The sequence below is a fragment of the Triticum urartu genome, chromosome 7A, assembly GCF_056163025.1.
Source record: "Triticum urartu cultivar PI428250 chromosome 7A, HENAU_Tu73, whole genome shotgun sequence".
Classification (NCBI taxonomy): domain Eukaryota; kingdom Viridiplantae; phylum Streptophyta; class Magnoliopsida; order Poales; family Poaceae; genus Triticum; species Triticum urartu.
The window spans coordinates 531,782,092-531,853,469 of NC_141879.1; the positions used below are offsets into that span (position 1 = coordinate 531,782,092).

The 71,378-nt window shown below is 47.8% G+C and overlaps 2 protein-coding genes, 1 long non-coding RNA gene and 2 pseudogenes across 3 annotated transcripts; 3 read left to right on the top strand and 2 right to left on the bottom strand.

Moving 5' to 3' along the window:
• Window positions 1–15,604: 15,604 nt before the first annotated feature.
• Window positions 15,605–18,709, top strand: LOC147960300 (uncharacterized). The gene is made up of 3 exons (XR_015611802.1): window positions 15,605–15,865; window positions 17,049–17,123; window positions 18,374–18,709. It is a non-coding gene; the product is annotated as an uncharacterized LOC147960300 (long non-coding RNA).
• Window positions 18,710–24,869: 6,160 nt separating this feature from the next.
• LOC147960301 (uncharacterized) lies at window positions 24,870–25,692 on the top strand (annotated as a pseudogene).
• Window positions 25,693–27,660: 1,968 nt separating this feature from the next.
• On the top strand, window positions 27,661–36,440 carry LOC125525221 (kinesin-like protein KIN-14M). Its single transcript, XM_048690230.2, has 21 exons — window positions 27,661–27,986; window positions 28,087–28,268; window positions 28,351–28,443; window positions 29,380–29,605; window positions 29,863–30,014; window positions 30,105–30,188; window positions 30,306–30,383; window positions 30,450–30,575; window positions 30,658–30,687; window positions 31,002–31,706; window positions 31,801–31,882; window positions 31,961–32,056; window positions 32,138–32,317; window positions 32,395–32,501; window positions 32,611–32,789; window positions 33,162–33,326; window positions 33,409–33,662; window positions 33,744–33,907; window positions 34,228–34,778; window positions 35,077–35,177; window positions 36,157–36,440. The coding sequence occupies exons 1-21, from the start codon at window positions 27,959–27,961 to the stop codon at window positions 36,237–36,239; spliced, it is 3,666 nt and encodes a 1,221-aa protein (XP_048546187.1). The 5' UTR covers window positions 27,661–27,958; the 3' UTR covers window positions 36,240–36,440.
• Window positions 36,441–36,758: 318 nt separating this feature from the next.
• LOC125525219 (ABC transporter G family member 42) lies at window positions 36,759–47,971 on the bottom strand. The gene is made up of 21 exons (XM_048690229.2): window positions 47,289–47,971; window positions 45,151–45,605; window positions 44,907–44,983; window positions 44,427–44,480; window positions 43,433–43,523; window positions 41,797–42,098; window positions 41,387–41,668; window positions 40,984–41,300; window positions 40,739–40,899; window positions 40,541–40,656; window positions 40,309–40,465; window positions 40,081–40,218; window positions 39,812–39,999; window positions 39,304–39,651; window positions 38,746–39,036; window positions 38,577–38,660; window positions 38,340–38,473; window positions 37,997–38,224; window positions 37,744–37,915; window positions 37,380–37,634; window positions 36,759–37,293 (listed from the first exon to the last, which is right to left on the bottom strand). The coding sequence occupies exons 1-21, from the start codon at window positions 47,696–47,698 to the stop codon at window positions 37,024–37,026; spliced, it is 4,530 nt and encodes a 1,509-aa protein (XP_048546186.1). The 5' UTR covers window positions 47,699–47,971; the 3' UTR covers window positions 36,759–37,023.
• A 5,811-nt stretch (window positions 47,972–53,782) lies between these two features.
• LOC147960302 (uncharacterized) lies at window positions 53,783–55,333 on the bottom strand (annotated as a pseudogene).
• Window positions 55,334–71,378: the final 16,045 nt, after the last annotated feature.

Genomic DNA, 71,378 nt, shown 5'->3' on the forward strand with positions numbered 1-71,378 from the left:
ATAACTAGTACTCCATCCGTCAATTTATAAGTTGTGCTTATCTTTTTCATCAACTTCGTGCAACGCGCGGGCATCTTGCTAGAAACACTAGAATATGTCTATATAATCCGTATGTGATAGTCCATTTGAAATCTCAAAAAAGACAAATATTTAGGTACGGAGGGAGTAATATATTAGAAGTATATCAAAACAATAGTGATTTATTTCAAGTTTGTGAACAAATACTACTATTCTACTATTTTGGATCCGTCGCAGCGCACGGGCACATTGCTGGTAAAAGGAAAAGGCCTGCCGCGTTCGTGTCGCACCCCCACACGCCCGGGAATCGGGAGTACCACACGGCCCGTCCGACACGACACATAGCTTAGGGAAGGCATGTTGCCTAGCATTTTCACTTTCATGTGGGACCGCCATTGAGCAAACCGACACCCCGCCCGCCGCCGGGTTGGAAAACAGAAACGAGGGGAAGATCTAGCTGTAGCACGGAAGCCAAGAAATTTGGTGTCAGACGGGGCTCGTTGATAGAGTAGGAGCATTCTGTACTAGTACTACTCCTACTAGTACCAAGTTTGTACTCCTAATACTATATTACTGGTACTACTACTATACAACTAGTAGGTACGTGCACGGCACAACATCGTAGGAACAAAAAACGGGAAGATCTTGTTTTGGGTGATTTATCTTTTTTCAATCAATGTAGTATGAATAATATGATGTGGGGGGCACCCATGAAGCTTATGTGGCTTGGTTGCATGGCTACGGAAGGTTAGAGAAAAATAAATAGATAATGTGTTTAGAGTGCACTCCACTAAATAGATATACTTTGGATCCATTGCAACGGACCAACACATCTATATCTATACCCCCTATATAGTGTGTGAAAAACTTTGAAAGTTGGTCATTGGATGAAGCCAATCCGATGGTACAAAGATGGCAAATCCGAGCACTACTGGCCGTTGGATATCATCCACCAGATTCTGCCACATGTATAATCTAGAAGACTCCATGGTTGAACTTAATTCATGACTAACTTTGCCACAACTGAGCTTAGGCAAAGTTATTAGTTCTTCAAAATGAGAGCCACAAGTTGGCAAGCCTAAGGGAACCTTGCCACATTTTTTGTGTGTATGTCATGTGGGGCCTTAGTGTGGCTTGCCTAAGGTGTGGCTTGAACCAAACACTCACCTAAGTTAATCAAACTTGCCTAACCTTACATTCCACCAGATTTTGCCACATGTTAGAATCCAGAAAGCTCCACATGTAGAAGCATAATGCACAAACCACCAGAATCTCATGCGTGCAATGCACGTGTACCTTACTTGTACTAGTTGGTAGTAGTAAGAAACAAATTCCAGTTTGGGCACGAGCTCGTACTGCGGGAGCACCACAAGGCCTGCCGCAGGAGTTACATTTCCCTCTCGGGGCCCACGGGACCGAACTTCAGTGGCTTAGTGCCCGGCCTATGAGTCAATGACATGCGGACCTTAAATGCGGCTGGCCCACATGTCATTCTCATGGTGGTGGCCTGGTTCGCGACTCACTCGTTCGAGATGAACCGGCCGGTGGTGGCGTGGCCGTGGCGAGGGTGCCACAGCTGGGCGTCGGGGCGTTACGAGGCGTAGATGGCCACACCGGCGGGTACTACCTGTAGTACATAAGTACTCCAGCTGAGGATTGATGCTCGAGATGAAATGTGTCACAGCCGCTGGATGAAAATTCGATGGTGCGGGAGTACGAATCGAAGCACAGCAGCGGAGCAGGCAAACCGCGTCCAATCGGGTGTGTCTATGGTAGAAAGTTGATGGTCGCCGCAGTTCAGCTGGCCCGCATGTCATGCACACAAAGTCAGAGGAGCGGTGGGGCCGAGAGGGATGAGGGGCACGTCGGGGGGATGAGGATCCCCTGATGCGAACAATCCTACAATTCTGTCACTAGCATGTGGGACCCATAAGCATGGGTCCCACCTGTCATCGAAGGAAAGGTAGGGCAAGGCAGTGATAGCCACGTCAGAGGATCCATGTCCACGTCGGGGGACGTCGTGCCGTGGGTTGGAGCGGCGTCGTGGGAATCACGTGTGGGTGTGGCAGTGGTAGAAACAAGAAACGTGATGGTCGCCGTGGTTCAACTTCCATGGACAAGCTGTCATGTCTGCTGACACATGTATATCAAAACTAGAGTGTTTATATTTCAAGCACGTGAACAAGTATTATTCTACTACTTTGGATCCATTGCAACGCACGGGCCAGCACATTGGTAGTAGTAATGTCCAACTCTATCTCAAGAGGCCTTCCCTCGTTCATCATTTTCTCTCACAAGATAAACTACTCATACAAATGCATCTTGATGTTCCGTGGAACGCACGAGGATGTTTCCTTGGGGGTCTCTCCAGCGCGGTGTGGCCGTAGTTGCAAGTTGACGCCCCTTGAGATGCCGACGTTGAGGGGCACTCGGATTTCCTCCGACGAGCAGGTAAGATGAGTTTGATCACATAGTAAATGCATTCTAAAGACTACTTCCGTGTCCATTTCCTAATTCTCCCCCTGCCCACTGTTTCACAGGTTATACTCGGTGCGAGTGGAGATTGGCTTGCATATGTACGGGAGGGTACCAACATCAATTTGCACAACATTTACAACAGTGACACCGTTCCCGTAGAACCTTTGTCCAACATTGGGATCAGCCATGCAACGGGCCACCGCATGAATTGGTACGATGGAACCACGGTGAGATTGAATAAGATAGCACGAACCTTGCACATGGCGGTCAAAGGCGGACCATGCTGTCTGCGGCCGATTTGTTGCCGTACGAGTAGGAAGACGTTGTGCTCCTTTCTAACCGCATCTTCGCGGTGACAAACCAGGGGACTTATTTTGTATGGGACACATCCTACGATATACTCCCTCTTTCCCAGTTTATTTGTTTTGAATCTTTTCGTTTTATAAGTTTCAAATTCAAATTTAGAGCTCCCCATCACATGTTGAGATTACAATGTCCATTAATTCGTTGCGTGCATGTATAGTAAAGAAACAAATCTCGAGTTTGGCACGAGTTCGTGCTGCGGGAGCACCACAAGCCCTGGTGCGGGAGTTACATTTCCCTCTCAGGGCCGTCGGGACTGAGCTTCAGCGCCTTACTACACCTACCTTTGAGTCAATAACATGTGGAACCGATAGGTGACTGGTCCACATGTAATGCTCCCGTAGGCAGAGGGGCAGTGGGGCCAAGAGGGGTGAGCCGCAGGTCGGGGGACGTGTGGTTTCATGGGTTCAAGCGGCGTCGAGGGAATCGCGGGTGGCTGTGGTAGAAACTTGATGCTCGCCGCATTTTAGGTGGCCCACATGTCATGCACACAAAGGCAGAGGGGTGGTGCGGCCGAGAGGGGTGAGGCGCACGTCGGGGGGGCGTGGTGCCGTGGGTTGGAGAGGCGTCGTAGGAATCGCGAGATGAAACGTGATGGTCGCCGTCGTTGAACTTCCATGGACAAGCTGTCATGTCTACGGACACATGCACTGCATACCGATCACTGGAAGGAGTAGCATAGAAAGCTATATATGCGGATAAATAGTTCCTTATAGTCAAGCGGACCCACTCTACTACTCTGTTCCAAAGACATGCACACCATCGAAATAGTCCATCTATATCAATATACACCGAGAGGGAATAATTTTTTTACAAGAGAGGAAATAGTTCATCCATCCATGATGCCCTCCTGCTGGTGCAGCCTTTTCTTCTTCTTCTTCTTCTTGTTCTCATTCTCTGTGGGAGACGGCTTCGCAACAAGCTCTTTGGACCTTGCAGCTATCTCGAAACTCACACGGGCATCGAGGGCAGCATATTTTATTCGCTCGTACGTCAAGGGATAATTCTCCCATCCAGATGACCTTAATGCCATCGTCTCGTCACCCTTCTGAAGATTTGTACCGAGCACAAAATTTGCTACATCGAATAGGGATGGTGTCTATTTATCACAATATTCTACAGGAATTTTGATTCTGGTTTGTAGGTCAGCGATGATTTTCAAATCAAGGTTGTATGGCTCCAGCTTCTGTTTTTCCCCTTCGATGGCTGCCCCACAGAAGTATACGTCCTCCCGAGACAAGAAATCGTGAAGCTCATGTGGTATGGAGGGCGAGTGTATGATGTGGCACACCAAAACATCATCTTCGTGGCACAGCTGAAGGACGGTGGCGCGCTGGATCTTCCCAGGGGCACGCTCTGTGTACTCTGCGTCGAGACCGATGACCCTCGTCTCTACCTTTTCGAGGGAGTTGGATACATTGTTGATCCACTGCCGAACAACCCTTGGGTGGACGGTGACGGTGGCAACTATGCGCATCAAGCCTTCGACGAGGACATGTTGGACACTAAAAACCTGCATCTCGATCTCTTCCGCCATTTGGAACCCCTGGAACGGAGGGCTATGGTTTGGAGAATTAGGATTAGATGGCTAGTCTAACTGAAGTAGTAGATGATTATTTGAAGAGGTTAAAACAATGTGAACGCAGTGGGGTTTGGATGCAAATGAAGACGAAGGGGAGGTGAAGAAGCCGAGGAGAATCGGTTCCCGATGGAGAAGTAAATGGGAGAAGTAGCGTGTAGGCAGTTGATTAGACGGCTAGGTAGACTAAACGAAAAGGCTATGCGGGTAGAATGATGAGTCGTACCTGTTCGTATACGTGCCCATCCTTCCTGATAGGTGGGACCTATGCAAACAGATAAAAATGTGTCGTAGTTTTTTTGAGCGCGTGAGTGGGAGACACAACATTCTCTGGTTAAGGAATACTCCCTCCGTTTAGGTGAGTATAAGTCACCTTATGAAAATCAGGTTTTCCCAAAACCTTTAGGCCTGGAGCATTAACTTCCTGCTCGATCCCCTCCCAGCCTCGTTAGCCAGCGTTCTCTTCCTCTGCTGTCGCGTTCTACCTTTCCATTTTTCCTCTTCTCAAGTGTGGAACGATTTGCATGTCGTCCTTGATGCACCTGAATGACCACTGCATGCATCGCGACAGGGCGTTGATTGGGCATGCACGAGAATTTGGTTAGTCCTGCCTTCGGTCGCTGCGTGTTGTTGCTCAACAGTGGCATGGCGGCGCTTGACGACCAGTTTGCCGGCAAAGTGCTAATGGTAACCATTAACGGCGACCGGCCTCCCGTCTCACCGGACGACCTTGTCAAAGCTCTTGGCATTGCGCACGGCATCCAAATAAGTGACTTGCTCGTCGAAGTCTGTCCGCCACCGGCTGATTTCTTCGTCAGGTTCACTTTCGACTGCAGTCATGTGTTCGAATCTTCCCGGCGTTTGTTCTGCAATGGCACGCTGGTGAGCTCTGATCGGTAGCACCCAGGATGGGGATCGGTTCCCTCTGAGCTTGAGTTTTTAACAAAGCTTACCTTCCACGGCATGCCTCGACGTGCTTGGAACAGCGAGTCCATGAATGAGCTTACCAACGACCTTGGAGGTGAGCTCATAAGTATGTTTGTTCCTCCAGACAGCTGGGCTCTGATGGTTATGGCATGGATGAAGAAGACGTCCACCATACAGAAGGTGATTGGTGTTGAGATACCGGTGCAGGAACCGGGGTTGTACTATTCGTCACCACCAAGGCCGCGGCGGACCACATTAGGGATGTACCTGTATCGAGTGTTCGTGCATGTTGAAGAAGTGGTCAATCCATCAATCGAAGTCCTGCCGCCGCCGCTGGTGCCAGGGTCCGTTGACGACTGTAACGCCCGGATAATCTTGCTACAGAAATCCCACGCTAATCATGCCATGTCATCCCGATTATTGTTGCTAAACGCCCGTTAGTTCAAACCGCGTCAACTTCAAATTTAAAATTAAAATTAATGTCGGCAATAAAAGTTTTCAAAAATTGAAACAAAAATGTTCGGTGGTTGCCAAATATTACATAGGTAATTATGGGGCAGCAAACACATTTTTATAAAATGTCTAAATAGTTTAAAAGGTTTAAAAGCAGAAATGCAAATAGATAAAAACAAAATAAGAGCAAGCCCCCCCCTCAACTGGGCCGAATGGCCCAGCTGGCCACCGCGCCCCCCCTAGGGCCTCTACCCACCGGGCCGCCAGGCCGGCCCACCCCACCGCGCCCTTATCCCCCCACTGCCCTGAAACCCCAGCCCCACCGACACCCACTCGCCCCCACTCCCCCTCGTTGTTCTGGATCTGGATCGGGATCCCGATCCCCTCGCCCCTCGACCCTGTGTGCGCCGCCCCGCCGCCCATCGGCGGACCGCCTCGCCTCCCCCTCTTCTCCGATCTGGATGCGCCGCCGCCCGAAGGCCTCACCGTCGCCGGACCACCCTGCCGTCGCTGCTCGTCGCCTGGAACTTCTCCGCCCCGTCGCGCCAGCCCCGACTCCTCCTCGAGCCGGCTTTGCTCATCTACAGGGCTCGGTGAGCCCCGTCCTCCCTCTCTCCCCTTGTTCTCTGTCGCCGGCGCCGTCCACCGCGCGCCGACCGAGCTCGGCCCTGCGCCTCGCCATGGTCCTCCACGCCCCTCTACACGCACGCCGCGTCCGCGTCTTTGCGCGCCCCGGCCTCCTCGCGGTGCACGCGCGCGGCCCACTCGCGCCCAGCGCTCGGTGCCCCTCCTCCCTGCTCGCCCGCGCGCCCCACTGATGCCGCCTCGCCCTCGCCGTGCAGCCTCGCACTGCTCGCTACCCCGCGCCGGCCATGCCCCTGTTCGCCCGAGCTCCCCACCCCCCACACGCGCGTAGTCTCCAGCCGCGCCCGCTGCTGGCCCTCTCTCACCGCCAGCTCCACCCTGCAACTGCTCGCCGGCCACCGCCGCCGTGTCCCCGCGCCGCCCCTCGCCCCCGCGGCCGCCGCTCCGGCCTCCTGGCCAGCGCCGTGGCCCCCGACGCACCGCAGCGCTCAGTCGGGTTCGGCCACGCCAAGGCGCATGTGCCCGACGCCCGCGCCAACTATGGCTCACCAGAGCCACTGGCTAGGGGCCCCACCCGCTGAAACGAAAACAAAAACAAAAGAAAAAAAAGGAATTTAAAATAAATAAATAAATTTAATTAATCAATTAATTAACTTAGATTAATTAGCTTAACTTAATTAATCTATTTAGTTAAACTAATTACACGGGATTAGTTAGTCTAAGTGAATGACATGTGGGACCAGAGGTCTGTTGACTAGTCAAAGTCCACATTTGATTGCTGATGTCATGCTCACATCATGCTGACGTCATAAATGCATTTTAGGATTAAATTAATTCTGTTAATTCTAGAAAATGATAAAATCCTTTTAAAATTAATATAAAATAAACCGTAGCTCGGATGAAAAAACTTTATACATGAAAGTTGCTCAGAACGACGAGACGAATCTGGATACGCAGCCCGTTTATCCACCACACATCCCTAGCAAAGCGAACATGCAACTTTCCCCCTCCGGTTCACCGGTCCGAAAACGCGAAACACCGGGGGTACTTTCCCGGATGTCATCCCCCTTCACCGGTATCACCTACTACCGCGTTAGGGCACCTCTAACGCCGTTACTTGTCATATCATGCATCATTATGCATATGCTTGCATTATATTTATTGTTTCTTCCCCCTCTTCTCTCGCTAGACACCAAGGCCGACGCCGCTGCTACCCAGTACGACTACGGTGTTGACGACCCCTCTCTCTTGCCAGAGCAACTAGGCCAGCCCCCCCCCCTTGATCACCAGATATCGCCTACTCTCCTCTATACTGCTTGCATTAGAGTAGTGTAGCATGTTACTGCTTTCGTTATTCCTATCCTGATGCATAGCCTGTCCTTGTTACTACTGTTGATACCTTTACCTGCAATCCTACTTGCTTAGTATAGGATGCTAGTATTTCCATCTGTGGCCCTACCTTCTTGTCCGTCTGCTGTGCTATACTATCGGGCCATGATCACTCGGGAGGTGATCGCGGGTTTATACTATGTACTTTATACTTGATACATGTGGTGATTAAAGACGGGTCGGCTCGTAGGAGCGCCCGCGAGTGGAACTTTGAGGCGGAGCGACAGGGCAGGTTCAGACCACCTAGGAGAGAGGTGGGCCTGGCCCTGGTCGGCGTTCGCGGATACTTAACATGCTTAACGAGATCTGGGTATTTGATCTGAGTCTGGCCATTTGGTCTATACGCACTAACCATCTACGCGGGAGTAGTTATGGGTATCCTGGCGTCGTGGTATCAGCCGAAGCCTTCGTGACGTCAGCGACTGAGTGGCGCGCGCCGGATTGGAACGTAAGCCTGCTCTTGTATTAAGGGGGCTAGTTCTGCTTCCGGCCGCGTTCGCAACGTGCAGGTGTGCTAAGGGCGATGAGCGCAGACCCCTGTGCGCTTAGGGTTAGACCGGCGTGCTGACCTCTCTGTTGTGCCTAGGTGGGGCTGCGACGTGTTGATCTTTCGCGGCCGGGCATGACCCCGAAAAGTGTGTCCGGCCAAATGGGATCAAGCGTGTTGGGGTATGTGGTGCACCCCTGCAGGGAAGTTAATCTATTCGAATAGCCGTGATCTTCGGTAACAGGATGATTTGGAGTTGTACCTTGACCTTATGACAACTAGAACCGGATAATTAATAAAACACACCCTTCCAAGTGCCAGATACAACCGATGATCGCTCTCCCACGGGGCGACGAGGGGAGGATCATCGGTTAGGATTATGCTATGCGATGCTACTTGGAGGACTTCAGTCTAATCTCTTCTACATGCTGCAAGACGGAGGCTGCCAGAAGCGTAGTCTTCGAAAGGACTAGCTATCCCCCCTTATTCCGGCTTTCTGCAGTTCAGTCCACATATGATACCCTTATCCCATTTGATACCAATGCATACATATGTAGTATAGCTCCTTGCTTGCGAGTACTTTGGATGAGTACTCACGGTTGCTTTCTCCCTCTTTCCCCCCTATCCCTTATACCTGGTTGTTGCAACCAGATGTTGGAGCCCAGGAGCCAGACGCCACCTTCGACGACGACCCCTACTACACCGGAGGTGCCTACTACTACGTGATGCCCGCTGACGACGACCACGAGTAGTTTAGGAGGATCCCAGGCAGGAGGCCTGCGCCTCTTTCGATCTGTATCCCAGTTTGTGCTAGCCTTCTTAAGGCAAACTTGTTTAACTTATGTCTGTACTCAGATATTGTTGCTTCCGCTGACTCGTCTATGATCGAGCTCTTGTATTCGAGCCCTCGAGGCCCCTGGCTTGTAATATGATGCTTGTATGACTTATTTTATTTGTAGAGTTGTGTTGTGATATCTTCCCGTGAGTCCCTAATCTTGATCGTACACGTTTGCGTGTATGATTAGTGTACGATTAAATCGGGGGCGTCACAAGTTGGTATCAGAGCCGACTGCCTATAGGAACCCCCCTTCCACACCCCTTGGCCGAAGTCGAGTCTAGACATTGCAAAAACTTTTACTAACTTGGCTGTGTGCCTTACGGGCCCACGTCGCCATCGGGTGGTACTAGGATCTTTTACTCCTCGACCTTTACTCTGGGACTCTGAACTCTCTCCTACTCGGGTTAAACGATTTTACTAACTCTAACACTAGGATCCCGTGACCACGTTCACCCCGAAGTTGGATAAGCCCTAGTTATTCTTTAGAGTAGTATCTGAACATTATCCGCATTGTCATTTGACTCCTGTGAAAACATCTTTGTTTTCAGATGGAACCCACGAGGCAGGTCGTGCGCCACACGACGGCCATTGGTGCCTCAGGATCACCTGTTGTGTTGGTTGAGATGATGACCTATCTGGGTTATCGCTGGCACCCTGAGTACACCGTCTATGAGGAGTATCAGGACTTCAACCAGGAGCAGTACCGTGCCATCGTCCACCTCTACTCTCGGGAGTATGACTCCACTACCGTGCTGCACACTGCTCATGGTGTTGGAGTGACCATCGACATGGCGGTCCACGATGCTGCTTATGCTGCTCTGACACGTCTTCGTGGAGAGTATCAGGAGTTGGACACCTCCCCCTTCAGGCACATTGCTATCGCATCCGATGTTGGTGCGGAGGGATACTACACTGCTGCCTACTCCACTGTCACCCGAGATCCCTTCTACCATCAGAACCTGGTTCTGCATGCTGATGGGCTGGATAGAGCTAACCGAGCTCTTCGCCACGAGTTGTACACCACCCGTCAACACCTGTATCGTGCTCTGACGCTGTTGCACCCCTCTGTCCACTCTGGTGATCTGTCGCGTTCTGCGATCTACCCTGCCCGGACCGTGATGCCCCAGGGCGTCGGCTGGCCAGATGTGGGAGGCTACTCTCCTGCATTGGGTCCTCTCCTGCCACCTGTGCATCGGGTTCCGCACCAGAGTATCCGCGGACCCCAGGCTACTCGCGTGGAGGTCTTCCCTTCGCGTCACTACCAGCTGTCGGGCTACACCTACCTCCGCAATACCGCATGGGACTGACGTAGACTTGCTTATTAGTGTTAGCTGCATTCGCCGCGAGCCTGTGTGCCGCCTATGATGTCTTAGCCTATGTACTGAACACTGTGTAACGAACTCTATGCATGATCTCTTTTGTAAGATATGCCGACTACTATGTAGTATCTATCGTGCTACGTTCGTTGTGCATGTTTCATCATGAATGATTCTTGTTTTTTTTTGCAATTCCTCAATGCTGAACTACCCCTGTTAAATATTAGCAGGATGGTTAGACCAGGTGGTCGTGGTCGTGGTGGCAACGCCCCACCACCGCCTGAGTACATGGCTGGGATGATGCAACAGTTTGAGCTGAATCGTCAGTTCATGGAGAATATTATGGCTCAGTTTCCTCGCCCCAATATGAACCAGCAGCCAACCCAAGTGACTCTGCAAGATTTCATGCGCCTCAACCGAACCGTGTACCGCAGCTCAACTCAGCCTCTGGATGCTGACGACTGGCTCCGTGACATCACCTATGAGATGGAGTCTGCTGATGTAGCCCCTTCCAGCTATGTCACCTTTGCTTCCTTCTTCCTGAAAGGACCCGTGGCTCAATGGTGGGACAGCCACAGGCGTACTCTGCCAGCTGGAACAATCATCACCTGGCCAGACTTCCAAGCTGTCTTCCGTGCTTGCTTCATCCCTCAAGGAGTCATGGACCGGAAGAAGCGTGAGTTCCGCAACCTCACCCAAGGCAACAAAACTGTGGAAGCTTACCAGCGGGAGTTTCTTGACTTGTCCCGCTATGCTGAAGAAGACATTGCAACTGATGCACGTAGACAGGAGAAGTTCCGTGATGGCCTTCAAGCTGACATCAAGCTCGCACTTCTAGTGCATGACTTTGCTGATTTCGCCACCCTGGTGAACAAGGCCATCAATGTCGAAACTGGTCTGCAGGAATACCAGGGCTCTCACAGGCGCAACCGTGACACGGGCTCATCTTCGGGCCCGCCTTCACAGAAGCGTAAGATATGGATTCCCAACAGTATGTACCAGCCAAATGCACCTGCCCCAAGGCAGACCTATGCTGCACCTCGTCTGCCTACTCCTCCAACTAGGCAGACAAGACTTCCAGCTCCACCACCACAAGCTCCTGTTCCCACTCCCAATAATGGTCTCTGCTACAAGTGTGGACAACCAGGTCACCGTGCTAGGGATTGCAATCAGAACCAGAATCAACTGGCCCTCCCAGCAACTGGCCGTGGAAGCAACCAGCCTCGCAACAATAGTGCCAAGTCTTATGGTCGTGTTCATGCCAACCATGTTGATCTCAATGAAGTTCTAGACCAGCCTGCTACCGTGATGGGTACACTCCTCGTAAATTCAGTACCAGCATCTATTTTATTTGATACAGGAGCATCACATTCTTTCATATCAGCTGAGTTTGCATTCATGCATGGCATCAAATACAAAGAGATGAACAATGCGATTGTGGTACACACCCCTGCGGGCCAGTGTCAAACCTCTATGGTTAGTCACAACGTTCCCATTGAAATTGAAGGACTGGAATTCCTTGCCTCCCCCATCGTACTAAAGTCCTGTAGCATCGACCTCATTCTGGGAATGGATTGGTTGAAAGCGCATACTGCTTCTATAGTTTGCGCCACTAAGGTCGTCCATCTGCTACACCCTTCTGACGAAATAATAGCTTACCAAGCTCATCTAGTTCAGAACGCCGAGGCACGACTTTATGCCTTGAACGCGTTGAACGCTGCACCACTCGAGGGCATTGAAAACATTCTCGTCGTTCGTGAATTCCAAGACGTCTTCCCAGAAGAACTTCCAGGGATTCCTCCTGCTAGAGCTGTCGAATTCATCATCGACTTGAAACCCGGCACTACCCCTATAGCTAAACGACCCTACAAGATGCCGCCGCATGAACTCATTGAGCTTAAGGAGGAAATCGACAAATCTCTTGTCAAAGGTTTCATTCGCCCAAGTTGCTCTCCTTGGGGAGCACCTTCTCTCTTTGTTAAGAAGAAGGATGGGACAAACCGATTGGTCCAAGACTACCGTCCTATAAACCAAGCTACCATTCAGAATAAATACCCTCTTCCTCGGATCAATGATCTTTATGATCAACTGGTTGGCTCATCAGTGTTCTCCAAACTCGACTTGAGGTTGGGTTACCACCAGATCCGTGTTCGTGAGGAGGACATCCCAAAAACCGCCTTCGTGACTCGGTATGGATCATACGAGTACACCGTCATGTCATTCGGCTTAACGAATGCTCCCGCCACCTTCTCTCGTCTGATGAACTATATATTCATGGATTACCTCGACAAGTTCGTCGTGGTTTATCTGGACGATATCCTTGTATTTTCCAAGAACGAGGAAGAACATGCTGGACATCTTCGTCTGGTGCTAGAAAAGCTTCGAGAGCATCAACTGTATGCTAAGTATTCCAAGTGTGAATTCTGGCTCCCCGAAGTAACCTATCTTGGGCATGTCATCTCCAAGAATGGTATTGCCGTCAACCCTGAACGAGTTCAAGCTATTCTCGATTGGACTCCTCCGAAGAATGTGAAGCAAGTCTGAAGTTTTCTTAGCCTCGCCAGCTATTGCCGTCGATTCGTCGAGAACTTCTCCAAGATTGCTAGGCCTCTGACTAATCTGTTGCATAAGGGTGTCAAGTTTGACTGGACAGACAAGTGTCAGGAAAGTTTCCAGGCGCTCAAAGACAAGTTGACTTCTGCCCCCGTACTTGCTCCACCTGATACTAAGAAGGACTTCGTCATTTACTGCGACGCTTCCCGTCAAGGATTAGGCTGTGTCCTAATGCAAGAGCGTAGAGTGATTGCTTATGCCTCTCGTCAACTGCGCCCTCACGAAGAAAACTACCCAGTTCATGACCTCGAGCTTGCTGCTGTCATTCATGCACTGAAGCAGTGGCGACATTACCTTCTCGGTAATCGTTGCGAGATCTTCACCGACCATCAAAGTCTGAAGTATCTGTTTACTCAGCCAGATTTGAACCTACGCCAGCAAAGATGGATGGAGACTGTTGCAGACTTTGACGTGGGTATATCCTATACCCCCGGCAAGGCTAATGTAATGGCTGATGCCTTGAGCCGCAAGTCTTACTGCAACCACCTCCAGGTCCACAAAGTTCAGCCCTCGCTTGCCGAAGAATTTAAAAGGCTGAACCTCCATATTGTTCCTCCGGATCACTCGCTCCCCCTCCTGAAGGTTTCCCCAAACGGAACCTCCATGTTGTTTCCAAGGGTTCTCTCAATACCCTGGTTGCGAAACCAGATCTTGTGGACACCATCAAATGGATACAAAAATGTGACGATGAAGTCCTCAAGATTAAGCGCGACCTCAAAAAAAAAGCCCTCATTCTTCACTGTTGCTGACGATGGCGCCTTGTATTTCAAAGGCCGCCTAGTGGTACCATGTTCGAAGAAAAACCTGGATAAGACTAAAAGGGTTATGCAAGAAGCTCATGATACGCCTCTGTCCATCCATCCTGGTAGTACAAAGATGTACCAGGATATTCGTCAAAGATTCTGGTGGTCTAATATGAAGCAGGACATTGCTCGTTATGTTGATGAGTGTGACGTTTGTCGCCGAATCAAAGCAGAGCATCAAAGGCCTGCTGGAACTCTGCAACCTATCTCTATTCCTGAATGGAAATGGGACCATGTTGAAATGGACTTCGTCACTGGATTTCCCAAATCTCAGAAAGGTAATGATGCTATTCTTGTCTTCATTGACCGGCTTTCCAAAGTTTCCCATTTTCTGGCGGTCAAAGAGACAATCACTGCTAGTCAGCTTGCTACTCTCTACATGGCCAGAATTGTTTCACTTCACGGTATCCCACTGGTTATCAGTTCAGACCGTGGCAGTTTATTCACTTCAAGGTTTTGGGCGAGTTTCCAAGAAGCTTTGGGAACTCATCTGTCGTTCAGTACTGCATTTCATCCTCAGTCGCAAGGACAGGTTGAACGTGTCAACCAAGTTCTCGAAGACATGCTTCGAGCTTGTGTAATATCATTCGGCAAGAAATGGGAGGAATCTCTTCCATATGCCGAGTTCTCTTATAATAATAGCTATCAAGCTAGTCTGAAGATGTGCCCCTTCGAAGTGCTATATGGACGAAAGTGTCGAACCCCTCTGAAGTGGTCAGAAACTGGGGAATGTCCACTCTTCGGTCCGGATATTATCCAACAGGCCGAAGAACAAGTTCGCATTATTCGCGAGAATCTCAAGACTGCTCAGTCACGTCAGAAAAGTCAGTATGACCGTCATCACCAAGACATGGTCTATCAACCTGGCGAAAAGGCTTATCTTCGAGTTACACCAATGAAGGGTGCACACCGCTTCGGGATCAAAGGAAAGCTAGCTCCCCGCTATATTGGTCCTTTCACTATTCTCGAAAGGCGTGGAAAGGTGGCATATCAACTGGAGATTCCGCCGAACCTTTCTCAGGTTCACGATGTATTCCACGTGTCGCAGCTTCGACGCTGCTTCAAGGACCCAATCCGAGCAGTGGATCATGAAGTGCTTGAATTGCAACAAGACCTCTCCTATAAAGAGCATCCGGTCCGCATTCTTGACCAAGCTGAACGCCGCACACGTCAGAAGGCGATCAAGTTCCTCAAGGTCCAGTGGTCGAATCACTCTGAAGACGAAGCCACCTGGGAACGCGAGGATCGTCTTCGTGATGAATACCCCGCACTGTTTCCTTCTACCTCCTAAATCTCGGGACGAGATTTCTTGTAGTGGAGGAGATTTGTAACGCCCGGATAATCTTGCTACAGAAATCCCACGCTAATCATGCCATGTCATCCCGATTACTGTTGCTAAACGCCCGTTAGTTCAAACCGCGTCAACTTCAAATTTAAAATTAAAATTAATGTCGGCAATAAAAGTTTTCAAAAATTGAAACAAAAATGTTCGGTGGTTGCCAAATATTACACAGGTAATTATGGGGCAGCAAACACATTTTTATAAAATGTCTAAATAGTTTAAAAGGTTTAAAAGCAGAAATGCAAATAGATAAAAACAAAAAAAAAGAGTAAGCCCCCCCTCAACTGGGCCGAATGGCCCAGCTGGCCACCGTGCCCCCCCTAGGGCCACTACCCACCGGGCCGCCAGGCCGGCCCACCCCACCGCGCCCTTATCCCCCCACTGCCCCGAAACCCCAGCCCCACCGACACCCACTCGCCCCCACTCCCCCTCGTCATTCTGGATCTGGATCGGGATCCCGATCCCCTCGCCCCTCGACCCCATGCGCGCCGCCCCGCCGCCCATCGCCGGACCGCCTCGCCTCCCCCTCTTCTCCGATCTGGATGCGCCGCTGCCCGAAGGCCTCACCGTCGCCGGACCACCCTGCCGTCGCTGCTCGTCGCCTGGAACTTCTCCGCCCCGTCGCGCCAGCCCCGACTCCTCCTCGAGCCGGCTTTGCTCATCTACAGGGCTCGGTGAGCCCCGTCCTCCCTCTCTCCCCTCGTTCTCTGTCGCCGGCGCCGTCCACCGCGCGCCGACCGCGCTCGGCCCTGCGCCTCGCCATGGTCCTCCGCGCCCCTCTACACGCACGCCGCGTCCGCGTCTTTGCGCGCCCCGGCCTCCTCGCGGTGCATGCGCGCGGCCCACTCGCGCCCAGCGCTCGGTGCCCCTCCTCCCTGCTCGCCCGCGCGCCCCACTGATGCCGCCTCGCCCTCGCCGTGCAGCCTCGCACTGCTCGCTACCCCACGCCGGCCATGCCCCTGTTCGCCCGAGCTCCCCACCCCCCACACGCACATAGTCTCCAGCCGCGCCCGCTGCTGGCCCTCTCTCACCGCCAGCTCCACCCTGCAACTGCTCGCCGGCCACCGTCGTCGTGTCCCCGCGCCGCCCCTCGCCCCCGCGGCCGCCGCTCCGGCCTCCTGACCAGCGCCGTGGCCCCCCGGCGCACCGCAGCGCTCAGTCGGGTTCGGCCACGCCAAGGCGCATGTGCCCGACGCCCGCGCCAACTATGGCTCACCAGAGCCACTGGCTAGGGGCCCCACCCGCTGAAACGAAAACAAAAACAAAAGAAAAAAAAAGGAATTTAAAATAAATAAATAAATTTAATTAATCAATTAATTAACTTAGATTAATTAGCTTAACTTAATTAATCTATTTAGTTAAACTAATTACACGGGATTAGTTAGTCTAAGTGAATGACATCTGGGACCAGAGGTCTGTTGACTAGTCAAAGTCCACATTTGATTGCTGATGTCATGCTCACATCATGCTGACGTCATAAATGCATTTTAGGATTAAATTAATTCTGTTAATTCTAGAAAATGATAAAATCCTTTTAAAATTAATATAAAATAAACCGTAGCTCGGATGAAAAAACTTTATACATGAAAGTTGCTCAGAACGACGAGACGAATCTGGATACGCAGCCCGTTTATCCACCACACATCCCTAGCAAAGCGAACATGCAACTTTCCCCCTCCGGTTCACCGGTCCGAAAACGCGAAACACCGGGGGTACTTTCCCGGATGTCATCCCCCTTCACCGGTATCACCTACTACCGCGTTAGGGCACCTCTAACGCCGTTACTTGTCATATCATGCATCACTATGCATATGCTTGCATTATATTTATTGTTTCTTCCCCCTCTTCTCTCGCTAGACACCGAGGCCGACGCCGCTGCTACCCAGTACGACTACGGTGTTGACGACCCCTCTCTCTTGCCAGAGCAACCAGGCAAGCCCCCCCCCCTTGATCACCAGATATCGCCTACTCTCGTCTATACTGCTTGCATTAGAGTAGTGTAGCATGTTACTGCTTTCGTTATTCCTATCCTGATGCATAGCCTGTCCTTGTTACTACTGTTGATACCTTTACCTGCAATCCTACTTGCTTAGTATAGGATGCTAGTATTTCCATCTGTGGCCCTACCTTCTTGTCCGTCTGCTGTGCTATACTATCGGGCCGTGATCACTCGGGAGGTGATCGCGGGTTTATACTATGTACTTTATACTTGATACATGTGGTGATTAAAGACGGGTCGGCTCGTAGGAGCACCCGCGAGTGGAACTTTGAGGCGGAGCGACAGGGCAGGTTCAGACCACCTAGGAGAGAGGTGGGCCTGGCCCTGGTCGGCGTTCGCGGATACTTAACACGCTTAACGAGATCTGGGTATTTGATCTGAGTCTGGCCATTTGGTCTATACGCACTAACCATCTACGCGGGAGTAGTTATGGGTATCCCGGCGTCGTGGTATCAGCCGAAGCCTTCGTGACGTCAGCGACTGAGTGGCGCGTGCCGGATTGGAACGTAAGCCTGCTCTTGTATTAAGGGGGCTAGTTCTGCTTCCGGTCGTGTTCGCAACATGCAGGTGTGCTAAGGGCGATGGGCCCAGACCCCTGTGCGCTTAGGGTTAGACCGGCGTGCTGACCTCTCTGTTGTGCCTAGGTGGGGCTGCGACGTGTTGATCTTTCGCGGCCGGGCATGACCCCGAAAAGTGTGTCCAGCCAAATGGGATCAAGCGTGTTGGGGTATGTGGTGCACCCCTGCAGGGAAGTTAATCTATTTGAATAGTCGTGATCTTCGGTAACAGGACGATTTGGAGTTGTACCTTGACCTTATGACAACTAGAACCGGATACTTAATAAAACACACCCTTCCAAGTGCCAGATACAACCGATGATCGCTCTCTCACAGGGCGACGAGGGGAGGATCATCGGTTAGGATTATGCTATGCGATGCTACTTGGAGGACTTCAGTCTAATCTCTTCTACATGCTGCAAGACGGAGGCTGCCAGAAGCGTAGTCTTCGAAAGGACTAGCTATCCCCCCTTATTCCGGCTTTCTGCAGTTCAGTCCACATATGATACCCTTATCCCATTTGATACCAATGCATACATATGTAGTATAGCTCCTTGCTTGCGAGTACTTTGGATGAGTACTCACGGTTGCTTTCTCCCTCTTTCCCCCCTATCCCTTCTACCTAGTTGTCGCAACTAGATGTTGGAGCCCAGGAGCCAGACGCCACCTTCGACGACGACCCCTACTACACCGGAGGTGCCTACTACTACGTGATGCCCGCTGACGACGACTACGAGTAGTTTAGGAGGATCCCAGGCAGGAGTCCTGCGCCTCTTTCGATCTGTATCCCAGTTTGTGCTAGCCTTCTTAAGGCAAACTTGTTTAACTTATGTCTGTACTCAGATATTGTTGCTTCCGCTGACTCGTCTATGATTGAGCTCTTGTATTTGAGCCCTCGAGGCCCCTGGCTTGTAATATGATGCTTGTATGACTTATTTTATTTGTAGAGTTGTGTTGTGATATCTTCCCGTGAGTCCCTGATCTTGATCGTACACGTTTGCGTGTATGATTAGTGTACGATTAAATCGGGGGCGTCACAACGACGTCCATTACAGGAGTCAACGTCAGACTTTCCCTGTGTTGCTCGGAATGATGGATGGCACAAGGCCTACTCCATCGCGCGGCGGAGGCCACTGCTTCTTTGGGAGAAGAGGTAGGGCTGGCTGCCTGGATGTGCTCTAATTTGAGGTAACAACTGAATCTTGTCAGATACTAGTTAAATCCGAGCTATGGGTGTGAAGCACTGATATGCCAGTACATTTGATTGTGACCTGTTCTAATTTTGTACCTGAACTTTTTTTAGAAAGGGATGTACGTCAACTTAATGTGCTAGCAGAACTTGTTGTGTTGTCTGTCTGTTTTCTTTGCACAACATTCAAGATATTTCCCCGTCATTGATAAAGACGATGAACCGTTATGTACGACTTCGTTGGTTTCAACATATCCCTTCCCGTAGCGATCCACTGCTTCCATCCTGATTGTGCCGCCTGCGTGAAATTTTTGTATGCAAGTTCAGTGTGTTATGATGTTCTATACGATTGTGTCAACTATATAAGTTTTTACTGAGCATCAGCAATGCATATGGCTGAAAGATGTATTTACGAGCATCGACCGAAAGGTTTCTCTCTCTATCTCTCTCTCACACACACACGCGCGCGCGCACACACATACATGCGCACACGCACAAGTGGGACCCGTTGAATTATTTATTTGCTCGTGACAGCTTTTAATTAGGTTCCACTGTAATCTAACTTTTTTCTTAAGTTATTAATTGAGCTCAGTGACTTCAAAAAGTTGTATAGAAGCCTTGTTTGGGCCTTTCCGGCGTCGCTGAATGTGGGCTGAGTAACCATGTTAGGTTGTACTGTACTACACAGGCCTTTTTTCAATATCAGCAATGCAACTGGGCCGACAATTGTACACAATATCCGGGTCAACTTGTTATTCTCTGCCCCACTGGGCTGCAAACTTTCCTAGGAGGTATGCATTAGGCTTAACAAGAAAATGGACTTTAAAAAATAATAAATGGGATGTAATTATAATAACTGAACAGTTACTATGCACCAAACACGTAATTAGTTTGAAAAATATATTATTTTTGGAATTTGAAAATTTTAATTTCATTACTTGTTGTGCTCGCAATATTTTATTGGATTTTAACGTAATACAACTTTATTTTGAAATTATATTTAACCTGACTAGAAATTTCGGATAAAAATATTTCGGATCCCATCAAAACGTGGGAATGTTTTATGAATTCTGTTTTGAGCGGTTGTTTGAAATTATTAATCATTGTCCTAGCTAGAAGTTGGGCTGTACTTTTAACAAATTGTAAACGGGCTGTAGTAAATACCATTATAATTAAAAAATGGGTTGTACATTCTTACAAATCGCAAATGGGCTATATGTTCTTTGCCAAATCCGAGCTGTGGGCCTACTAAGTTGACGCGTACCAAGGGCTTTGTCAACTTAGTCAATATAAACGATTCTAGCTGCAGTGATCATACGATGTCCATCCAACAGCCGTAGTGCTTTTTCAACCTCTGGTCTTCTTGCTCTAGCCGCCCAAAGCAGCGCTGGTCGTGTCGCGTGCTCCTGCCTCCCGTGGTCGGCTGTGATGTCGCGGAGGCCTCACCGCCCCGTACTACTCCCACTGCTGGCTGGGCCATCCCTCTACTCACCCACACCCCCTATTATTCTGCGGCGACGGCAGCCTCACACCGCAGCCGAACCAGTGAACCCTCGTACTCCTCTCCGTGCGGGCTTCCACTGCCGCGTCTTCCCCGGCTCCGCGTCGTCCCCTTCCTAGGCCTCTCTGTCGTCCAGACCACCGCCCTGGTGCTCTCGGCGCGGCGTGGTCAACGTGGTCAACGACCGACTACCATTGGAAGAGTACTGTACGTGGAGAGGCTGACAGCTGGGTCCAGGCGGCCGCAAGAAAGTGCCTTCTTATTACGCGCAAAATAATTATTCCTCCACCTGACAGCAGGGACCCACCGAACGGGCCACCTTATTTCGCGAAAAAATGTTTCCCCCTGACTGCTGGGACCCACCGGACGGGCCAGCGTATTTCGCGAAAAAAATGTTCCCCCCACTGTCAGCTCAGATCCACCGGAAGTGCCTCCTTATTACGCACAAAAAAATGAATACTCCCCCTGCTAGCTGGGACCCACCATGGTGGGAGGCTAACTTGTGGGCCTACTAAGTTGACTAGGACGGGGGCCTTTGTCAACTTTAGTCAATATGAACGATTCTAGCTCCAGTGACCGTACGATGTCCATCCAACGGCCGTAGTGCTTCTTCAACCTCTGGTCTTCTTGCTCCAGCCGCCCAAAGCAGCGCCGGTCATGCTGCATGCTCCTGCCTCCCGTGGCCAGCTGTGCTGCCACGGAGGCCTCACCGCCCCCTACTATTCCCACCGCTGGCCAGGCCCTACGGCGACGGCAACCTCACACCGCAGCCGAACCAGTGAACCCTCGTACTCCTCTCCGCGCGGGCTTCCACTGTCGCGTCTTCCCCGGCTCCCCGTCGTCCCCTTCCTAGGCCTCGCCATCGTCCACCGCCCTGGTGCTCTCGGCGCGGCGTGGACAACGTGGTCAAGGAACGATTTCCATCGGACGTGGACTGTACGTGGAGAGGCTGACAGCTGGGTCCACGGCCGCAGCAAGGAAGTGCCTCCTTATTACGCGGAAAATAATGATTCCTCCACCTGACAGCTGGGACCCACCGGACGAGCCACTGTATTTCGTGAAAAAAATATTTCCCCCTGACTGCTGGGACCCACCAGCTACATCTTCGCACGCAAAGAAGTGCATCCGGGCAAAAAAAAAATGATTCGCCCCCCTGACTGCTAGGACCCACCAGCTACATCTTCGCAGGCAAGAAAGTGCCTGATAGTCGGGACCCACCTAGTCGAAGCGTACGTAGCGTTGTCATTCTGGTCGCGAACATGTACGTACATATATACTGGTGGATGTAGAGGCGCGCACGTGTCGTAGTAGAGGCGTGTACGTGTCATAGTAGAGGCGCGCACGTAGCATGTACACGTACGTACAGCGGCCAGGGTGCAAGAAAGAAAATACGTCCATGTATGTGTACATACGGGCGGGGTCTCGAACGCCTACTCGCGCATACGTATGGCCGGGGTTCGTGTACATGGCTGGGTCGAAACGGAGAAAACAGCGTCGTCGTCGTGTTCATGGGGAGGCAACGGAATGCCTCATGTTCATGGGGAGGCAACGGAATGCGTCGTGTTCATGGGGAGGCAACGGAATGCGTCGTGTTCATCGGGAGGCAACGGAACGCGTGGGAACCAACCGGCTGGGTTGGAACGGAATGCGTGGTCGTGTTCATCGGGAGGGCTTGGACGGAACAGGCGATGGGAACGAGACCTGGCGTACCGCAAAACAGAGGAAACGGCCTTGTGTTCGACCGGCCACGTTCAAAACGGGATCCTGTTCATCGGGATGGGTCTGGCATACCGCAAAACGGAGGAAACGGACCTCCTACGGTCGAAATGGGGGTCCTGTTGATCGGGAGGGGTGTGGCGTACCGCAAAACGGAGGAAACGGACTTGTGTTGGAGCGCTATTCGAAGCGGGGGTCCTGTTCATCAGGAGGGGTGTGGCGTACCGCAAAACGGGACTCCACGGGATATTGTTCATCTCCACCGTCGACCTCCTCCAGCCTCCACGGGCTCCTGTTCATCTAGCCTCCACCGCGCGCTACTCCACCAGCTACTGTTCAACCACCCCTCCACGGGCACCCCTCCACCATCTACTGTTCATCCAGCCCTCCACACCACGGGGTCCTATTCAACCACCCCTCCACGGGCACCCCTCCACCGTCTACTGTTCATCCAGCCCTCCACCACACCACGGGGTCCTGTTCATCCAGAGGCAACGCCACCGCTCACTGTTCATCCAACACCCCCCCTCCCCCCCCCCCCCCGCGCGCAATGCTCACTGTTCATCCAATCGATCGGCTTCAGTTAGCAGCAGTAGCGAAGGAATTGCTCGATCGGGTTCAGTTAACAGCCATCGATTGATTGCTCGGTTTCAGTAATGCATAGCCTGCAGTGCAATCGCTCGGGTTCAGTTAGAGCCCAACGCCTCGCTCGGGTTCAGTTAGAGCCAATGCCTCGCACACACACGCGTACATGTACGAGAGAAACGCGCATCACTCGGCCTCCGACCTCCCACCGTAACCAGGAACTCCTCGAAATTTTCCTCCCCCTCGCTTCTACCACGGTTTTTTCCGTCATGGACGGCCCAAAGAATGTCATGGAGCTGCGTCTCCGGCCTGCCTAGGACGAAAAGCCCATTTTCTGTCATGATTTTTTGTCATAGAAGTAGGAGCCCACCACATCTATGATGATACCGGGTTTTGTCACAATTATCGTCATAGAAGTGTCATATGTATGACAGAAAAAAAAATTCGTTCAGCCCAAAATGTCACGGATGTGTCTTTTTTTGTAGTGTAAGTTTCCTAACCGTAGACATGTTTGTCATTTGATTAACGGCATCACATCATTAGGAGAATGATGTGATGGACAAGACCCATCCGTTAGCTTAGCATAATGATCGTTAAGTTTTATTGCTATTGCTTTCTTCATGACTTATGCGTATTCCTTTGACTATGATATTATGCAACTCCTGGATACCGGTGGAATACCTTGGGTGCTACCAAACATCACAACGTAACTGGGAGATTATAAAGATGCTCTACAGGTATCTCCGAAGGTGTTTTTTGGGTTGGCATAGATCGAGATTAGGATTTATCACTCCGAGTATCGGAGAGGTACCTCTGGGCCCTCTCGATAATGAACATCATAATAAGCCTTGCAAGCAATGTGACTAATGAGTTAGTTGCGGGATGATGCATTACGGAATGACTAAAGAGACTTGTCGGTAACGAGATTGAACTAGGTATGGAAATACCGACGATCAAATCTCGGGCAAGTAACATACCGATGACAAAGGGAATAATGTATGTTGTCATTACGGTTTGACCAATAAAGATCCTCGTAGAATATGTAGGAACTAATATGAGCATCCAGGTTCCGCTATTGGTTATTGACCGGAGAGGTGTCTCGGTCATGTCTACATAGTTCTCGAACCCGTAGGGTCCGCACGGTTAGAGTTCAATGACAATTTGTATTATATGAGTTATGTGATTTGGTGACCGAATGTTGTTCGGAGTCCCGGATGAGATCAAGGACATGAAGAGGAGTCTTGAAATGGTCGAGAGGTAAAGATTCATATATAGGACGATAGTATTCAGACACCGAAAGTGTTCTGAGGGTGCCGGCTACGTATCGGGTCACCGGAAGGGGTTCCGGGCAACCCCCGACGAGCTATATGGGCCTAATGGGCCAAGAGGGGTTACACACCAGCCACAAAGGGGTTGGTGCCCCCCATACGGGCTAGCCAAATTGCAGAAGGAAAGGAAAATGGAATAGGATTCCCCCTTCCCCCTCTTTCCTTCCTACTCCGAATAGGAATAGGAAAGGAGGGAGGCCGAACTGGGAGGACCCTCCTACTTGGGGCGCCCCCTTGGCTGCCTCTCCTCCCCTCCAACCTATATATATATATATATATATATATATATATATATATATATATATATATATATATATGGGGGGCACCGCTAGAACACACAACAAACATTGTTAGACGTGTGCGGCGCCCCCCTCCACAGCTTACGCCTCTGGTCATATTCACGTAGTGCTTAGGCGAAGCCCTGCGTGGATCACTTCACCATCACCGTCACCACACCGTCGTATTGACATAACTCTCCCTCGACACTTTCCTGGATCAAGAGTTCAAGGGATGTCATCGAGCTGAATGTGTGCAGAACTTGGAGGTGTCGTACGTTCGGTGCTTGATCGGTCGGAACGAGAAGAAGTTCGACTACATCAACCGCGTTGTCAAATGCTTCCGCTTTCGATCTATGAGGGCATGTGGAAACACTCCCCCCCTCTCGTTGCTATGCATCTCCTAGATAGATAGATCTTGCGTGAGCGTAGGAATTTTTTTGAAATTGCATGCTACGTTTCCCAACAGTGTGTGTGTTTTTTCTATCATTCATGTTGATGATTTTTTCTAAAGGAAGTGGTTGGAAAATGGAATTGTCAGTGGAGGAGAAGAAAGGAGCTAGTTCAGAGCAAAGCCATGAAGAAGAGGTGCGGACAAAGCATATGCATGAGAGGAGGTGCAGACAAAGCAGGTGCAATGCAATGCCAAAATTATCTGTGTTCGGGGCTGCAAGTTTGTACTTGATAGAGGAGGAAATGAGTTGCAACTGAGGATAATGAGATTTCACGAGATGGCGATAGTGATAGTGACTATGTTGTGCCTCCAGCGGAGAGAAACGATTTTGCTAAAGATGAATAAATCATTGAGTGCATAAAATATGCTAAATAATTCAAGGAGAAGAGCGAAAGAAGATGTTGGGGGAGGCAGATGCAAAAGCTTTCAATGTTCCTGGGGATTTCATTGTACCAGAAACATGTAAGCTGGATGACGATGCAGATGATGCCCCTTATTGTGAAAGTGACAATCTTCCTTAGGATGAGGCTAGTGATGGAGAGGTCAATGCATGTTGTTATAAGGAGAAAAACCAACCATAAGGTGTATGATGACGATTTATGCACCACAATTTGAAGTTGGCATGGCTTTTATGGATGGTAGAGAATCCAAACATGCACTAGTGAAATATGGACTGAATAATTTCCATCATTTGATATTTCTCAAAGATGAGAATAGGAGACTGAGTGTCAAGTGCAGCCGGCCTTGTTGCCAATGGAGCATATATGGGTCAATCAATAGCATATCTGAGTAGTTATTGGTTCAGTGGTACAACGATGTGCACACATGTGTGCCTAGGAGAGATAATAAGCTGGTGATAAGTACTATCATTGCTAAGAAATATTTCAAACAAATTAGAGACAATCCAACATGAAGGGTGGAGAAAATGCAAGAAATTGTATTCAAAGATTTGCTAGCACATGTCAACATATCCAAACGCAAAAGGGCAAAGAAGATTTCCATGAAAAAGCTCATCCTATGTACCTAAGAGAGTGGTCCCCACTATTTCTTATTATCTCAACACGCGCGCTTCTACATCATCAAAATTGTTGTAGACATTAGATTTACTATCGTGATCCACTAGCATCCTTCTGATCTATGCATGAGAATCCTCTGCCATGCTTCATGCATTAGTGCATTCTAAGTGGATTTTAAATCAAATTACATTTAGTTATGACATGCACTACAACCCATTACCTATATTTTCCTAGCCATGCAACTATGCTACATCAATAGGACATGCATGTGGATTATAAGTTACATTTTTGCATTAGCATATCAACAGAGCGCTGCCACATCATTGGTTGCATGTAATTCATCGGTTAATTGTTTCATTAGAGCTCTCTCATATACAGGATATATACCTCAAGTTGAACTATTGCTTTCACAGTGTTATGATCAAAGTGATGAAACTGAATTTGTTGCTTTCATAGTGCTATTGTCGTTAATTTCATACATAAATTCAGAAAAAATCCTGACAGAACTAATACACAAACTGAAATTGTTGATTTGACATTGTTCACTTTTATACAAAATTCGGACAAACTGCTATGTTCAAAGTGAATATAATAATACTCATTTTTAGATAAAAATTCAGACAAGAGTGCTTCTAAAATTGATATAATTGAATTTATTCATTGTTCAGATAAAGTGCTCAAAAACACACTAGCATCAATCTGCATGAATACATTGCAGAGGCAACATAAGAAAACCACATCTTCAACACATGGACATCTCACTGTCTAGACATAGCACTGCCTAGATATATAGCAAATGCAACAGAAAAACCCAGAGGAGCTTTCTAAACACCCCTGCATCTGAGCATCTCCATCTTCAGTGTCTTGATTTCAGCAGCTTGAATTTCAACCTTCTCTTGCAGTTTATAGATCTCCATCTTCTCACATATCTCTTTCGACGGATCTTCCATCAACCTCATCTTTTCCTCTCTCTTCTCCCATACAGTCAGGCACAGGTCCACAACCAGGCAACTCCGAAATGACGTCGTCGGATTGTCCACCCAGGAGTAGAACTCACAACCCCAATTCCTCCAATCTTGTGAAATTTCACAAAAGATCCAAAATTATACACCAAAACTGTGCACCAATCAAATGGAATCAGAACAGTGCTGGAAAATACCTGCCAAAGCATGCACTTGTGACATCTTCTTCCAAGATTATCATCACTCCACAAAATCCATATGGACATCCTAAGCAGGAATCTTCTCAGCCAATTCCTCCCGTGCAAAGCAGGAACCTTCTCAGCCGATTCACGCGTGAAGGAGGCGCCTCAGTCAATCCTACCTGGCAAAACATTCGCCATGTAGGCAAAGCCGGAGTAACGATCCTGGTTTTGCAGTTGGGGGTGGATGTGGTCAAAATACGACAGTTGGGGGTATTTATTCTTCTTTCGTTTGAAATAAGCACTATCCCCTCCATCCTAAAACTTGGACACGTGAGACTTGCATTTAGGGATCGACAATAGAGGTACTAGCAAAGATAAGTACTAAAGTTTGAAAGGAAAATATCTAGTGCTACCAAGCCGTAGGTGCTACCATGATACGGGGTTCTGGGCTGTCGGATTCTCAGATAGAATGGCTCGCAATTACTTTGCAACACTTGCAGAAAAGCCTCCGAAAAGTTCAAAAATGGCGCATAGATCCAACAGATCCAACATCTCCTGAATGCCGTCCGATCTAAAAATCCAACGGCTCAGATGCCCGTATCACGGTAGCATTTAAGTGTCGGGAGCACCAGATGCCCTCCCAAAGTTTGAAAGGCATGATAACCAGAGTTGTGGTGACCGGTGAGGCCCCTCCCTTACCTTTCCCTCCACCTCCCGCGTAAGAAAACAGTCTGCTGATCTGACCTTGTACCTTCCCTGGGCAAGTTCAGTGAGAAGAATCCCAATCCACGACGGGAACCAAAATCACCCCCAAAATCTAGCGCGCAGCAGACAGCACAAGCAACATCGATCGCCCCCGCACGTCGCCCACTCGCCCACGCCTCTCTTCTCCCCGGCGCGCGCTCGCCCTCCCTCCCTCTTCTGGTCAAACGGCTCTCGGCTCCAATCCCCCGACCCTCTCCTCCCTCTGCCCGCGCCCGTCCGCCGGCCGCACTCGGTTTCCATGTCCGCCGCCACCGCCGCCGAGTCCCGTACGTAAAACCCTCTCGGGCTTCATTCAAAGTATGGTCGCCCCCACGCCGATGATGGTTAATTATTGACTCGTTCCACCATTTTGATTTTCCCCCGTAGCGGAGCGGCGGCGATCGGAGGCCGTCGCGTGGCTGCGCGCGCTGCTCCGGGAGTCGGCGCTGCCGCTGCCGCTCCCGCCGCCGCGCGCCTCCGACGACGAGCTCAGGGCCGCGCTCGCGGACGGCGCGCTGCTCCGCGCCGCGCTCGACAAGCTCGCCCGCCCCGCCTCCCCGCGCTACGAGGTACGCCGCCACCCGCCCACCCGCTTCTCTCCCGCTACGGCTTGTCTGGTCGTGATCGTCGTTGACACTGCGTGTGCCGCAGGGCGGAGCGGCGGCGGAGCGCGATGTCGGGCGGTTCCTCGCGGCCGTGGAGCGGATGGGCCTTCCCAGCTTCGCGCCCTCGGACCTCGAGACGGTACGCGGGTCGTTTGTTTGTTTGTGTTCTTCATCCAGCAATCGGCGTGATAGTGATCACCAGCGCTCATATTTTGGATTACCCGTTGACCCGTCGCCACCTGCCGACGGGGAATCGGATGATGTGATTGCTGTGAGTGTGAGGTAGCTGGAGCTTCGCGTCGAACAAGTTAGGAGCTCGTTTTCGCTCTAGGTTCTGTGTTGCCGGTTGTCATTGAACGGTTTGTTGTGTGGGCAAGCGACACATTAATCTCTGTCAGTCTGTGCTTGCCGAATCTAACTGCTAGTGGATGTCGCATGTGGTTTGCGATAACCATCAACTCTCAAACAGTTGAACAAATAATACCTCCAGTTATCGAGCTGGTAGGATATCTGAATATCTGATCGGCAAGTATAGTTGGTGATCAGTTTCAAGTTCAGTTTAATTGTAAAACAGTGGTAAATTGTCTTTTTACGGCGACGGTGGTAAATTGTTTTCTGAAGTAAAAAATGACAAATATAACTATGCAGCCGTGGGTTCTTTACTAGAACACGTACCAATTGCAGGTAAAATGTTTTTTAAAGTAAACAAATGGTTAATTGCTGTCTGTAACTATAGTGTGTTCTAGTCCAGAACCCATGTAACACACCGATTGCGTTGGCTAGTCTGATGCCATGTACAAATGGCAAAATTATGGAGAATTCCTCTTTATCATTGAACATAATACAGGTTTAAACTGCCTAAAATATTGAAGTTAATAAAATATTGGAGTGCCACAATTTTTTAATGTGATATTATGTGCTGCAGTAGTACTATGCACATGTGTTTTCGCAATAGTTGTCAGTTTTGCAATGCTGCCAAGGAGCATGTTTGCAGTTCCAGCTGTTTTCTGCAATACAAAGTTTCATCTTCGAGGCCTTATTGGGTTTTGTTGCGGCATTATTGCCACTAATTTAGGGCCCGATGTCAGCTGTGGTTGCCTGTCTTCTTGCACTAAGGGATCGGTTTGTCTCCCATGCTGGGGAAGGCTGGACCTGCGGCCTTCCACAAAATGGGAGGATGCACACCGTGGGATTCCCCAGAAGGGAGAATGGTCAGGTCACACAAAATTCTGAAGTAAGAGAAGATGTCAAACAAATGGAAACAACGCTACAGAAGGTCTCCAAAAGTCCAGCCATGTCAGGTGAGATCCTATTTATGTGTTCAAAGATTTGGGTAGGGGATTAACTCTAGGAGTTATCCAGTGAGGGTATACTGAGGGTGGTGCTTTACATTATTCCTGAGGATTGAGAATATAGAAGAAATCGTAATTTTAACAGTCAAGTTGTACTACTAAATTGCATGTATGTAGATTTATACATTATTGACCGTTTCAATTAGAGATGTTTTTATACGAAACAGGTTCCGTTATCAACTAAATCATTTTTTCTTCTTCTGTAGAACCACCTTCTGTTATATCACGACCTGAACTATCTTCTACAGCACGGCATGCCGGACGCAATTTTCATGAAGTCTTCCAACTGAGGCAAGGAGGTTATTCTGATCTGCCTAGTTCTAAAATTTCAGATATGATGAAATCCACCAGCTTGGATGTAAGTACTGTGTACTAAAATATACCTGTTGGAATTATTTAGACATCAGATTTGATTTTCATTCTCTGCGTCACAATATTCTTGTTGCAGAATGCCCCTACTCAGTCACTTTTGAGTGTTGTGAATGGCATCCTTGATGAGATTATTGAGAGGAAGAATGGAGAAATTCCTTATGTAGGCTACTCAAAAGCAATGCAGTTAGTTTATTCCTTTCATACATTGAAACTCCGATATATTTTGCTGTAGACTCTTTTCATCCTCTTGAATATGAAAATAGTATTCTTTGCACAGCATCTCGCTTTCTTGTTGAGAAAGATCATATTGGAGGTTGAACGACGAATTTCTACGCAGGCTGAGCACATAAGAAATGTAAGGAATACTTATTCACACTTAATTTTTCAGTTTGTTCTTGTTGTAAATTTAACCTCCATGCAGCAAAATAACCTTATGAAAGCACGCGAAGAGAAATACAAATCGAGGATTAGAGTTTTAGAGGCATTGGCCAGTGGGACAAGTGGGCAAATACATGTAAGCTCAAATGCAGCAAATGGAAAAGCACATGTAAGTTTCGGTGATGATGACCTCAATATAAGTGCAAATGGTTGGCTTCTTTCCTTATTTTCTTTCCTTAATTGTTTTCCAGGTTGCTGCAGAGCCTGTGCACCGGATGAAGGTATGTTTCTCATATAACATTGGTGACATCTTCATATTACCATCATTTTCCTATATTATATTCAAATTATGAAATCCTGCTATGTTTTCCCCTCATATCTTTCATTTGATGTCACTTCTACGTCTGCTCTTTCAATCTTTACAAGAGAAACACTTTGCACACAGAAGCTTTGCCTGTCTTTGCTTTAGGAAGGATGAAAAACCAAGAGTTTGAATTTATCCATACCAAGAATAATAGACTTATTACTGCTAATAAAAATAAGAAAATGAACACATTTTTTTCTATTTTTCAAAAGTAATTCAATTTATTTGCAGATGGAGAAAGACAAATTTGAAGAGAAAAGGCAATTACTTGAGGAAGATCAGACAAAGCTGACGAAGGACAAGGAAAATGTAACTACACTGACAAAGGATAAGGAAGATATGACTAGATTGTTGAATGACAAGGAAGACATAATTAGATTGATGAAAGAGAAGGAAGAAATGGCTAGGTTAATAAAGGAGAAGGAAGACACGGTTATCTTGAAGAAAGGCAAGGATGGGGATAGAAATCAATCAGCGGATGAACATATAGCTAAGCCAATTATGTATAAAGATGAACTCATCAGTTTGATGAAGGAGAAAGAAAACTATAAAGTTACAATTATGAAATTAAAGTTAGAATTAGAAGCCATGAAATCATCATGTGAAAAGAGCCACAGCCTGTTGGAAACTAAGAACAAAGATGTAGTTAATCTTCTAAAGGATAAAGAGAACAGTGGCAATGTAATATCACAACTCAGGCAAGAGCTTGCCATGGCAAGAAGATCACATGAGACATATATTCAAGATTTGAAGACTACGGCTTTACAGGAAAATAGGAATTTTGAACAGAGAATAAAGGAAGTGGAGCTAAAACTAGAAGATTCTACTAAGAGAGAAAGATATCTTGAAGAATTGTTGGAAGCAAGAATCCAGACCTGGGAGCAGAAGGAAATCATGCTGAACCAATTTGTAGGTCTACAAATGCAGAATATTCAGGTATAGGTTGGTTAAAACAATCTTTATATTTCCTCTATATTTCTTTTAAGAATTGATGAAGTCATCAATTTAAGTTAAAACTTCTCCCTATCAGGATTTGAGGTTATCTTCTGTTTCCATTAGGCATGAAATCCAAAACTGCCAGAAGAGATGGTCTGAAGAACTTAGTGGCCTTGGTATGAACAAATGAGTGAGTAATTAATTGATTTCTTGTTATTGGCACTTTATAACTTAAATCTTATTTGATTCCTCAGGACAAAGCCTTAAAGTATTAGCAAATGCTTCAGAGAAGTATCACGCTGCTCTTGAAGAAAACAGAAAATTGTTCAACGAGGTTCAGGAGCTAAAAGGTGGCTATGTGAGCAACGTCAATTTACACATGCTGATATTATAACTGTGTCAACTTTCTAAGAGTTCTAATTTTTTATCAGGAAATATCAGAGTCTTTTGCCGGATAAGACCTTTTCTTCCTAACGAGGATCATAAGTCTAGTACAACTGAAATTACTGGTGATAACGGTGAACTCATTTTAGCAAACCCTACAAAAATTGGAAAAGAGGGGAATAAGTTGTTTAAATTTAACAAAGTTCTTGGCCCCACTACTTCTCAAGGTACTGATGAATATGTGGCCTATTCCGTGGTAGTATACGATGTGGTTTGATTTTTTTAATTTATGTTTTTTTTCTAGATGAGGTATTCAGGGACATTCAACCACTAGTTAGATCAGTCCTTGATGGCTATAATGTTTGCATTTTTGCGTATGGACAAACTGGATCAGGAAAAACCTACACAATGGTATGAAGATCTCAATATAACAGTCTTAAATTTCTTTTTTGAGAATTATAACCACTATTTATTGACAGATACGATGTGTTTATTGTGCCTTTTCTAATTAATATCTCAGACTGGACCTGAAGATGCTACGGAGGAGGAATTGGGTGTCAATTTCAGAGCTCTGAACGACCTGTTCCTTATATCACGCAATCGAGGAGATACATTCAATTATGAAGTCAGTGTTCAAATGATTGAGATATACAATGAACAAATCCATGATCTCTTAGGAAGCAATGGTTCAGAGAAGAAATATCCTTTTGTCGCTTACATTGTATAGTCACCTATGTTTATTATGCATATTGATCTGTTTTCATGTGGTCAACATACATACACTATGATGTGTTGATTTAGTTAACAAATCCATTGTTAGTGTGTCTAGATTAAAAAGAAGGATTAATGCAACTGAAATACTTAACCTAAGGTCTAGTTGTAAACTTGACTGGTCAGTTGATTCGCTTCAAATGAACGTGTAGAAACTTGGAACTTGGTTGAACATCCCTTTACTGTCCTTAATGGAATGCCACGTATCTGTTTCATCTTGTCATAGCACACCCCCTTAAACCTCTGGAAGGTTACAAATGCATGTAAAGAACATACTGTTGTTTCCTTTAACTTGCACACTCTAGGGATTTTGAATTCCAGCCATCCCAATGGGCTTGCTGTTCCTGATGCAACATTGCATCCCGTCAACTCTACGACCGATGTTATTGAGTTAATGAGAACAGGACTTGGGAACCGATCTGTGGGTGCAACAGCACTGAACGAGCGAAGCAGCAGATCTCACAGGTTAATCTTACCGCTCCATGATTTCAGTCGAGGTTTCCTGCTGATTCTATTGAAAATCAGGCTCATTTCGAGTATTTTTCAGTGTTGTCACTGTACATGTTCAAGGTGAAGATTTGAAAACTGGAGCTACTTTGCGCGGGGCCCTCCATCTTGTTGATCTTGCTGGAAGCGAAAGGGTGGACCGTTCTGCTGTTACAGGCGATAGACTCAAAGAAGCACAACACATCAATAAATCTCTGTCTGCTCTTGGAGATGTTATATTTTCTTTATCACAGAAGACTTCTCATGTGCCATACCGAAACAGCAAACTTACACAAGTCCTGCAAAGTTCTTTGGGTGCCTATCTTTCCTCATTGGCTATCTAACACTGTTTTACATGTTTTATATTTTTTATAACTTGAAAAGATTCATTTGTAGGTGGCCATGCGAAGACCCTGATGTTTGTGCAGATCAATCCAGATGTCTCATCTTATGCAGAGAGTTTAAGTACTTTGAGGTTTGCTGAAAGAGTTTCAGGAGTGGAACTAGGTGCTGCAAAGGCAAATAAAGAGGGCAAAGATATCAAAGAATTTAAGGAACAGGTGAAGAATTTTGCATGTTTTATATTTTGCTAACTAATTTATTATTGAAACACTGGCAACAGAAATGTATAACCAACTTCTCTTGATTACATATAACTAGTACTATTCTAGTATCCTCAATGTGTTCTATGCACCTGGAAAACATAATAGATGGTGTAAGCGTGGAACTTACCTCTGGCATGAAATGCAACTACATGATACTTCCCATGGAAAAAACATACAATATTTTTTTTGAGAAAAAATACTATAATATTAACAGTTTACCACATGATACTTCCATGTATCATTTGATTACTATAATATTGTTTTTCACCCTGCAGCTCTCACTGCTCAAAGATAAAATTGCAAAGAAGGATGAGGAGATCAACCAGCTACAGACTCACAGTCCAAGGGTAAAGACAGGCAAACGTGCTGATTCCTTGCTGAAACATTCGTCCTCCTCCCCAGGAATATCCTCCCTGGGAAGCAAAATGCAACATCGAAGAACGGCATCTGGCGGAAAGGCAATGGGCCTTATCAGTAGGGCAGGCTCCGATGCTGATAACTTCTCTGAGATCAGTGACAGGCATTCTGAAACTAGCTCCATGCAGTCGATTGATGATATTCAGCAGCAGAGGGAGATTATGGTACTTTCCAAGCTCCCTGAAGATGATATGGGTCCGAATTCAGCTGACCCTGAGCTTGCCAGCTTTGGTTACGCTGATTCAGAGGGGAGGTTAAGCGATATATCAGATAGTGGCATATCCATGGGTACAGAAACCGACGGCTCAATAAGTAGCATGGTTGACTTTGCTCTCTTCCCGGAGCAGGAAAAAATAGCTAGCACATGGAAAGAACAAGAAACTGCACCCAACACACCAAAAGATCGACTGTAAGTACTTCCGGTTGTCTTGGTAGCATCATGAACTCATGGTTCCATTTTCAATTTAGTACTGTACCATCTTTCTGTTCATAGGAGGGGAGAAATTCCTTTTAGTATTCTCTACCATGTAAAAATGCACTATTAATTAATACAAGTAAAAGCAATCCATGTGACTGGAGTAGGTAACTAAGGTAATCAGGCACTATGATGTCAAAAATCTTAGATGAATATCTCTATGTGCTTACTTGGCCCTTAGCCTTTTGGCTTACCTATTTTTACTTGTAAGCACTCATTCTTCCTCATGCAGACCTAAGGTGACTACTCGAGTACAAAAGGCAACAACACCAAAAACAGCCCCATCTTCTAGTGTGTGGCCCAAATCAAGAGATTCTACTCCTAGATCTTCAGGTAAGCTCACTTGTATCTCATTGAAATTGTGCGCCACCATAGCAGATATGGTTACTGCTTTGGGGTGCAATTAAATCAACTGTTCGTGGCTTAGGATCTAAATATCTGAGTAAAGATTATTGCAATGTCCTTATAATGCTTCAGAATGTACGCTAGTACTATTATCTAAAGATAAGTATACTAGTACTCCTATTATATTTCAGAATATTCCATTGACCGCGTAAACAAGTGCAGATTTAATGCTCGGAAAAATTAAACCAGTACCCACGAAATAACATGATAAGACAATTTAGAAATCTACAGGGAGCATGTCATGAGTCTGGGCCCACTTCAAGTTATTATAGCTCATGGACTATAGTTACTGTGGCTCATGAACTGCAGCAGATTTAGTTCTGTTAGTTTGGCTGGAAGATTAGGAGATAATTTGAGTCTTAGGGCACCGCTCAAGTGAGCGCTATAAAAGAATATACTTCTTCCGTTTCTAAATATAAGCCTTTTTATTAGAGATTTCAATACGGACTACATACGGATGTATATAGATGTATTTTAGAGTGTAGATTCACTCATTTTGCTCCGTAGTAGTCCATATTGGAATATCTAAAAAGGCTTATACTCCCTCTGTCCCAAAATAAGTGTCTCAACCTTAGTATAACTTTGTACTAAAGTTAGTATAAAGTCGAGCATTTTGGGATGGAGGGAGTACATCATATCTGTTCATTAAAGGTCTCCTCCTGCACCTATGGTCTATTTCTCCCTACTCTAGTATTATACAGTATCTGCTTTGATCCGCGCCGTCCCCAGTTACTCTTGTGCAGTATTTACCTATTCATGAACTAAGCTCCCTAACCAAACATTTCGGGTACAATTTAAATTAACTGAGCTTAAACTATACATTTGATACAATACAGCAGACATAAGCTTCACTAGGTCCAGACACACATACAGTACTCTGAAGTGTTTACCAACTATTTTGTTACAGCGTCAGCAAGCACACGAAGAAGCACAATTACACAAGCAACATCCTCACCAAGAACCTCAAATACTCCGAAGCGATGGAATTAGCTCAAAGTCGATGAACTTCTTTCAATATTCTTGTTCCTTTATGTACAGAAAATTCAGAAAGTATTTTTTAAGTTGATGGCTGCTTAGTGATGCTGCCCTTTGTTTAAGTGAGAATGTAAATGACACTGTACATACGACACTGCTTCGACAAAACATTGTTGAGTGTTAAATAGAAGAAAGGTTGTCATTCTTGTTGTTTTAGCTTCTTCCCTTTTTCTAATGTAAGATAGCATCTCCCTGTTCCAACGATATGAGCAATTGAGAATAAGAAATTGTACTTCTCAGAAAATTGGATGTTTTCGTTATGTACATCAGATGTTGAGCATTCTTATATTTTCACCACTATAGCATGTCCCTTAACATCACTGAAAAATGCAATTATACAATCTATTCGAAATCTGATCTCATGTGGTCAAAATTTAAGCTTCCATTGTGGTAACAGAAAAAAGAAGAAAATATTCACCATTTAGAAAGCCCAAAGGCTGCTATCCTTACTGCTAGACAAAATCGGTTGTGAACTTGTGAAAGAAAAAACTCCAATGTATTTATAGGCCATGAACAAATTCTGCTCATCGCAGTCTTGCAAATTTGCAATGCAATACACTTCCAAGCCTGAAAGGCTGGTGCACCCTCATCGTATTTGACTATGTAAGGAATCCAAAAAACTACACCTGTATTTACACTGGCACATAAATAGACCCAAAAATGGAAGGACAAAAGAAGAGTTGGATCAAGAAAAATCGACCATATTGCCTGCGAGATCTTGTCTGTTGGCTTTCCGCTCCTACCGTGTTTGAAAGTTCAACTTCTTGAGGCAGAGAGCATACATGAAAGCGAAGAACACTGCAAAGAGCACAAGCACCGGTGCAACGACCGCCATGAAGCTCCTGTGGTATCCAAAATGATGTGTTATGTAGTAGCTGATTGTCTGGTTAGATTGGCCTGGGACGGTGATGATGTCTTCCATGTCTCCATATTGTGTCACTATGAGCCCATACACTGTCCATGCCAATGGGCAAATCCAGTAGTACCAGATCCACCATTTGGGGATTTTCTGGACAAAGCAAGAACAGAATAAGTAATTGATCTTACGAAAAAGCAAGAACTGCAACAATCATCTAATGTAGGAACACAACTTACCGGTCTTGGGATGAAGAAGCCAGAGAAAAGGTTGAATAGGGAATAGAAAGCTGCGGCGAAGATGCCTGCAACCTCATGGTTTGGTGAGATTGATACAGTCATCATCCCGTAGTAGGTGAAGTAGAGGAAGGAAAAGTAGGAGACGAAGAAGAACCAGAAGAACTTGACAGCTGTCCACTGGAAGCTCATCATGGCGTATACGATGAGGGTGTAATACGAGGTTTGGACGAAGACATAAGGTATCTCCATGACAACCTGAAGCAACACACAAAGGCTTGAGATACCCGAAGAAGCCAATGACAACCTTAATACTTTATCTACCACTCTGTTTAGTTATAGCTCTTTTATTTTACTCTATTCTTACCTGAGCAATGGCATATGGCAGTGCAGAGTACATCCCAGCAGCCCTCTCTCGGTAGAAAACTGTTCTCTCGATTGAAACAATTGGTTGAACGGTTGCACAGTTGTTGATGCCGACAAACATCACTGCTGTGTACATTGCTCCAATGACCATTCTAAGAGTATTGGCATCCCCCCTGCATCACAAGGCACCAAAAATTCAGATGCTGGTACATTAGGATTAAGGAGTCAAAGATGAAGATAAGTACAGTAATTACATATTGGTGCCAATCTTCCAAAAGATGGAGCCCAGCAGCAAGGCTGTGAACAAAGTGAAGGAAAATCTGACAAGGTTGTAATCTGGGCTGCGCCAATAGGTCAGCCAATGCTTCCAGAGGCAGGCTTTGAACTGCCCTATAATGGATTGCGAGTATTCTGTAGGAAAATACAGATCTGATGTTCCTGGTTCTGGTCGACTTAGCTGGCTCACCAATACCTTGTTTTGCCTGGAAATACAGACAGTGTATTGCATGAGAATTTTGTTCCTTAAAGTTGTGCCATGATTATGCACTTTGAGAAAAACATTAGAGGTCCATATGATGAAAAACATGTTTTTCTTACTTGTACAGATCTGAAGTCCTGTAGTAGTCAGCAAAATCCATACTCAGGCGTACTTCTGCAGCAACTGAACTGACCTCAAGCATCCACGTTGCAGGGTTGTACTTATCTTTGATTTTAGGCACTCCAGGAATCGCCTGGTAGCATTGAACATAATATTAGACATAAAAAAAATTATTTTAGTTATTTAAATGATATCTCCCACTTAAAAAAACCATAATCGTGTAATTCTATCCGTACCTCGAAGTATTCAGTCATTTTCTGTGAGTTGCGACCCAGTTTCCCAGAGTATATTACCTGGCCTCCTCTTTTCAGTAATAGTAACTGCAGGAAAGAGCTCGAGTTATAGTTTAGTTGCTGAAAAGGTTGAACTAACACTTAAACTGATTTGTCTATGTTCAGTGTTCACCTCATCAAAAGCTTCAAAGATGTCAATGCTTGGCTGGTGGATTGTGCAAACCACTGTCCGTCCAGTGTCAACAGTGTTCCTCACTGTTCTCATGACAATTGCTGCTGCTCTTGCATCAAGACCTGATGTCGGTTCATCCATGAAGATGATCGATGGATTTGCGACAAGCTCCACAGCTATTGTTAACCTCTTTCTTTGCTCTGTTGAAAGACCTGAAATTCCTGGCAGTCCAACTAAAGCATCCTTCAGATTGTCGAGCTCCACTAACTCCATAACTTCATCAACAAATTGCTGAAACCATTGAAACAATGTCAGATAAGAGCTTGATAAAGCAAACAAAAAATTCCAAGTTGTATGAACATTTCTTGACATATATTTATCAAATCTCAAGCATCCAATTAACTTGTACCAAGATCCAAGAGGTATACACTAATTGTAAAAATCAAGTGAAAATGCTTAATTCACCTTGTCAAAGTAGCAAAATGATTCGATATTCCAATATAAGTTAGTAAGCAACTAAAGATATAGTATTCCAAAAGGCAAAAAGACATGACTTACAATCTTGATTTCATCAGTGATATCTTGATCTCCGATCTTTTCAGGAAGACGCAGGAAGGCGGAGTATATCAGAGATTCCCTAATCGTGACCTGAGGTGAATGGATATCATTTTGCTCACAATAGCCAGAAATCCTTGCAAATGTTGCTTGGTTCTTCGGATAACCAGAAATTCTGATATCTCCTTCAATGTAACCACCAGTCTTTCTTCCAGCTAAAACATCCATAAGAGTGGTCTTTCCTGCTCCACTGACTCCCATGAGTGCTGTTAGCACTCCAGGTCTAAATGATCCAGTAACATCACGTAACAATTGGAGCCTATCATCAGTCACTCCTTGCTGTTTCATTTCCTACATAGATAGGAAGACCTCATAAATTTTCCAGATTTCTAATTGAGGAGGAAGGTACGATAAGAACATGACAAAATGCTGTGGAAAAAAGTCATGAGGACTCATTTTGATGCTTGTTTGAGGAAAACAATGATGAGAAAATTGTGCATAGTGAACTCACTGCAGGCATGTCGACATAGTAGTTCACATCATCAAAACACATAGATAGAGGGGAGAATGGAAGAACCATTCCTCTTCTTGGAGCAGCTTCATTGCTGCCAACGGACATGACTCGTGAAATCCCATTAGAAATTCCATTTGATGAACTATTGCTCAAACGAGCACTCAGTCTCATCTCTCTCATTTCCTCTGAAATAATTTTAGCTTTCAGTTTAGAAACTTTTACTTATGCTGTCCTATTTACATATGAATTCAGTCAGAATAGCTTACTGTTATTGGACCCATCCTTCGATTTCATGCTGCCATTTCTTCTTGTGCTGCCATTGCTTACTGTCTCTCTCGGAAGCCCATTGTCTTCTGCTTCCTTTGCAGTTTCTTCAGATATAACAGCTTGTGGTTTGCCCAAGGCTAACGAGTAAAGAGTAAGTGGGTTACATACTGATCCAAAATTTATTAGCAGAACTCGGAAGGCAATAAGATTAATTTTCCAATACTTACGATCCAGATACGTGAGGCACAAAGTAAAGAGCACATTGAAGAAGATTGTGAAACCTAACAGCCCTGCTGCTCCAATCCAGAACCAGTTTTTGTCAGTAAAAATGTTGGCGCCTTCAAGCATAGCCATACCTAGTCTTTTAGGAACACCATTCTTGTCCTATCAACATGAACACAGCTTGTTAGAAAAGCATACACGTCAATCAGTGAAAGATGAGTGCTGCAATGAGCTAACCATTACAAACTTGTCCATCCACCGAGGAGAATAGAATTCATTCACTGCTAGAGCATTATATCCATACACCAGCGGTGAAATCCAATAGCCCCAGATCCACCATTTTGGGATGAAGTCTGTTGATAGTGGAGAGCAAAGGACTAGTCAGCAAAGCTGCAGAAGAATGTGAAGTGAAAATGAACAAGATAAGTAATCGACCTTTTGGCAGAAGAAATCCTCCAAGGACAAAGAAGATGAGAAGGAACAGGGCTCCTCCGGTTTGAGCAATGATCATGGATCTACAAAGGCCAGCAATTGCTCTGAAAAGCCCACCAGCCATCTGCTGGATCAAGAACACAAGGAGCAACTGCTTGAAGAATCTGCGCACAAAGATGGCAATTTAGCAGTCACAAAAGTTATAGGTCCTGATTCACGTAACAACATGTACTCTACTCCATATGTACCTGTCAGCTTCTGGGGCAAATCCCATAGTGTAGTATGTGACAACCACCCATACTATGGATTCGATCATTGAAAATGGGATTCTGAGAACGACATTCGGTAGTGTGAATATCCAAGCAGGGTAGAAGAGGAGGTCCCGGTGCTTGAAGAACACCGGCAACCTTGTGATGGTCAAAGGGAGCTCGGCAAAACCATTGAACATGTTCACAATCAGAGTAAAAAGCAGTGCTCCCACGTAGACAAAACCATCATCCAGATTCCTTGTGTGCATCTGAGTCCTTAGAAAGACTGTTGACGCGATAAGGGCTACAATAATGAGCTTCGGAGTTCACCGAGAAATAATGTCAGGTTCTTCGCATTGTGGATTTTAAGAAGTGGCGATATGGACAGGAAAATTATGCCCACCTGTATGGTCTTGAAGATGTATACAAATGAGTTGCGCTTTATGAGGAGCCACTCCTTGTCAAAGGATGCCTTGAGGAGCTCTCGAGTTGATACCGAGTGCTTGGAGAATACCAGGGCAGCCTGATGGCTGCGGCTCTTGTCAAATGGCACTGAGAGATGGTTCTCGAGTTGTAGTCCAACATGAAACCGTTTAAACGTCTGCGCAAATTCTGAGACTGAAACATATCGGTACGGTCTCTGCTTGTCAGCCCAGTACTGCTCCTGATCCTTCTTTGATGTCACCTGAGAAAATTAAATACAAGGCTTTCATTTATATCATAACATGGAGCTTTCATCCCTTCAAAAATAATAATTAACATGGAACGCTCAGGAAGACGGTAACTGATAACTAGGCTAGTGCTTGATGTTACCTCTTGAAGAAAGTCTGCAGTGCCCTTGCGCTCTGGGCAGCGAAAGCCACAGGACTCAAAGAATTCAAGGACACAATCACGGGGTCCCTGATAAACAATCTGGCCTTCTGACAGTAGGATGATGTCATCAAAGAGTTCAAAGGTCTCAGGGGCTGGCTGGAGGAGGGACATGAGGATGGTGGCCTCGCCCAAGTGCACAATCTGCTGCAGACATTTGACAATCTGAAAGGTGGTGGAGCTGTCTAACCCAGTCGATATCTCATCCATGAATAGCACCTTTGTCGGACCGACAATCATCTCTCCTGCAAGTCAGATGAGCCAAATCATTTCAAAGACCTGCATCCTGGTAATGTTCTGAAAATTCCTCGGATTCATCAATTTATATTATTATTTATTATTATCATTATGAACCTGGCAGGAGCTCTGTCTTTTCAATTAAGAAGAAATCGATACAGTTTGGTAACAAGCAATATCATGCTGACACCAACCATTGACCCCTCAACACAAAATCCGTGTGAAATGGTTTGAAGTTGTTGCTTTAGCATTGGTATACATTTCTAAGCTAAAAATCAAGCTGCTTTCCCGATTGCACTTTCGGCCCAGCTTCAATTATGTGGAATGCATTTTATTTCTGCAAAAAATTGGCGGAAGCACTGCCCTTTCATGAAGAAGAAATACAACATGCAACGTGAAAACAATTATATAATGCAGCGGTCTTGTTCTTCGCAAAGCAGAAACAAGCTAAAGAAACTGCTCGTGCAGGAACGGGTCAGTAAGCAATGTAGCAACAAATGTAAACTGCAACCCGTCCATAATGCGATATCCCCGCCAGCAGTTTTCGGCCATATATATATTTATGGTCCATTATTTTCAGCAACTCTGCAAATTGCCGCTGACTCTGTAAAGTGTCACCACTCGGTAATCTGCCACGGCATAGGCTGCTGCTAAAGGCCAAAAGAAGAGGCATGAAGCTCTAGCATGTCAGGATCACGATTAGTTCCTCTAGAGGTTGGATCGTAGCGTTCGTTCGTACGTTCTTAGAGGAAACACCGAAAGAGTGGCAACGACCCTCCAACAACTGTGCAATGGCAGCACGCTAATGGCCTCGTGCCCTCCCAAACTCCCAACCAAACGCTCAGGCCCCTAATGTGTGGACCTGAAACACATCTCAATGGCACAGACACCCTTCAACCGTAGGAACCACAGGATGTGACACAGCAACTGTATGTATGTATGCATGGACACCTAAACCTCACCAGCCTTCTAGAAAGGCCAACATGTTCAGCAAATTCCTCTCAGGAGGAGCCTCTAAGGCCTTGTACAATGGGAAATGCTTAGGCAGGTGCTTAGAAAAATAAACCGGATTTTTCTGAAGCACCGGTGCCTATTTTTATAGGAGAGACGCTTAGTTAAGCGTCTACCCTGTACAAATAAGCACCGGTGCTTAAGGAAATCCTGGTTTATTTCTCTAAGCACCTCTCCTAAGCACCTCCCATTGTACAAGGCCTAATACGACATGCCATTTTTTATTTCTTTGAAAAGGAGGATTATCCTACACAGCCATTTATTAAATATAATATGATGTGACAGAATGGTGAGGTAAGCATGACGGGGTGATGGCGAGAGATTAGGTTACCGGTGGTGACGCGCTTCTTCTGGCCGCCGGATATGCCCCTCTGCATCTGGTCGCCGACGATGGTGTCCGCGCATATGTCCAGCCCCAGTATCTGTCCCCATGGAAAAAAAAGGCACAAACAAACTTGGTCAAAAAACAAGCACTCCGTCATCACGTCCACGTCCGTCGCGGTCAAGGTAATCACGGCGAGATTTCCATTTCGTTAGGGCCACTCGTCAAACCGGGGGTTGATGGCCCGAAAGGAACCGCTACCCGCCATGCGGGACAAAGAAAAGGCCGCGGCCCCGGCCGGGCATAACGGCAAACAGGTCACGGGCATCTCGCGGCCGGCCGGCCGCCGGTGCGATGCGATGCGATGCGCTGCGCCTGTCATCGCGATCCGGTGACGCCATCATCACGGCGAGCCGGAGCGTGCGTCCGTCCACCAACCCCCCGTCCCCCAAAGCTAGGCGCAGCGAGGCCCCACCGACGGTGGAAAATGGAGCAGAGCTTCTGCGCTTTCCAAGCAAGTCAAAAGAGGGAGAAGGGGTGAGCGAGCTGCAGACCGACGCACTGCCTACTTGCTACCGACTCCCGCTGCCACTCGAGTCGAGTCGGAGTGCTTATCCTTCTGGCTATGCTGGCTCAGCCTCAACCACTACTCGCTGCGACGACGGCGTGGGTTGGTGTTCTTGGTTCGTGTGGACCGTGTGCCGCCACCCCCGCCACCATGACTGCTACCACCACCGCACCTCTGCTTCGTGCTGTGCCGTGCTGTCCATGACTGACTGGGATTGTTCCTTGCTTGAGTACACTGCACACTGGCCATGATCAAGAAAGGGGGAACATTTTCTAGATGGGTGCAGATTTGTCAATGTGTGGTCGCTGTAACATCTCGCCAACCTCGCCACGGTGCGATTTCGGCCAGGCAAAAAGAAGCGAAACCAAGAAAACTGCAGCCTCATGCGACGTCAGAAAAGGACATTCAGACAGGCGTGCGCGCGCGCGTACGTACCCTGAGGGTGTAGTCCGTCTGGAGGCTGCTCTCCACTCCCTCCATCGAAGTGGCCTGGAGACAGACAGGGAATGCGTCATTGATGTGCATAGTACAGAGAAAGTAAATAAAAAAGCTTGGAAACAAAGCATGTCCGTTTCATAAGACGCTTCCTCTTTTGTGAACCATCTGAGAACACGTCGGCCGGCTCACCTGCCAGTCGTATCGTTCGTACATGTTTCACACGAGTGTCATTTCGTTTTAGAAAAATGGAGCCCCTATCTTTTGGGGGGCATGTTAAGAAGGTGATGGTCTATTATTAGAATGTGAAGTTTCAAGGACAAAACACAAGTTAAAACAACACTGATCATTGTTGAATTTTTTTTCTTCTTTTACTACTCCTAAGTGAATCTAAGTTTGGAATTGTGATTGTATGTTTCTATAGGAACCAATCTCCTCCGAATATTGTACCCACAACTGCGGCGAAAAGAGCGTGCCTACCTTCATAAAAAGGTCAACCTCCGGCTCCGGCCGGATGCCGGCCTCCTTCTCCCTCCTCGCCAGCTCGGTCAGGAGATCTGCAACAGAATATATTTGTCCCCCCATCATTCAAAATCCTCAATCATCCACCACTTGTCCGAAAGCCAAAGCCAGCAAGGCCGTGGATTAAAGTTCTTCCACGCAATCCATGCACAGGTAGCTACCTAGCTAGCTAGGTAGCTAGGTGAAGGGTTGGTGTACTTACCGTACTTGGTGCCGACGCCCTGGCACCTGGCCGAGAAGTCGAGCGTCTCCTTGACGGTCATCTCGCCGACGTGCACGTCCGTCTGGCTGATGTACGCCGCCGTCTTCTGCGGCACGAACTCGTCCAGCGGGAACCCGTTGTAGGCCACCTCGCCGCCGCGCGCCAGAGACGGGTCCAGCTTGCCGGCCAGGGCCAGCAGCAGGGTCGTCTTCCCCGACGACGGCGGGCCCAGCAGCAGCGTCATCCTCGAGGGCCGGACGGCGCCCGAGATGTCCTTGAGGATGGTGAGTGTCGCCTGCCGGCCCAGCCGCACCCCGAGGAGCCCCAGGGCGCCCTCCGCGATGTTGCGCGCCGCGTTGAGCAGCGTCGGCAGCGCGCGGCTGCCCACGTGGCACCGCGCCTGCACCGTCAGCCGCTCGAACCGCACCTCCACCGTCGGGAGCTCGATGCCCACCCTGCATGCATGCATGCGATTTTCAGTTCGATATTATTTTCTTCCCACAAACATTATCCATTTAATTATATATAAGATTTGTCTAAAATCAAGCCTCATAAAGTTTGATCGACTTTATAGAAAAAAATGCAACTATTCACAATGTAAAATCAATATCAGTAGATGTGTCATGACTTCAAACTTTATGAAGTTTGACTTCAGACAATTCTTATATGCAGAATAAAAAGAACCGGAGGGGTACTTCATTAGTTACTTATTAATAAGGTACAGGACACAAATAAACTATTTTAGCATGTTCGATGGGTCAGCGGTTGATTTTTATGTGTCTTCACGCCATAAAAGGAAATGATCTATGTTACTGTTGGCGCCATCATTCATCCACGTGGGGAGCAAGCCAGCTACGGTGTGGGTTTGGCTGTCAACTTTAGGCGACCTTTGGGGCCAGAGACAGGCAGAATGTTTCCATTTCGAATCTCACACAAAGTGCATCATTTTCTATCAAGAAAGTAGAAAGAGCACTCCTAAAATACTGCAAACTTGTAGTCCCAAAAGCAAACCGCGAAGAAACTTGAACTAACACATATTCCATTTCTCCTTTTGCAAAGGTTGATCTGAACTAAGGCGTAGTACACGGCTAGTGCTACTGGTGCACAACTCCATGGATTGTTCAGTCAACTGCTACTAACTATACTACAGTATTACGGTTGATCCTAATCCACAACTCGAATTAAGTTATGCAGAAGGAGACTGCACTCAAATTGTGTGGATGTCAAAATTTAACTAACTCCACAGGTTAATCTGCAAAAAAAATTAAAAAAAAGAACAGTTGGTGTGCTGATGTCATGCGCATGCCTGCTGACGTAATTACGCAGGCCCTTGTGGTTAGTTTCAGCTCGGTCGGTACATTGATTTGGATCGGTTCACCTGCATGCAGCGACGTTTCGACAGGTGCATCCGGCCCACTAATTAGTTCCTGGAAACATATTGCAAACAGGGATAGGGAGAGAAGTGAACGCCAATATCTAGTGCCACATTGCCATCAATCACTTTCTTCGTGCGTACAGCTTCAGCCACACCAAGAAGACCACAGACTACTTTTCAATCAACACATCACAGCACGTGTGAAAACTGAAGCCTCCCACAGGTAAGGATGGCCGGGAGCCTACCGCACCGGGTGGGTTAAAAGTCTTAATTTCCGGAGTATGGAACGAATAATTCTGCGAGAAAGTATGGATGGAGGATTATACTCGTTTTGGGAGCGATATCTGATACGAGAGATCGGCCGGGTTTTTTAGCGTCCTTTTGCCTGATTGAGTGCGCATTGCGCAGTTGAGAGGTACCTTTCCGAGTGTTTTGAATTGAAACATGTCTGTTGTGGTCATGATCGACAAGTTGTTGTTCTTGTGGTGTTTATATTAAGCAAGGAGCTAGTAATGATTAAGATTATGCAACAACCGTGACATGCAATGGCGTGCGCCTGCACGTAGTCCGCTGCTACGGCCAAAGTTTCAAGCCAGTGGAAATCGCATGCTTAATCAGCTTTGTACTTATTTTGTTGGTCGGGGTCGCACGCGAGTATAAAAACCAAAATGAGTAACGGCAAGCTGTGGTAGCTGAAGTGGATTACGTATGTTTGGAGTTGATTATTGACGGGGGGGAAGCAGGTGGTAATTAACGTACGTACCTGTCGATGCGGTCGCGCAGCTTGCGGAGGAAGCGCTGGTTGTCCTCCTCGGCGACGCGGAAGACGCGCTCGATGAACTCCTGCCGCTCGCCCACAGCCAGCTTCCGCACGTCCACCTCCTTGTACTGCTGCTTGCCTTCTGCCGCCCCGTCAGTTGGCGAGGCGGCGGCCGCGGCGGCCGCCTCGGCCTGGAGGATGGACGTCCTCATGCGGCTGTAGGTGGGGAGGCGCTCGATGGCCGCCCACCGCAGCGCCTCCTCGTCGTCGTCGGCGCGGCCCCGGCTGCCGCGCCTGCTCCCGCCGCCGCCGCCGCCCTGCAGGAAGGCCTCGTCGACGCCCCACGTCTCCACCCCCATCCCCCGCCCGATGCTCCGGCTCATCCGCCGCCCCGAGTCCCACACCTTCTCCATCGCGCCCCAAGCCCGATCGCTCACCTAGGTTTACTCCGCGCGGTCGAACGAGCCCTGCGCTTGCGCGGCGGCGTCAGTGCGGCAGTTGGTGGCGCGCGGCGAGTGCCACTGCCATGCGCGCGGGGCGCCTAGCCTCGGGCCGCGATGATGAGAGCGGGAGCTGGAAAAGAGAGGGGGAGGGGTGAGTGGGCTGGCGGGCTGGGGAATGGCAGGCGTGGTGGTGCGCGGCACTTATACGCGGGCGCGCGTGGGGTTGGCGCCGGTGATTTCCCGCGATTTCTCTCTCGCGTTGCCTTTTGTTCAGCTTTTGCGACTACGGGGACGGGGACGGGGCGAGGTGGTGCGTCGCCGTGTGAGACATGTGGTGGTCGTCTTTGTGGGTTGGTGGGGGCGAGCCGGGCTTCTACTCGGGTGGGGTCGACGCGGTTGACCGCGCCGGGATGGGGGCTGCCGAGCGGCGGTGCGGTGCGGTGCACGGGGAGACGGCCCCTTGGCCCGCTCCCGCTCCGGTGCCGCGGTAGGTGCCGGCCAAATATTTCGGGTCGTCGGCTTCAGTTACTGTACCGAGCACAGCGCCGGGATTGACTGGTCGCCTGGACGGTGTATGTTGCCGCGATGTTGTAAGGCGGACCTTCGCCCTGCTGCCGCCAGCATTTCGTTGTTCTCTGTAAGACTTAGGGTTTGGGGAAACTGCACGACACCCATAATGGATGTGGCTATCTTATATATATAAGGGGTACATAAAGGTGTACGGTACAATATACAAGACTTATACAGAGGTTATATATAAATACAGTTTAACACCTTTCCTCAATCTTAACTATGCCCTGAAGTACAAAGTACGTTAAGATTGCGTCTGCAGCCTACAAACTGAGGTTGTGGTAGAGGCTTCGTGAAGATGTCAACAAGTTGATCTTTTGAAGAGATGAACTTGATGTGGAGTAGCTTCTGTGCAACACGTTCCCGCACAAAGTGATAGTCAACTTCAATGTGTTTTGTCCGAACATGAAACACTAGATTAGATGACAGATATGTAGCACCAATGTTGTCACACCAAAGAACAGGCGGCTGAGTTTGAGAAACTCCCAATTCTCTCAACAAGGACTGTACCCATATGATCTCAGCTGTAGCATTTGCAATTGCTTTGTATTCAGCTTCAGTGCTACTCCTGGACACTGTAGCTTGTTTACGAGCAGCCCAGGCGATCAAATTAGGACCAAAGAAGGCATGTCCCCCCGTGGATCGCCTGTCATTTGGATTACCAGCCCAGTCTGCATCTGAAAAAGTAGAAAGCGTAGGAGACGATGCTGGCTGAAGGAGTGAACCATATGAGGCAGTAAAGCAAACATAGCGAAGAATGCGCTTCACCGCTGTCCAATGAGAAGTCTGAGGAGCATGAAGAAACTAACAGACACGATTGACTGCATATGAGATATCGAGCCGAGTGATAGTCAGGTACTGCAGACCACCAACAATACTATGATACTCAGTGGCATCATTAGAGATGAGAGGATCTCCATCAAAAGCAGACAGACGATCAGTACCAGACATAGGAGTCATGGCATGTTTGCACTTCAGCATACCTGCTCGTCGCAACAAGTCCATTGAGTACTTATGCTGCGTGAGTGTCAAACCGACAGGAGAACGATAAACTTCCAGGCCAAGGAAGTAATGCAACGTTCCTAAATCCTTCACCGCAAAATCACCACTCAAGGAAGAGATCAGACGATCAGCAGCAACATCAGAGGAGCTAATGAGGATAATGTCATAAACATATACCAGAAGATACATCGTCACCTCAGGCCGATGCAGAAGGAAGAGCGAGGTGTCAGCAGTGGAGGGAACAAAACCAAGTGACTGAAGAACAAAGCCCAATCTGGCATGCCAAGCACGAGGAGCCTGCTTCAGCCCATAGAGCGCCTTGACCAGGAGACACATATGATGAGGGCGAGCAGGATCAACGAACTCCGGGGGCTGACGCATGTAAACCTCCTCACCAGAACACCATGGAGGAAAAGCATTCTGAACATCCAGCTGACGAAGAAACCAGCCCCGAGTAACAGCCAAGGACAACAGAAGCCGTATAGTTGTCGGTTTGATCACCCGACTGAACGTATCCTCGTAGTCAAGACCATACCTTTGCTTGAACCCTTTCGCCACTAACCGTGCCTTATAGCATTCAATAGAACCATCGGCATGCTTCTTAACTTTGAAGACCCACTTGGAATCAATAACATTGACACCAGAGACCGGGGGAACGAGCTGTCAAGTACCATTTGTCAACAATGCCTGATACTCTTGCTCCATAGCTTGACGCCAATGAGGAATCCCGAGAGCAACCTGGAAGTGACGCGGTTCAGCCGAGGGATCTTCCTTGATGTGAGCAACACAGGCCGCAAGCCAGGCCACCGTCCCATCTTTGCGTTGCTTGGGACACACAATACTGGATCGGCTGCGTGTATGTGGTCGATGAGCAACAGAAGTAGGTGGTGCAGCAGGTGGCGACGGCACCAGCGATGAAGAAGCAGCCGGTGAGTCGGCTGGTGATGGAGCATCTGCGCCGGGCGAGGATGAGGCAGAGCCAGGCGAGGCAGCGGTCGACCGGGCAGGTCAGCCAGTTGGCTCGAGGCCGACCAAGTCTCGGGAGGCCGGCTCAGGGGAGGCCGGCCCAGGCGACGGCTCAGGGGAGGCCGGCCCAGGAAATACTGGCCCAGGGGAGGCCGGCACGGGCAAGGCCGGCGCTGAAGAGCCCGGTCCAGTGGCAGGTGCATGGCGAGACGTGCATGGCTCATGCATGAGACTGCTCCCCACGTCAAGTGCAGGCGACAGCTCCGGCTCCTCCAGCAACTCAAGGCGAGCTCCACGACTCGTTCCTGCAACATGGTTAGGCAACAACGCAGGAGAGTATGCAATATCAACAAATTGAGCAGGCAGTGGAGAGGTGGAATGCGAGGATGAGACCGGAGGTGCGGGAGTTGTGGACAACGACGAGAACGGGAAAACATTTTCGTCAAACACAACATCACGCGAGATGCAGACACGGTTGGATGGAATATGAAGACACTTGTACCATTTGTGAAGAGAGCTATACTCAAGAAAAACACAAAGTTTTGACCAAAACTCAAGCTTACGCTTATTGTAAGGACGAAGATGAGGCCAGCATGCACAACCAAAAACTTTGAGAAAGGTATAATCTGGAACCTCATTAAGCAACAGTTCAAGTGGTGTTTTCATCCCAAGGAGTCGTGTAGGAAGCCTATTTATGAGAAAACAAGCAGTGGAAAATGCATCACTCCAAAACCGAAAAGGTGACGATGCATGAGCAAGTAAAGTGAGGCTAGTTTCGACAATATGACGATGCTTACGTTCAGCCGTGCCATTCTGCTGATGTGTATGAGGACAAGACACCCGGTGCGAAATCCCAAGCTTATTAAAAAAGAATTGAGGTTGTGATACTCACCCCCCCCCCAATCTGACTGGACATGGATAATCTTATGCTTAAGAAGACGCTCAACACGAGCTTGAAATTGTAGAAACACATCGAACACATCAGATTTGCGCTTGATAAGATAAAGCCAAGTAAACCGACTATAAGCATCAATAAAACTGACATAATAATTATGACCACTCACAGAAGTTTGGGCAATGCCCCCATACATCAGAAAAAACAAGCTCAAGTGGAGTTTTGACGACACGACTCGAATCTAAAAACAAGCTGATGACTCTTGCATTGCTGACAGGCATCACAAACTGTGGCAGCATCTTTATTGGACACAACGGGAAGACTATGACGATGAAGAACACTACGAACTATGGGAGTGGCAGGATGACCAAGCCGTGCATGTCAATGAGTAGGCGACACACGAACACCACTGAGCACCCGAGGAGCAGAAGGCAGATCAAGTGCATATAGTCCATCGCGTAGGCGACCTCTAAGCAGAACGTCCCTCGTGGCCCGATCCTTGATAAAAAAAAGGATGAAACTCAGTGAAAACATTGTTATCACGAGTAAGTTGAGGAACAAACAATAAGCTACGAGTAGCAGAAGGAACTCTAAGGACATTACGAAGATGGAGAGATTTTTGTTTATGAGTTAAGAAAGAGGCCTGACCAACATGTGATATGTGCATACCTACTCTGCTGGCGGTGTGAACCTGATCATGTCCACGGTATGGCTCCTGGATGGAGAGTTTGCCCATCTCGCCCGTCAGATGATTCGTAGCGCCCGTGTCCATATACCAAGTTGGATCGATGGGATATGATGGAGTGTGGCCTGCTTTGACGAGCAGGCTCGTGAGTGGCCAAGGCAGCATGTTTCTCATTGCCTTTGCCATTGTTGCCGATGCCGAGAAAGTCTTGCTTGAAGCTAAAGAAAATATGCCCTAGAGGCAATAATAAAGTTATTATTTATTTCCTTATATCATGATAAATGTTTATTATTCATGCTAGAATTGTATTAACCGGAAACATGATACATGTGTGAATACTTAAACAAACAGAGTGTCACTAGTATGCCTCTACTTGACTAGCTCGTTGATCAAAGATGGTTATGTTTCCTAACCATAGACATGAGTTGTCATTTGATTAATGGGATCACATCATTAGGAGAATGATGTGATTGACATGACCCATTCCGTTAGCTTAGCACTTGATCGTTTAGTTCATTGCTATTGCTTTCTTCATAACTTATACATGTTCCTATGACTATGAGATTATGCAACTCCCGTTTACCGGAGGAACACTTTGTGTGCTACCAAACGTCACAACGTAACTGGGTGATTATAAAGGTGCTCTACAGGTGTCTCCAAAGGTACTTGTTGGGTTGGCGTATTTCGAGATTAGGATTTGTCACTCCGATTGTCGGAGAGGTATCTCTGGGCCCACTCGGTAATGCACATCACTTAAGCCTTGCAAGCATTGCAACTAATGAGTTAGTTGCGGGATGATGTATTACGAAACGAGTAAAGAGACTTGTCGGTAACGAGATTGAACTAGGTATTGAGATACCGACGATCGGATCTCGGGCAAGTAACATACCGATGACAAAGGGAACAACATATGTTGTTATGCGGTCTGACCGATAAAGATCTTCGTAGAATATGTGGGAGCCAATATGAGCATCCAGGTTCCGCTATTGGTTATTGACCGGAGACGTGTCTCGGTCATGTCTACATAGTTCTCGAACCCGTAGGGTCCGCACGCTTAAAGTTTCGGTGACGGTTATATTATGAGTTTATGAGTTTTGATGTACCGAAGGTTGTTTGGAGTCCCGGATGTGATCACGGACATGATGAGGAGTCTCGAAATGGTCGAGACATGAAGATTGATATATTGGAAGCCTATATTTGGATATCGGAAGTGTTCCGGGTGAAATCGGGATTTTACCGGAGTACCGAGGGGTTACCGGAACCCCCCGGGGGATTAATGGGCCATAGTGGGCCTTAGTGGAGAAGAGGAGAGGCGGACAGGGCAGGGCCGCACGCCCCTCCCCCCTAGTCCGAATAGGACAAGGAGAGGGGGCGGCGCCCCCCTTTCCTTCCTCTCTCTTTCCTCTTTCCTCTTCTCCTAATCCAACAAGGAAGGGAGGGAGTCCTACTCCCGGTACCGGGAGTAGGACTCCTCCTAGCGCGCCTCCTCCTAGCCGGCCGCACCTTCCCCCTTGCTCCTTTATATACGGGGGCAGGGGGCACCCTAGAGACACAACAATTGATTTGATCTTTTAGCCGTGTGCGGTGCCCCCCTCCACCATAGTCCACCTCGATAATACTGTAGCGGTGCTTAGGCGAAGCCCTGCGTCGGTAGAATATCATCATCGTCACCACGCCGTCGTGCTCACAAAACTCTTCCTCAACACTCGGCTGGATCGGAGTTCGAGCGACGTCATCGGGATGAACGTGTGCTGAACTCGGAGGTGCCGTGCGTTTGGTACTTGATCAGTCGGACCGTGAAGACGTACGACTACATCAACCGCGTTGTGCTAACGCTTCCGCTTTCGGTCTACGAGGGTACGTGGACAACACTCTCCCCTCTCATTGCTATGCATCACCATGATCTTGCATGTGCGTAGGAATTTTTTTGAAATTACTACGTTCCCCAATAGAAGCGGCGATGACAGCGGGAAGCGATGTGACCTGGAAGGCTGCACAGTTGACAGGGGAGCTGAACGCCGCATGAGGGGCAACAGGCACACGGGCGACCACCCACGGTCGTGGGCAAGGGGGCGGCGACGGGCGACCGCTGAGCCTGTGGAGTCAGTGGTACTGATTTGCCACCTGCAGGTGACTTGAAGAGCTTCCCTTTACCACGAGTGGCAGCATTGTCAGCAATAAAACTCGGGTTGGGACGGCGGGACTTGATGCGCTGTTCCGTGGCGAGGAGGCGGGCGTAGAGCTCATGAGGTTCAAGCAGAGTATCACAACCATTGATGTTCTCAGCAAGGTTATCATAGTCGTCGTCCAGGCCGTTCATGACGAAGGTGGTGAAGTCCTCTTTGCGAAGTGGTTGACCAATGGAGGCCAAGGTGTCTGCGAGACGCGTCATCTTGCCGAAGTAGTCGGTAATGCTGAGGTCAAGAAGCTTGGTCTCTCCCAGCTCCGTATGAAGAGTGTGAGCACGGGCCTGCTGCTGAGATGCGAAGCTTGTGTGAAGGGCCGACCATGCCTCTTGGGACGTGGCAGTGAAGAGGACCAAGGAGGACACCGCCTCGGTGAGTGACGATTGGATCGCAGAAAGGATGGCCTGATCCTGAGCCACCCATGCATGATACGCCGGGTGATGTGGTGGAGGACACGGCAAAGAACCGTCGACGTAGCCCTCCAGGTAGCGATTGCGGAGAAGCGGCAACACCTGTGCATGCCACGACAGATAATTATCCGTCGTCAGTTTCACTGGGATGAGATGCGCGAAGTAAAACGGCGCGCTGGCCACGGCATGATCAGCGGCAGGAGGCGACGTGTACTAGCTCATGTGGGACGAACCACCAGATGCACCAGGACCCATCGTTGTGGAGGAAGTAGCAGCCGGTGTAGGAGCTCCAGGATAGGGCGCGGCCATTGCTGGCGAGTAGTAGCCACCGTAGGGCAACGGCGGTGGCGAGGTGCCGTAGGGCACAACCGGTGCCCTGCCAGACCCGGCAGTGTAGGACGTTGCGGGCACGACGCCGTGTGGTGCAGCCGCAGCGGCCGAGTAGGGTGAGGCACCATACACGGTGTTGTACACGGAGATAGCGACAGGTGCCGCCCCATAAGGGCCTGCTGACAGCGGCGGAGGAGCAGCCCCGTAGGGCCCATAGGGCGCCGATCCGGCAGCAACAGGAGCCACCCAATAGGGGTTGTTGGCGGCGGAGGAGTAGCCCCGTAGGGCCTGTAGGGCGCCGATCCCATCCAGGGACCAGCATACGAAGGACCCTCCCAAGCAGGCGGAGGCGCGGTCGGTGACGGCAGCGGCGACTGATCTGAGGAGGCACCCATCATCGAGGATTGGCCGATGTAGACCGAGACCAGGGGCACGAGGAGAGGAACGGCGATGCAGGCGCCGTGGTAGAGACTGGCGCGACGGCGGCGGAGGAGGTCGGTGGCTCGGTGCGATCGCGGCAGCGGCAACGAAAGACATAGGACTGGTTAGGGTTGATACCATGTAAGACTTAGGGTTTGGAGAAACTGCACGACACCCATAATGAGTGTGGCTATCTCATACCGAAAAAGGCTTTCGCCCCGCTTTATATATAAAGCACCAAACCATAAGCATCCAGTACAACCACACGCCACGCCACCGCAACACACACACACACACACACACCCAGGACAGGATACATAGGCGCTGAGCGCAGCAACACCACTCCTAGCACTACCGCCCCGAAGAGATGAAGCTACATATGACGAACCATGCGCTCCAAGGCGGCGCCTTCAGAAAGGATACGACGCGGGAGCGCCGCCACCGCCCGATCCAAGGATCAGAGTTTCCCCCGGAGCCGCATGACGGGCAATGAGAGCCGCGACGAAGCCTTCAAGAAGGGAACGATTTTCGCCGCCGCCGGTCTGTCCGAAGATAGAGCAGATTTTCACCTCGGCCAACATTCACCGCCACCGAACGCCACACCCCGGCAACCACGCCGCCCACACGACCATGGTGTCCAGGCAGCACCAATGCACGGGCTCTGCCCAAGAGCACCGCGCAACCACCACCAGGGCCGCCGCCCCAGCATCCAAGACCTCGACACCACCTCACCCGAGACCCGCTACACCCCAACGAAAGAGACGAGCGGAAAGGTCCCACCTTTCTCGCCCCTGGGCAACCCCCAGCGTCGAGACCCAATAGGTCGGCCAGAACTGGCATCCACCAACCCATCCTGCTGCCCCAAGCGCGAGACAAGCTCGGTCCTACAGCAACGAGAGGGGGACGAGGTCAGTCCTACCGCACCGTGCGCGAGACGAGCTCGGTCCTGTTGCATCATGCGCGAGACGAGCTCTGTCTTGCGGCATCGGGCACGAGACGAGCGGTGGACCGCAACTGGGAGAGGACCAGCCCTTTGATGGAAGAAGCGCCCGGGCGACGAGGAGACGGGGTGAAGGTCGAGACGGCCCGAACGCAGAAAAACCGACGCCGGAGAAGCCGGCCGTTGCCGCGGGCAGATCCATCGAGCCACCGTGAAGCCGCCACGACACCGGTAGGCCACCACCGAGACCTACCCATGCCGCCGCCCATGGCCGGAGCAGCAGCCACGCCCGATGTTAGAATTATGTCGAATATTATTGTACAAGGTAGGTTACAGTTGGACTTGGTTTGGACTGTGTGTAGACAGGGTAGAAGTTCTGTCCTAATAGGACACTTGTATCCTAGGCCTCTCATATATATCAGGGGTAGACACACGATGTAACCTATGCCAACATAATAGCACGGGAATGCGGGGGAGCCGGCGGTGTGTGCTGGCGCCCGGGCGGCCGGAGTGCAGTATTGTGACGGTGTCACGGGGAGGAGCGCCCGTGGTCAGGCCCCGGGGATGTAGCCATATCGGTGAACCTCGTTAACAAATCTCGGTGTCGTGCTTGTGTGGTTGCTTGGTCCTCGATAGATCGACGGAGCGCCTCGGATTTATTCTAACACCCAGCCGCTGCCCTAGCCGTGTCGCCCGCGAGCTCCAAACGCCGGAGCCGCCGGGCACGCACCACCGGAGCCAGGCGCCACCGGCCGGCACCCGAAGCCAGATCTGGCAAGAGACCGGTCGCGCGCCCCCTCCCGAGACGGGAGCACCGCAGCCGCCCCGCCGCGCGCAGAACGAGGATTGCCGGAGCGCCGCCACCAGCAGGCCACCCCGCCGCCCCGCGAAACCGCCGCCGCACCGCTGGATCCCGCGGACGTCCAGCGCCATCGCTCGAAGGGGCCGCCCCGCGCCGGCACCCACAAGCAGACGGGGAAGGAGGGCCCCGCCGCCGCCGCGCCCCCCGGGCTTTGCCCGACGGAGCTCGCCGGCAACGGCGGGGGGAGGGAAGGGAGGCGGGGCCGAGAGCCGAGAGCCGCGGCCACAAGAGGCCCCCCGGGCACGTGTGGGCGCGCCGCATGAGGGGAGGAGAGAGGGGGAGGGGGAGAGGAGCGGGGCGGGCCAGGAGCCGCGCGCCCGGCGGCCGGCGGCGACAGGGAAGCTAGGTTGGTGGCGGTGGCGGGGGATGGAAACCTAGCGGAGCGGGGGAGCCTTTGCGACCAAAAAAACCGTGGCCGTTCGTGAAATTCAACAAGGATGCTTAGATTGCAGCTCCGCTATCTCATATATATATAAGTGGTACACAAAGATATACGGTACAATATACAGGATCTATATAGAGGCTACGTATAAATACAGTCTAACATTCTCATCGGTGGAAAACGACTGTTGGGCTGCTGTTTTGTGGCTGCTGTTGTGATTCTTGACTGTAGAACTCAGTGCGTGCGATGCACGTCAGGGGTGGTCAGAATCTCCGGTAGTAGGTGCTACTGTATTCAGGTACGGAGGGAGTAACACGAGGCATGCATGAGCGGAGCGCGCGGTTCTTCGTGCCACCGCATGATTAGTACTCCATGACAGGTGCATTGAAACGTACCCAGGGGCTCATCTATGATGAGTAGAAGCAGAATAGGAGGAGGTCCCTGCGTGCTGCACGGCCACGATTTCTTTTCGCCGTAGTACGAAGGAGAAGGGAAGGGGCTGCCAGAAAACAAAGGCCGCCAAAAGGTTTAGTGAGGGCTGCACTAGCCTGATTAACCGAATAATCAAACATCGCAGGTGTCTGCCTGAATTTTGCACGTTTTTTTAGCACCCTCGCACAAAAGGAGATAGAGCGTGTATGAATGATGCCTATCGTAATGCGATGCTTGTGGTTCTCGATTATAATCGAACCCCTCCAAAAGAAGCAAGCCGAATGGAATCTCTGCAAGAAAAAGCCGTTCTGAGCTGAGCTGAGCTGAGCAACAACGGAATAATGAGTCATCTGCTTCACACGCATTGGTGCGAGCTTCAGTTCTGACCTCTGCCAAACAATCGTAGCTGTTGCCTGTTGGTTTCTTTTTCAAGGATAATCAATCTTTTTTGCGGGGGTTTTTCCCGAGGATAATCATAATATTACAGATACTACTCCCTCCGTTCCTAAATATAACACTTTTAAACATTCCATTATAGACTGCATACGAAGCAAAATGAATGAATGTACACTCTAAAATATGTTTGTATACATCCGTATGTAGTTCATAGTAAAATCTCTAAAAAGGTCTTATATTTAGGAACGGAGGGAGTAGTTGACATCGTATGGATTATTTTTTCCAGGAATAATGTATAGATCATCGGTTTTGTTTAGGAACAGAAGCAATCCGGTCAGGGGAGAGGAAAATTTGGGATACCATCTAAAAGGCCAATGTTCCTCAAAAGATCCATATTTTTACATGGCGGGCTGCAATCAATAGTTGGCGGTCCAAGTAAACAGAGTGACGCATCACCAAGCCACTCTCAGTACGTGCTCTTATGTGGAGTGGGGGATGAAAATATGTATCATGCGCTTGTCATGTGCCCGAAGGCCTTTGCTCTGCGAACAGCCATGAGGTACATTTGGGATTTACCTCCAGAGGAGGTGTTCAGGTATATTAGGGCAGAATGGTTTCTTGTTCTCCTAAGTTATTTGGGATCTTCTATGCGGAACAAAATTATATTTATTTTCTGGGGAGCATGTCATTTGAGAAATGATACAAAATTCGACTCACTCTCGTATGGCTTGCCCTTGAGACCTAGGCGAGTCGGCCGGGTTCTTGGTAAGGGCAAGGAATCAGTCACTGCCTCGGTTAATTTTGTGGATAATTATTAGGCATCCTTTGTCGCTTGTCATTCGTTGCCAATGGAGGACCCAAAGAATAAAGGAAAAAAAATCCGATGAGTGGACTGAGAAGTGTCCCTAATAGCTCAGATGCTCAGGTGATTTGGAAACCTCCACCTTCAGAGTATATCAAGATTAATGTCGACGCTAGCTTTGTGAAGAGCATTAACGCAGCAAGTGTGAGTGTGGTGGCAAGGGATTCTGATGGGAAAGTAATGGTCTCCTCATGGGACTGCATTGGGAGTTGTAAAAGCGCAGAGGAGGTGGAACTCCGAGCCTGCATTACCGGTCTCTATATAGGTATAACATTTCACTCTTCTATTATTCAAGAGACTGGCTGTGCTTGTGTTGCTGCGATTATTGTAGAGAAAGTTGTTCATAGATCAGCCTTACACGATCCGAAGAAAGAAGCTTGGAGTATCCACTCTTCATCCGCGGCGGTTGCTATCCTAGTGCGTTGGTTCTATGGAGCTTAGCACGACGACTTCCCGACTGTTTACAACAACAAAATTTGCCTGGCTCCAGTGAGGGAGGGGCGATGACAGTGGTGTGCCTTCAGCTCGCTTTAATGTTTGTATCCGTCGCTAGATGGTTTATGGATCCGGATGTAATTTTTATTATTTCTAGTATTTGTTGTGATGGGGAACACAGTAATTTCAAAAAAAAAAACCTACGCACACGCAAGATCTATCTAGGTGATGCATAGCAACGAGAGGGAAGAGTATAGTCTACGTTCCCTTGTAGACCGTAAGCGGAAGCGTTATGACCACACGGTTGATGTAGTCGAATGTCTTCACGATCCGACCGATCCTAGCACCGAAGATACGGCACCTCCGCGATCTGCACACGTTCAGTTCGGTGACGTCTCGCGAACTCTAGATCCAGCTAAGTGTCGAGGGAGCGTTTCGTCAGCACAACGGCGTGATGACGGTGATGATGAAGCTACCGGCGCAGGGCTTCGCCTAAGCACTGAAACGATATGACCGAGGTGGATTATGGTGAAGGGGGGCACCGCACACGGCTAAACAATGTCAACTTGTGTGTTCTAGGGTGCCCCTCTGCCCCCGTATATAAAGGAGCAAGGGGGGAGGCCGGCCGGCCCTTGGGGCGCCCAAGGAGGGGAGGAATCCTCCTCCTAGTAGGAGTAGGATTCATCCTTTCCTAGTCCTACTAGGAGGGGGAAGGAAGGAGTGGGAGAGGGGAAGGGAAAAGGGGGGCGGCGCCCCCCTCCTAGTCCAATTCGGACTCAAGGGGGAGGGGGCGCGCGGCCTGCCCTGGCCGCCCTTCTCTCTCTCTCTCTCTCTCAAATAAGGCCCATCTAGGCCCATTAGTTCCCCGGGGGGTTTCCGGTAACCCTCCGGCTCTCCGGTTTTATCCGAAACCACCTGGAACACTTCCGGTGTCCGAATATACCCGTCCAATATATCAATCTTTATGTCTCGACCATTTCGAGACTCCTCGTCATGTCCGTGATCATATCCGGGACTCCGAACCACCTTCGGTACATCAAAACACATAAACTCATAATACCGATCATCATCGAACGTTAAGCGTGTGGACCCTACGGGTTCGAGAACTATGTAGACATGACCGCGACTCATCTCCGGTCAATAACCAACAATGGAACCTGGATGCTCATATTGGTTCCTACGTATTCTACGAAGATCTTTATTGGTCAAACCGCATAACAACATATGTTGTTCCCTTTGTCATCGGTATGTTACTTGTCCGAGATTCGATCATCGGTATCTCAATACCTAGTTCAATCTCGTTACCGACAAGTCTCTTTACTCGTTTTCGTAATGCTACATCCCGTAACTAACTCATTAGTTACATTGCTTGCAAGGCTTATAGTGATGTGCATTACCCAGAGGGCCCAGAGATATCTCTCCGATACACGGAGTAACAAATCCTAATCTCGATCTATGCCAACTCAACAAACACCATCGGAGACACCTGTAGAGCATCTTTATAGTCACCAGTTATGTTGCAACGTTTGACAGAACACTAAGTGTTCCTCCGGTATTCGGGAGTTGCATAATCTCATAGTCATAGGAACGTGTATAAGTTATGGAGAAAGCAATAGCAACAAACTAAACGATCATCATGCTAAGCTAATGGATGGGTCAAGTCAATCACATCATTCTCTAATGATGTGTTCCCGTTTATCAAATGAAAACTCTTTGTCCATGGCTAGGAAACTTAACCATCTTTGATCAACGAGGTAGTCAAGTAGAGGCATACTAGTGACACTCTGTTTGTCTATGTATTCACACATGTACTAAGTTTCCGGTTAATACAATTCTAGCATGAATAATAAACATTTATCATGATATAAGGAAATATAAATAACAACTTTATTATTGCCTTTAGGGCATATTTCCTTCAGACTCCCACTTGCACTAGAATCAATAGTCTAGATTACATTGTAATGATTCTGACACCCATGGAGTCTTGGTGTTGATCATGTTTTGCTCGTGAGAGAGGCTTAGTCAAAGGGTCTGCAACATTCAGATCCGTATGTATCTTGCAAATCTCTACGTCTCCCTCCTTGACTTGATCGCGGATGGAATTGAAGCGTCTCTTGATGTGCTTGGTTCTCTTGTGAAATCTGGATTCCTTTGCCAAGGCAATTGCACTAGTATTGTCACAAAAGATTTTCATTGGACCCGATGCACTAGGTATGACACCTAGATCGGATATGAACTCCTTCATTTGTTGCTTCCGAAGCAGCTATGTACTACGCTTCACATCTAGATCCCGCCACGACGCTCTGCTTGGAACTGCGCCAACTGACAGCTCCACCATTTAATAAAAATACGTATCCAGTTTGTGACTTAGAGTCATCCGGATCAGTGTCAAAGCTTGCATCAACGTTACCATTTACGACGAGCTCTTTTTCACCTCCATAAACGAGAAACATATCCTTAGTCCTTTTTAGGTATTTCAGGATGTTCTTGACCGTTGTCCAGTGATCCACTCCTGGATTACTTTGGTACCTCCCTGCTAAACTAATAGCAAGGCACACATCAGGTCTGGTATACAGCATTGCATACATGATAGAACCTATGGCTGAAGCATAGGGAATGACTTTCATTTTCTTTCTATCTTCTGTAGTGGTCGGGCATTGAGTCTGACTCAACTTCACACCTTGTAACACAGGCAAGAACCCTTTCTTTGCTTGATCCATTTTGAACTTCTTCAAAACTTTATCAAGGTATGTGCTTTGTGAAAGTCCAGTTAAGCGTCTTGATCTATCTCTATAGATCTTGATGCCCAATATATAAGCAGCTTCACCGAGGTCTTTCATTGAAAAATTCTTATTCAAGTATCCTTTTATGCTATTTAGAAATTCAGTATCATTTACGATCAACAATATGTCATCCACATATAATATCAGAAATGCTACAGAGCTCTCACTCACTTTCTTGTAAATACAGGCTTCTCAAAAAGTATGTATAAAATCATATGCTTTGATCACACTATCAAAGAATATATTCCAACTCCGAGAGGCTTGCACCAGTCCATAAATGGATCGCTGGAGCTTGCACACTTTGTTAGCACCTTTTGGATCGACAAAACCTTCTGGTTGCATCATATACAATTCTTCTTTAAGATATCCATTAAGGAATGCAGTTTTGACATCCATTTGCCAAATTTCATAATCATAAAATGCGGCAATTGCTAAGATGATTCAGACGGACTTAAGCATCGCTACGGGTGAGAAGGTCTCATCATAGTCAACTCCTTGAACTTGTCAAAAACCTTTTGCAACAAGTCGAGCTTTGTAGACAGTAATATTACAGTCGGCATGATACGTCTCCGTCGTATCTACTTTTCCAAACACTTTTACCCTTGTTTTGGACTCTAACTTGCATGATTTGAATGGAACTAACCCGGATTGACGCTGTTTTCAGTAGAATTGCCATAGTGTTGTTTTTGTGCAGAAATAAAAGTTCTCGGAATGACCTGAAAATTAATGGAGATTATTTTTGGAATATATAAAAAATACTAGCGAAAAGATCCACGTCAGGGGGCCCACACCCTGTCCACGAGGGTGGGGGCGCGCCTACCCCCCTGGGCGTGCCCCCTGCCTCGTGGGCCCCTGATGTTCCACCGACGTCCATCTTGACTCCATATAATCGTGTTTGAGGAGAAAAAAATGAGAGAGAAGGATTCATCACATTTTACGATACGGAGCCGCCGCCAAGCCCTAGACTCTCTTGGGAGGGCTGATCTGGAGTCCGTTCGGGGCTCCGGAGAGGGGAATCCGTCGCCATCGTCATCATCAACCTTCCTCCATCACCAATTTCATGATGCTCACCGCCGTGCGTGAGTAATTCCATCGTAGGCTTGCTGGACGGTGATGGGTGGGATGAGATTTATCATGTAATCGAGTTAGTTTTGTTAGGGTTTGATCCCTAGTATCCACTATGTTCTGAGATTGATGTTGCTATGACTTTGCTATGCTTAATGCTTGTCACTAGGGCCCGAGTGCCATGATTTCAGATCTGAACCTATTATGTTTTCATGAATATATGTGAGTTCTTGATCCTATCTTGCAAGTCTATAGTCACCTATTATGTGTTATGATCCGTTAACCCCGAAGTGACAATAATCGGGATACTTACCAGTGATGACCGTAGTTTGAGGAGTTCATGTATTCAATATGTGTTAATGTTTTGGTCTGGTACTCTATTAAAAGGAGGCCTTAATATCCCTTTGTTTCCAATAGGACCCCGCTACCACAGGAGGGTAGGACAAAAGATGTCATGCAAGTTCTTTTCCATAAGCATGTATGACTATATTCGGAATACATGCCTACATTACATTGATGAATTGGAGCTAGTTCTGTGTCACCCTATGTTATAACTGTTGCATGATTGATCGCATCCGACATAATTATCCATCATTGATCCAATGCCTACGAGCTTTTCATATATTGTTCTTCACTTACTTACTTTTCCGTTGCTACTATTGCAATCATTATAAAACCAAAAATATTACTTTTGCCACCGTTACCACTACTATCATATTACTTTGCTACTAAATACTTTGCTGCAGATATTAAGTTTCCAGGTGTGGTTGAATTGACAACTCAACTGCTAATACTTGAGAATATTCTTTGGCTCCCCTTGTGTCGAATCAATAAATTTGGGTTGAATACTCTACCCTCGAAAACTGTTGCGATCCCCTACACTTGTGGGTTATCAAGACTATGTTCTCGCGCCGTTGCCGGGGAGCATAGCTCTATTCTTTGAGTCACTTGGGATTTATATCTGCTTATCACTATGAAGAACTTGAAAGATCAAAGAACCAAGATTTTTCCCTCAACTACAATGGGAGGTAAGGAACTGCCATCTAGCTCTGCACTTGATTCACCTTCTATTTTGAGTAAACTTGCAACACCTACACCTGCTATTCATTCTGATATGTCGCATGTTATTGATGATACCACTTCTGCTTTGCATGATACTTATGATGAAACTACTTCTATGCTTGATAATACTGTGCCACTAGCTGAATTTCTTGATGAACAACTTGCTAAGGCTGGAGAGAATGGAATTATTGAAACTGATAATATTGATGAAAGTGATGATGAAGATTCTCCCCCTAAATATGAATTGCCTGTTGTTCCTGAGGGTTATGTTATGGATGAAGAAACTGCTAGAGACTTCTTAGCTTGCAATGATAGATCTGATCTTAAGAAATTATTAGTTAAGCTTAAAGAAAAGTCTTTGAATGCTAGAATGAAATACGACCCTGCTTTTGCTACTTCACCTATCTTTATTACTGATAAGGATTATGATTTCTTTGTCGATCCTGATTTAATTACTTTGGTTGAATCTGATCCTTTCTATGGCTATGAATCTGAAACTGTTGTGGCACATCTTACTAAATTAAATGATACAGCCACCCTGTTTACTCATGATGAGAAAACTCGCTATTACTTTATCCTTAAGTTGTTTCCGTTCTCATTAAAGGGTGATGCTAAAACATGGTTTAATTCTCTTGATCCTAGTTGTGTGCATAGTCCCCAGGATATGATTTATTACTTCTCTACTAAATATTTCCCCGCTCATAAGAAACAAGCTGCTTTAAGGGGAATATGTAATTTCGTGCAAATTGAAGAAGAGAGTCTCCCACAATCTTGGGGGAGGCTTCTCCAATTACTTAATGCTTTGCCTGGTCATCCTCTCAAGAAAAATGAAATACTTGATATCTTTTATAATGGACTAACCGATGCCTCCAGAGACTACCTGGATAGTTGTGTTGGTTGTGTTTTGAGGGAAAGAACTGTTGATCAAGCTGAATTGCTACTGGATAATATGTTGACTAATGAAAATAATTGGACACTTCCTGAACAAACTCCTAAGCTAACTCTGAAGAAAATGGGTATTCTATTTCTTAGTCCTGAAGATATGCAAGAGGCAAAGAAATCTATGAAAGAAAAAGGTATTAAAGCTGAAGATGTTAAGAATTTACCACCTATTGAAGAAATACATGGTCTTGATAACCCAACACAGGTAGTAAAGGTAAATTCTCTCTATAGATTTGATAAATGTGAAATCCCATTTACTAAGTTTGCTAGCCAATGCTTAGATGAGTTTGGTAATTTTATGGTTAAGCAAGAAAACTTCAATGCTTATGTCGGTAGACAATTGAAATGCAATGCTGATATGCTTGAACACTTGAGTGATTATATGTTTAGAGGTAAAGGTTAACTTAAACTTATTAGTAAACATGTTGTAAGGGCATATTTATCCCTAAGGTGTTTTGGTGATTGATGACAATGCTTTTGCGGACTAATCGTGTGCCTTGAGTATTTCAGACATTTCATCACTAGGCACAAGACGGTTTTTGTCCCCCTCGAAGACTACTGAAGACGACGTTTGTCTATGTTTCTTTTCGGTAGTTTTGAGTCGTAGGGAAGGCGTACTATTAAGAGGGGATCCACATTGGTGAGGCTAGGGTGGAATCAACACGTACACATCCCTTGTGAACCCTCTGAGCTTTTCCGTTTCGTTGAAGGCTCCCTTGCTGCCTTCTCCCTGTGGTCTGGTCCCAGCGGTAGTACCGCGAACCCCAGCGGTAGTACCGCTCGAGAGCTACAAGCAGCAGTACCGCGAACCCCAGCGGTAGTACCGCTTGGAGCTCTCAGCCGTAGTACCGCTGCGGCTCCATGCTCCTACCGCCTCGACTTGAGGTTTCTCCTTTTGTGTCGGGTTTTGCGGCACTAGCTGCGGCAGTAGGGGCGGTAGTACCACTCTTAGGCGGTAGTACCGTTCTTACCACCGCGGTAGTACCACCCTGGGTCCAGGTCGTGCTCTGCTTCCCACTCCTGTCCTTCTACGCGGCAGTACCGCGAGGTGGAACGGTAGTACCCTGGCCACAACGGTAGTACCGCCCACCCCTGCGGTAGTACCACCCTGTGCGGGGCTGAGCGAGGATAATGGTTGGTTTGTCTTCCCCCTTTATAAAAGGAGGTCTTCTTCTCCAAGTTGACATAACTCTTTTCCCAAGCTCCATTGTTGCTCCAAAGCTCATTTGCACCTGATCTCTCTCCCTACACAATCAAACTTGTTGATTTTCTAGGGATTGGTTGAGAAGGCCCAAATCTACACTTCCACCAAGAGAAATTTGATTCCCCCCACTCATCCCTTGCGGATCTTGTTACTCTTGGGTGTTTGAGCACCCTAGACGGTTGAGGTCACCTTGGAGCCATATTCCATTGTGGTGAAGCTCCATGGTTTTGCTGGGAGACTCCAACTCGGTTGTGGAGAGAGCCCCAACCTTGTTTGTAAAGGTCCGGTCGTCGCCTTCAAGGGCACCAATAGTGGAATCACGTCATCTCGCATCGTGTGAGAACGTGAGGAGAATACGGTGGCCCTAGTGGCTTCTTGGGGAGCATTGTGCCTCCACTCCGCTCCAACGGAGACATACTTCCCCTCAAAAGGAAGGAACTTCGGTAACACATCCTCGTCTTCACCGACTCCACTCTTGGTTATCTCGTGCCTTTACTCGTGCAAGCTTTTTGTGTTGTATCCTTAGCTGGCTTGTGTACTTTTTGTTGTTGCATCATATAGGTTGCTCACCTCGTTGCATATCTAGACAACCTACTTTGATGCAAAGTTTAAATTGGTAAAGAAAAGTTAAAAATTGTTAGTTGCCTATTAACCCCCCCTCTAGTCAACTATATCGATCCTTTCAATTGGTATTAGAGCTTCGTCTCTTTACTAAGGACTTTGCCGTCCAAAGAGTATGGTTGACACCGTAGACGGTGCGGAGGAGCACTCCAGTGTGAATCCAGTCTCGTCTACGGCCGATGGGGAAACCGCAGTCTCTCGTGAGGAATTCAATGTGGCCTTGGACACATTGAAAACCTCCATGATGACCGAGGTTGAAAGCATGTTTAACAAATTCATATAAGGGCTTAAACTATCCACCGCACCGTTGAGAGTGGGTGATCCCACTAACAAGGTGACGGATGCTAACTCCGACAAGGGGGAAGCTACTAGTGATAAAGTTCCTTCTTCTAGTGGTAAAAATGGCACCGACATCTTTGCCCATGTGGAACCTCCACTTGTTTAGGGTGGACCGATTCCTTCCACTCATTTGAATCATGTCGGTCCTCCCCCAAGATTGTGAAAAATGAGGACTTTGATTCTTGGGTCTATCGCTTTAAGAGTCATTTAAATCATGTGAATACTAATCTTTGGAGAATCATTGAAGAAGGTTTCTATCCGCATGACCGAAGCAACTTCACTCCTAGAGAAGCCTCGGATAATCAATTCAACGAGAATGCTCTCTTCATCATCCAAGATGCAATTCCACCCGAAGATCTTCCTCATCTCTGGCCCTTCGCCATGGCCAAAGATGCATGGCATCAAGTTGTTTCCCTCTTCAAGGGAAGCGCAAGCATTCAACGCTCCAACTATGAAGTGGTGCAAGATGAAGTCGATGAGTTTGCAATGAAAGAAGATGAAGAACCTCGTGAGCTTTATCGGAGAGTAACCAAACTCGCGGTCTCACTCCGAGATCATGGGAGCAAGGACACGGATGACAATTGGATCAAGCGCAAATTCCTCAAGGCAATGATGCCTTACCACAAGGCCATGTCCTTCGTCATTCGTCAAAGGCCGGACTTCCACACCTTGTCCTCAAGTGAAGTGTTGGATGAGTTTGTGGCCATGAGCATCTTGGACAAGACCGCCGACAATGCGGTGCTACGTTCTCAAAGAGCAAAGAAGCTCAACCTTGCATTAGAAGCCAAGGTTAGTGTGGAAGAAGAGGATGAAGAAGAAGAAGAGGAGAGCAACCCCGAAGATACAAAGTATGCCTATCATGAACACATGGCTCTTGCTTCAAGGCAATTTTGGAGCAAGAAAAACTCAAGGCCCAATTTCAACAAGAACAACTCAAGTGGCATGAAGGGCAAGCAACGTGTGAGGACTTGCTATAATTGTGGCAATATGAGCCATTTTGTTGCGGAGTGCCTGCATGAGAAGAGGGAAGACAAAGCCAAGTCTTTCCCAAACAAGAGCAACTTCACCAAGAAGACTCCTCCCAAGGCATTGGTGGTACAAGAAGAGTACAATGAGGATGATGATGAGGAGGAGGATGGTGAGTTGGTTGCCATGGCCTCCATTTCCATTGCGACAACTCCACGAGTGTCACTCTTCGACTCACCCAACGAGAGCATCACCGCCAAGTGCCTCATGGCTAAAGCCACCAACAAGGTAACCCCCAACATCAAAACTATCATCATTAATAATCCTTCTTTGACGGATTGCATTGATGAACATGATGGATCTAGTGTGGAGGAGAATGAGTTTGGGTCCTTTATGGGCAAACTCAAGGGTAAATCCAAGAAGCACTTCGTTGCTCTCTTGGAACAACTTGGTGAAGCCAATGACATGATCGAGGCTCACGAAGATACCATCACTAAGATGGAGGGGCATAGTCGTGACTATGCCGATGAGATTTTGGATCTTTCCAATGCTCTTGAGAAAGAGCATGGTCTTTGTTTGGCTCTTTAGGAGTCACACAATGATGATCACGCTAAGTTAAAGAAAGATCTTGATCATCCTATTGTTGTTTATCGTGTGCTAAACTCCGAGAAGGCCAAGCTTGGGGTTGATCTTGCTAGACTCAAAGAGGAGTTTGACCTACTTGACAAGGCTCACAAGGTCTTGAAGGGTACTCATGCTAGCCTCAAAGAGTCTCATGATCAACTTCAAGTAAAGCTAACCAAGGAGAAAGCCACATTTCCTCATATGGTGTTAATTGATAATGCAAATGCTACTAACCCATGTTGTGAGCATGTGCATCTTGTTGAGGAGAATGCTAAGTTGAAGGAGCAACTTGAGAAAGGCCTTGTTTCTTGCATATAAGGCGAGAAAAACCTCAACGACCTTTTGAGAAATCAAAGGGGAGTTGTGGCCAAGGAAGGGATTGGGTACGCACCCAAGTCTAAGAACAAGAAGAAGAAAGACAAGGCCAAATGAACTCCCCCTCTCAAGCAAACCTTTGTGAAGGAGGGAGAGGGTGCTACTAAGGAGAAGAAGAAGAACACCGTGAAGGGTGGTGATGCCAAGAAGGGAAACACTTCCCTTCCCAACCAAGCCGGCGACTTTAACCCTTCTTATGTGTTGTGTCGTGCTAGTGATGGACATGTTTATGCCAAATTTGTTGGCTCTCCTTATGAGTACATTGAATGGTCTATTTGGGTTCCTAAGACCCTTGTTACTAACATCAAAGGACCCATTACTAAATGGGTACCTAAAACCAAGCATTGATCTCTTGTAGGTGTTTGCTTCCGGTGGGGGATCATGGTTGTTCGATAGTGGAGCCACTAATCATATGACCGAAAGCAAGGATTTGGTGGTGGATGTTCACAAGATTCCATCTATGCCCACCAATGTCGAGTGGGGTGATGCCTCGTCCTCCAAGGTATTGGGGCTTGGCAAGTTTGTCATTTCTCATGATCTCATGATCGAGAAGGTCATGCTTGTTGAGTCCCTTGCATACAATTTACTTTCCGTTCGTCAACTTGCACTCATGGGCTTTGCCACTTTCTTTGATGTTGATACCGTGGCCCTCTTGTGGAGCAAGACTCTTAAAGTATCCTTTGTTGGGAATGTCGAGAACGGTCTCTATGTGATTAACTTTTTGGAGCGACCCACTAAGACCGCGACATGCCTAATGGCTAAAGTTGACGTGGGATGGCTTTGGCATCGCCGTTTAGCCCATGTCAATATGAGATCTTTGCAAAGTCTTCTCAAGGAGGACCATGTCCGTGGACTAACAAATGTTAGTTTTGCTAAAGATTGTGCTTGCAGTGCTTGTATCGAAGGAAAGCTTCATGAAAAGGCTCACCCTCCCACGACTATCATCTACTCGAAGAGGCCTTTGGAGATCCTTCACTTGGATCTCTTTGGGCCTCCATCCTTTGATAGTCTTGGGGGTAGAAAGTATTGCTTGGTGATTGTGGATGATTATTCAAGATACACTTGGGTATACTTCTTTAAGAGGAAGAGCGAGAACCAACAAACCGTCATTGACTTTTCAAATGAAGCCCAACGACAACACAATGCAAAGATCTTGACAATGAGAAGCAACAACGGCACCGAGTTCAAGAACTACACCTTGGATGAGTTCCTTAGTGATGAGGGGATCAAGCATCAATATTCCGCACCATAAACCCCTCAACAAAATGGCGTAGCAGAGAGGAAGAACCGGATGTTGATTGATGCCGCAAGGACCATGATGGCGGAGTTCAAGTCTCCATACAACTTTTGGGCCGAAGCCATCAACACCGCTTGTCATGCATCCAATCGGCTCTACCTCCGCAAGGGCTTGAACAAGACTCCTTATGAGATACTCACCGGTAACAAGCCCAACCTCAAGTACTTCCGGGTGTTCGGGTGTAAGTGTTTCATTCTCAAGAAAGGTGCTCGTTTGTCCAAATTTGAGGCTAGAGCTTATGAGGGCATATTTGTTGGTTATGCTACCAACTCTCATGCTTACCGTGTCCTCAATAAGTCCACGGGACTCATTGAGGAGACGTGTATCGTGGAGTTTGATGAGAATAACGGCTCCCAAGTGGAGCAAAGTGGCACTTGTGATGTAGGTGATGAAATTCCTCCCCAAGCCATAAGAAGAATGGGAGTTGGCTTTATCCTACCCATTGAGGAACCCTTTGTGGCCGAAGGAGAAGGATAATGCTCCACTCAAGTAGAGCCATCACCAACCCAAGGCCCACATGCTTCCGAAGAACAAAGTGAAGGCCCTCAACATCATGAACAAGACCAAGGGCAAGATCAATCTCAAGACGGTGTTGAATC

Bases quoted from the DNA above. Each gene is read 5' to 3' on its own strand.
- LOC125525221 (XM_048690230.2), top strand. From the start codon at position 27,959: ATGTCCGCCGCCACCGCCGCCGAGTCCC. The intron at 30,576-30,657 runs GTAAGTTTCGGT...ATTGTTTTCCAG, and splicing joins CAGCAAATGGAAAAGCACAT to GTTGCTGCAGAGCCTGTGCA. The intron at 32,318-32,394 runs GTACTGATGAAT...TTTTTTTTCTAG, and splicing joins TGGCCCCACTACTTCTCAAG to ATGAGGTATTCAGGGACATT.
- LOC125525219 (XM_048690229.2), bottom strand. From the start codon at position 47,698: ATGGAGAAGGTGTGGGACTCGGGGCGGCGGATGAGCCGGAGCATCGGG. The intron at 45,606-47,288 runs GTACGTACGTTA...GCATGCATGCAG, and splicing joins CTGCGCGACCGCATCGACAG to GGTGGGCATCGAGCTCCCGA. The intron at 41,301-41,386 runs GTGGGCATAATT...TGAACTCCGAAG, and splicing joins ACATCTTCAAGACCATACAG to CTCATTATTGTAGCCCTTAT.